The following is a 72,089-nucleotide window of genomic DNA, read 5'->3' as shown; positions in this document are numbered from 1 at the left end:
AAATGACCTCCTCTACCAAAACCTCCAACTCCTGCCTTGTGAAATTCTTGGACCTCTTAGCTGCACTGCTGTCTTCCATTTTTAGTTCACCGTTATAACCGCGACACATAGTCACGCGAGTCACGTGAGAGAGAGAGACACACAGGTGTGTAATTAAAAATTACACAGGTGTAAAAATCACAGTTCAAAATCTAAGAACTTCTAAAGTGAGAAAACTAAGAAGTCCTTAAGACATAGGACAATTCTTAAGAAAATAATGGTGAATAGCGTTTAAGAACATTCTTAGGAGCATCTTGTCTTTTTTCTTAAGAATTGTCTTAAGAATTATCTTAAGAACACTTTGGTGAATCCGGCCCCTGGCCTTCAACCTTCCCAACCTGGCCTGCAATCCTCACTTCAAAATATACATGAATTCATGGTCTAGGCAGCCTTTCTCAACTCCAGTCCTCGAGACCCACTTGCCAGACTGTGTGGTGGCCTGGGAAAACCCTTCACATGGTGGCATTTTGACATTTTAATTTTTTTGTATTTCCATAAATTAGAAGTTGACTGGCTGAGATAGCCCTTTATTTTAAAAAGTTATGAGCATTTTAATGTAGCATGTCAAAAAAAGTGAAAGGGGAGAAATCCTCCCCTTTCTCCTCCGGGTCGGGGGAGGAGCCTATGCAGATCGGCCGGTCTCGTTTGTCTGCTTGTGATGCGGTGGTAGTCTGCTCGCTTCGTCGGTATGCGAGGGACAGATCCATTTGTGTGTCTTCTAGTTAAGATTTTATTACTTTATGCTTATTGTGAGCATCAGTAAACTGGCAATAACACAGGTGGAAGTATCGTCTCTCCTTTCGCTCATGTGTGCGTGCGTTGCTTAACTGAGAATGAGACACGTTCAACGTGATGTTGTTTCGCTAGCAAACTACCAGCCACAAAAACATCAAAATAAGTACTTTCTCTTTTGTTTTTGTCGTGTATTCTTATTGGTTATGAATCAAAGAACAGTTAGTTTAAGACAATTTAATCAGTTACAGGCAGATTTATACATTACATGCGTTCCCCATGGACCTCGGGTGGGAAGAGAGCGCTCCCTCCCTCTCTCTCCCCGTTCCGCTCCAGAGGGGAGGGGCCAGCGTGTATGTGTGTCCCTGCCCAACCCCCAAAGGTCCCTGCTGGTCATCTGGTTGCCATAGAACCCTCATTGCTAGAGGGCATCATGTCCCTGCATGCCCCGGTATGTGTGTGTGTCTAAAACATACTACATATTCATACATAGATCATACATACTACAGAAATATACGACACATCCCCCCTCGGACCACCCAGAGGGTGTTCCGAAACTAAACTACCATAAAACAAAAACAAAAACACAAAACCCCACAAAACATCCCCCAAATTTTTTTTTTTTTTTTAAATAAAATTAAAAATTAAAAAATAAACAACAACAGACAGAAAAACTACACCAACACACAACACAAGAAGCACAATAACACAGACCAACCCAGGACCAGTATTAGGAACCAAAGATATCATAAACAAAAAATAGAAAACAACCAATAATAAAAAGAATTTTGAAAATAACAATCACAATTAAACTAAACACAGTTCATCATGCACAAATCAATACAGCAACTTCCAACGACCGATGTTTTCTTTGTCCTTGAAGCGTCAGGGTCAGAGGTTACTAGCACTTGTACCCAGTTGGAGAACAGCCTTTACCGCTGTCTCAGATTGATAACACTTTCATAGTCAGCAGCTTCCATTTTCGTTGCGCTAGGAACAGAACCTCTTTCCTATCTTTGCATAACCACTACATCACTTCTCAACTGACATCAATCACATACGATATAGAAATAAACAAACAATACACAAATAATGACATTCAGTTATCATAACACATAATTCTCCAACAGTAAGCATAGGACAAAGGGAATGCATTAATGCATAGATCTTCACCTCAGGTGAGGACTAGTCTTCTGAAAAGTTCATTAACGTGGACTGAGTGACTGATTTTCCAAAAACAGTCAATGAGGCCCTGCCTCCTAAGAAAGTCAAAAATCATGTCTGCTATAATAGGTGCTCCTATCTTAGCAAAATAAGTTTCCCATTCCCCTAAGACCGTTTCCAGCCATGCTATCATCTGCTGTCCATTCCCGTCGTTCCCTTTGATCTGCTGCTTCACTACCCTATTCATAGTCTTTAATCTTTTCCTAACTGGTCGTCGTCCGTCAGTGTCATTGAGGTTAAGGCAGCCGCCTGGTCCCCTCCCACGCTGATCAAGGTCTGGGGAGTCGCCCTCAGCATCATCTGAAGCATGGTGCAGGCACTCGCCAGCATCCCCAGTAGCACAGGTGTCCAGGCTTTGGACACCCCCAGGCTGGACCTCCAGACTGTCAACACTCTCTGCTTCGTTGGTTTCTGGTTCATTGGCATCTGGACAGCTTTCCGCTGTCCCCTCGGTTTCAGGCACTGCCGGTAATGTCACTGGCTGTAACACTGGCATTGCCACTGGCTCTGGCAACACCACAGCATCTCCTCGTAGCTCCTCCTTCTCAGGTTCTCTGGGGACCTCGGCACCTGTTGGCACAACATCCTGCCTACTCTGTACATCCACCCCCCTGTCCACCACCCGTGGCCCTATTGGGGTAGGGATATGCCCAGACACCACTGGTGTACCCACTCTGATGTTGTTTCTCCAACAGACCCCACATTGACCTAAAGCATGGTCAATCTGTTCCATCAAATATGGACTCCAAAACCCATATTTCTTGGTGATCTTGCGTCTTACCTCCCCCCTAGCCACATGTGCTAATCCATGAGCTTCCTGTATTAACATGCCTAATAAATCTGAGGGTGCTACAACCAACCCCTCATGATTCCTCCATAGACCTGTGTCATCCTGACTTGCCCCCCTTGCTAGCCAAACGTTCTTGTCTAACGTAGTTACTCTACTCTGTAACATCAATAAATCCTCAAGTGTGACCATGCCCTGTAATTGCTTTTCATGTGTGACCAGAAGACCTTTACCTGCCTTGTCTGCTCCTGTAATGGCTTTGGCTGCATCTTCTGCAGCCCTGTTACCTTGTGTGACATGTGATGAGTCAGACCTGTGTGTGGCACACTTCACTATGGCTAATTCCTTTGGCTTCATCATGGCTTGTAACAGCTTCATGATCTGTGCGTGATGCTGTATAGGCGTACCATCAGTTCTCTTAAAACCCCGCCCCCTCCATACAGCTCCATTAAAATGACAAACATTATGTGCATAGGCAGAGTCGGTGTACACTGTCACTCTCCGTCCGGTTCCCAAGTTGCATGCTTCTGTGAGGGCAATCAATTCAGCCAACTGAGCCGAGCAAGGCTGAGGAACTGCCTCAGCCTGTTCTACAATAAACTTTGAATTCTGTGCTTTAACTAAGGAATACCCAGCGCACAAAGTTTCTCCTACCCCGTAACAAGACCCATCAACCCAATATTCTATATCAGCTCCCTTTAAAGGCAAAGCTTGTAGGTCTGTTCTATGCTTAATCACTCTGGCTGTCGATGGAATCTGAACACCGGATGGCACCGTCACCTGACAGCCGTCAGGTGTGCATTTTACTGTACAGTTCAATTGGCATAGAGCATCTCTCCCTAGCAGCCCTGTTGGCGTGTGTTCTGACACAAGTGTTGACAGAGTTGCTCTCTGTCCCTTGTACTCTAAGTCTACAAGCTCAGTTGTAGGAATCAGCTGTTTAATTCCCTCAAATCCGATTGTCTTCACATATTCTCTAGACATAGGGAGGTGCGTGGCGCCTTCAGGCTTCTGTGTCACCACCAGCTGGCACCTCCCACTCGGATCTTCCGGGCACCCCTATAGGCCAGCTGCTGGGCCTCCGTAAGGGTTCATCACTCCTGGAGCAGGTGTAGTAGGGGGCCAATATCCTCCTCCTTGGCTCCCCCCTGCGCCCCCCTGGGGCCTGTTGCAGCAGGCACAGGCTAGATGTCCATTCTGGTCGCATTGGCATGGTTCTAGCATCTCCTTCCCTGCTGCTGTCCATCCCCCTGGTGGTGGTCCTTGGCCAGGCTGTGTGTACATCTGGTATGGAACCGCTTGCACCCCTGGTGGCCCTTGTGGGTATGGATACCCCCCTTGTGGCCCCTGTGGGTAGGACTGGTAAGTAGCAGGATACCCCCCTTGTGGCCCCTGTGAGTAGGACTGGTAAGTAGCAGTCTGCACTCCAGGTGGCTGTTGCTGTGGGGCTAAAGCCTGCACTCCCTCTATGTTCCTCTCGCTTTCAGTCAATTGCAAATGAGTCAATATTCTGAGGGATTCTTCGTCTCGTGCCTTCTGTATCTGAATGTTCTTTCGATATAACTCAACTTGATGAGCTACGTGGTCTATATAAACAGCTTTGTTCATGTGTCGTAGCCCCACCACTTCTGCTAGCTTATCCTTAACTGGGGTAGGAAGCCCTTCTTGTATTTTTTCCCTGATTATGGATTTTTCTAAGGGGTTATCTTCAGCGTCTTTCCCTGTCACACTTCTCCATTGAGTGTGCACACGGGCAACATAACCCCTGGGATTCTCATCCCCCCCCAGTGGCTTCACAATGATATTGTCTGGGTGAATGTGAGTAGGGTAGGTCTCTCTGATTGCTTTCCACAGCCTGCCTCTGTTTGCTGCGAAGAGCTCTGGATCATAAACTGATGTATTGATATATCTATGAAGTCCTGCCTTCATCATTATTTCCTGCATTGTATCCAATCCTGCAATAAAAGCTAAGAGTCTTTTCAGGTCTCCCATCGCGGCCTGCGTTCCTGTCAGTATCACGTCGACCTCTCGCGTCCACGAATGTCCTCCCTCTTGAAGAACTGGGAGTTTCTCGATCACTTCAGACAAATCTGTATGATGCCACGGATGATATTCCATCTTGTTACCCCGAATCAGCACTGGACAGTTCTTTAATGTATTTGATGACATTCGGTGACAATCTCCCTCTTTCTCCGGGCGTCTTCTCCCACCTTTCCTTTCGGCTGTGGCTATCATCTTCCTGACCTGCGCGTTGTAGCCTCCATCTGCATTGTCGTCATCACTTGAGTCTTCACTGCCATCTTCGCTGTCATCTTCCTCGTCACTCCTGTCGTCCCCTTTTCCCCTTGGCTCCTTCTTCTTCTTCTGGGAATGATCCTCCAGTGCCTTAGCATATGGAGGGGGACTGGGGGCAGGACACAGGTCTGGGGATGAAATGTTCAGTTTCTGTTCCAGTGTTCTGGCCAATTCTTTTTTCTTTTCCGGTTCCATCTGAGCTATTTTCTGTCCCTCTACCTTAAATAGATCTAAAATAGCTAACTCTAACTTGCGTTTCTCTGATCTAATCTTTCCTCTTTGATGTGCTTTGTGCCCATTGATAAGTATCTCCAATGTTGCAATTAATTGTAAATTAAGGCTGCCCTCTTTCGGCCACGGCTGTTCAATGTATGCCCAACGGCTATTCCATTTCGTAGACATTTTGCTAATTTCCCTAACAAGAGGATTCATTTTTTCCACTACAGCCATAGGGGATAACGTAGCCAACATTCCACGATGTTCACTAATATCTTTTAACAGCTTCGTGGAATTCGACCCCATTCTACTTGCTCAATATGCTGACAATATTCTATATTAGATAAGGTGTACGCTTCTTACAACCCACCTTCCTATTGTCTTGTTTGCTAAACAAATGCTAGTCCAATATAACTGTATTAACCGTCCCCACAAAACCCTGCAACTCAGAATAACAGATTTGCCTCTTGTGTATGTCAGTGCAGTATTAACTTAAATCTAATCTCTGTGTAAGTACTTTATACTTAAATGTGTTTCCTAATTGTTTATGAATATGTGTCACTTAATTACTCATTCAATACTAATTACAGTTCTGGTCAACACAATTATTAAATCACAAAGGCTGATCAACACCTAAGTATTCACCGATCCACAAAAACCCTTTTACTGCTCAACTATCAAATATGTACTATTCTGCTATTCCTAATCAAAAGCTGTGGACATGACCTAACTAAAATAAAATATGTAAATTACAAATATTAATTACAACCTGTAAATAAATCAACTGTTAAATGAAAGGAATGAATGATTAGTTATTAATTACAATCTGTAAAGAAATCGACTTGTTAAGTGAAAGGAATGAATGATTAGTTAGAATCATTCATTAACACTTCATTGATGTAAACCTGTAAAGTCAATTAGCTATTATCAACATATCATTAGATTGTCACAAAACAATTGATCAAAGTTTTGTGAAAACAGAGAAATAAAATGATCTGAATAATTAATTCAATCAATTTGTAATTAATTAAATTAATTAAGGTAATGTAATACATTACAATCATTTATAACCATCTATTTATTAATGTATCGGACTGTTTCATCGACCTCAGCTGTATCTCCCTGAGGATTTAGTGTTTTAAAATGTCTTGTCGTATTTAGTCCAGCAGGCGGCGCCAAGTAACCGACTTGCGTATCGATTGCGCATGCGCCAGCGCCTCCGTGTAAAAATGGAGTAGGGGAAGGAGGGGCTAGTCTTTGTCCTTCTGGGGGAAAAACCCGCTGTGGACTCCCAGATCAATCTTTACAACATAACATTGCTTTTCCACAATAATGCCATCTTCCACGACACAACAACTTCACGATTATCTTTCAATCCAGTTAGACTATTATTTATCTCATTCAAATATTCTACAATGTATTCACGTTTCCCACACAGAGATGGCCTCTGTGTGTGTCCTTCCACAAGGACAAAGAAAAATGGCGTCTAAGAATGGATTCTCTGACACAGTTCTGAAGAATCGATTTCTTAGTCTATAACAATAATGCTCTTTTCAATGCAATTTAACTATTAGTTACCAAACTAATTCTCATTCAACAATTTATATGCTTTTACACAGACACGCACGATATTCCAATACCATACAACCAAATCACATCAAACACTATATTTTACAAAAAACGGGCTTCAAAGTCCGGCTCTCACCACCCACCCATCAAAGATTATGAAAAGTTTGCTTCTATTCCAACAAGATTACCGTTACACAGATTCTTTTGACTATAACTTATCTGAGATTTACAGTCTATTTTAAACACACCAATCGACTAGAGAGAGATCTCTGCAGAAAATCTACCTTCTTCGTTAGATTGAAGTTTGCAAAATACTGTAAATTAAGCTATATTATCTCCGTTGCTTGCTCGCCATTACTGTCGTGTATTCTTATTGGTTATGAATCAAAGAACAGTTAGTTTAAGACAATTTAATCAGTTACAGGCAGATTTATACATTACATGCGTTCCCCATGGACCTCGGGTGGGAAGAGAGCGCTCCCTCCCTCTCTCTCCCCGTTCCGCTCCAGAGGGGAGGGGCCAGCGTGTATGTGTGTCCCTGCCCAACCCCCAAAGGTCCCTGCTGGTCATCTGGTTGCCATAGAACCCTCATTGCTAGAGGGCATCATGTCCCTGCATGCCCCGGTATGTGTGTGTGTCTAAAACATACTACATATTCATACATAGATCATACATACTACAGAAATATACGACATTTTCTTAAAATGTTTATTCACCATAATGTAGTATGGAGTTCAAAGTACTAGAATACCACATAATATCAAAATCGCCAAAATCGCGATTTCCATCTATATTTGCTCTTTGCCACGAACGAACGCCAGCGACATCCGACGGGTTTTCCCAGGCCACCACAGTTGTAACCAGGAACTCACACACCTGACTTCACAAATCAAGGGCTTTTCTGATGGTTTGGTTGGTTCAGTCATTAAATCAGGTGTGTGAGTTCCTGCAGGGGCCGGATTCACCAAGCGTTTTTAAGAACAAATTTGTTCTTAAGAACAACATTTGTTCCTAAGACAAAACTTAAGAAGATTTGGTATTCATGAAGAAAATCTTATCTTTTCTTTAGTTTTTTCTTAACTTTCTTCTTAAGATTTTTCCTAAGATAGAACTTAAGAACAACTTAAGAACAAATGAGATTCTCGAAAACAAAGTTCTTAGATTTCTTCTCAAATTTCTTCTCAACTTTAAGAGAAGCTCTCACCTGTCTTAAAGCAGCTAAAGTGAAAGGGAAGTCTTACTTGAACAATTTTGTATTGCATTTATTTGATTTTTGGGGGGGGGATTTGGATTGATTTGATTTGATTAATATTTAGTTTAGCCCTAGACAATGTGTTAACACATTTTGTTAATTCAAGTTGGTCAGAGTATTTTTGTGTGAATGTAGCCTATCACATAAAGCATGTTTGAGATATAACTGAAATGGGCCTTTCAGCCTGTGTCACATGTAGGCCTATTCCTAGATTACACCACAATGTACTCAGAAAGTAAATCAAGGAGGCAGTTGTTGTATTTGATGTATACTACTTAATTAATCATTATGAACATGTTATTTAAGTAGGACAAGTAACTGAAACAATGTCCTTACTATTATTTATTTTATATTCACATTTTAGATGGAAGTTCTTCATAAGTTCAAAAGAGAGAGAGAGAGAGACACGCACAGGTGTAAAAATCACAGTTCAAAATCTAAGAACTTCTTAACTGAGAAAACTAAGAACTTCTTAAGAACTTCTTAAGTGAGAAAACTAAGAAGTTCTTAAGACATAGGACAATTCTTAAGAAAAAAATGGTGAATAGCGTTTAAGAACATTCTTAGGAACATCTTATCTTTTTTCTTAAGAATTGTCTTAAGAATTATCTTAAGAACACTTTGGTGAATCCGGCCCCTGGTCCCGAGGACTGGAGTTGAGAAAGGCTGGTCTAGAGGTGATTTACATTTTTTTTAGTTTTTTTTTAACTCACTCATGTCTCCTGGTGCTTCATATCATGTAAACTTCTTTACAATACTATAATCTTATCTTTACAGAAAGTAAACTACCACTTGCATGTACCCACCAGAATAGTTAGGCTATAGCCAATCAGGACCAAGTACCATGGTATAATTACAAATTAACTTTAATACATTTAAAATACAGTGGTGATCCTCTTACTTTTTACAATGACTATACAACTATGCAAATGAATAGAACAGAATGCTGAGGACAGGCGGGACCACTGGAGTCTTCAGCTGCGAGTAATGTGCAGACTGATACAACAGAGCAACGGTGTGGTTACATAGTGTTGTACCAGCGACACAGGAGCACTGTGTATGAATGAGCTCCACAGGGCATGAGTCCTTCAATATAACCTGAAATAGTAAGGAAAGAGGTGACATTAAAAATTTGTTCATGGTTTCCGGTTGGCGATGTAAGAGCAAAGACGTCGAAAACAGGTCTCCCGATTACATTGCAAATTGCACTACTAAAACAACATCAAACCTCTACAAAATTGTCACAGCTCATTATGAGTATCCTAGGCACTTTTTGATGTCAAAATGAGCAACTCAAAAGCTACTAAGAAACCCAGCGCACAGACCCCCGCGGCAACACGAGCTAACATTAGCATAGCAAGCAAACTGGCGGCCATGGCTGCAGCCCCGGAGGATAGCAACGGTGCTAAAGGTAGCCTACCTGCTGCTGACAACATCTCCAAGACGCAGCTGGTGGCCGAGCTGGCGAAGCAGAGAGCCGGACTGAAGGAAGATGTCTCTCAGCTGATCCAAGTATCCTTAAAGCCTCTTGAAACTGCTGTGGATGCCCTCCGGGACACGGTCGGCTCATTCCAAGCCCGCCTCATAGCTACAGAGACTATCGCCGGAGAGAACTTTGAACGACTGACCACGGCTGAAGCTACAATCAAAACTCTCCAGACCCAGAATCAAGTCTTGCTGGACCATGTAGACGACATCGAAAACAGGTCACGCAGATCCAACCTGAGGATAGTGAACATCCCGGAGGGCAGCGAGAACGGCAAGGACCCGGTTAAGTTCATCTCTGAGCTCCTGGTAGACTGCATGGGTCCTGATGTGTTCACCGAGACGCCTGAGCTGGAGAGAGCCCATCGATCACTTGCCCCAAAACGGGACGGGAAACCAGCGAGACCGTTCATCGTGCGCTTTCTTCGCTTTCAGCAAAAAGAGGCAGCCCTGCGGTGGTCCAGGAGCCATGATGAGGTGCAGTTCCGGGGGTCCCATCTGAGGTTTTACCCCGACATAAGCTCCGCACTGGTGAGGAAACGCGCCGCCTACAACGGCGTCAAACAGGCACTCTACCAGAAGGGAGTCCGGTTCCGTCTGATGCACCCCGCACGTCTGGTGGTAACCTTCGAGTCACAAACTTTCACATTCGACTCACCTGAAGATGCCCAGGAGTTTTACAAACGTCGGGTAGATAAGGAGTGACAAGATGTCTGGAGGCATCATTCATATTGAGTAAAAAGACCCATGCAGGCGAGTGTGGCGGGCGGGACTTAACACAGTCTCGCTATTACTGTCTGAAATGGGACCCCGCTGCCAGGTACATTATTCTTTTCCCTGCCTTTTTTCCTGCAATATACACGTTGGAAATCGTTTGGTTTGAACAAGTTTATTGTTGTTTCGAGTCATTCTAGCCGTACACAACAGCAGAGTAATAGTATATTATTCTTTTCCCTGCCTTTTTTTCTGCAATATACACGTTGGGATTCGTTTGGTTTAAAGTTGTTTACGTGTTAATGTTCGCTTTTGGACTGACACGAACGAAACAACTAATGTATTACCCCAACATGTACATTTACATTTGTTAATGTGCTGGGTCATTTATTTTATTTTATGTAGTGGTATTATGGTTGTATAGTATATGGTAGGCTACATTGTATTGTAGTAATTATATTATTGCTATGTTTAATATTGCCTATATATACAGATCTGTTTCTACTATTATTTTATTCGTTTTCCCTCTTTCGACATATTTACTATATGTTTTTGTAGTGATGTTACTACCTATACAAATTGATCGGGAGTTCCTCGAGTGAAAATAGGGTTAATGGGAATAGGCCTACACTCGCGGAAGACTAACGAAGATTTGGTGAGCCTGCAGTTTGCCTCAATTGGGGAGGCAAACATAGGCAATGTTTATGTTATTTTTTTCTATGTTGTATTGTTATCTAGGGTAATCTGGGATTTTGTTTGGGTTAATAGGGTATTGGGTGTGTGCATCCCTGGTCATTTTTGCAGTTTTAATTGTTTCTTTTCAACATTTTACTATACATTTATAAGTGGAGGTACCTTTTTACTTGCTATACGTGTTTTTTCCAGTAAGTGCTGGGCTGTGATATGGCAGAACATATATTTCTTTATAAGTATTACCAACAAATTTAATAGATTATGAACAGGACACAGAATAGTAGCCAGACTGCAGGGGGGGCGAATACAAGATTTATTTCATGGAATGTTAAAGGTTTGAATGGACCTGTTAAACGGACCAGAATATTTGCACATCTTAAACTTTTAAAGTGGGAAATTGCTTTCTTACAAGAAACACATTTGATGGTTAGAGATCATAGTAGACTTAAAAAATCAGGGGTTGGCCAAATCTTTCATTCAGACTTTAATTCTAGATCACGTGGCACAGCGATCATAATCCACAAGAAAACACTATTCAACGCCACTGATATTATATCTGACCCACACGGCCGTTTTATCATTGTCTCAGGGTCCCTCTACCATAAACCTGTAGTTTTGGTCAATGTGTATGCACACAATTGGGACGACGAGAAATTCATGGAAAAGGTCATTTCATCTATACCTGACCTAAACTCACGCTGCCTTATTTTTGGTGGCGATCTAAACTGCATGATTAATCCTTCCTTAGACCGTTCCAACCCAAAATCAAAGAAACTCTCCAAGATGGCTAAAATGTTGTCAGCGTTCATGGACCAAATTGGATGTGTCGATCCATGGCGCTTCCAATTCCCTCACGATAAAAAAAATCTCGTTTTTTTCACACGTCCACCATTCGTATAGCAGAATTGATTACTTCTTTATAGACAGAACACTACTTCCCTTTGTCAAAAACGTAGAATATTCAACCATAATTGAATCTGACCATGCCCCAGTACTATTGGATCTGTCCTTCCCACTTAACTACTCTGACCGCGCTCCATGGAGACTTGATACCATCAACTGCCATAGACAATTTCTTGGAAACCAATAGGGACGACACTGTTTCTCCCTCCCTGCTCTGGCAGACCCTTAAAGTAGTAATAAGGGGGGACATTATTGCATACACATCTAGGTTGAACAAAGCTAGGAGGCAAGAACAGGAGCAACTTCTCAACTCAATGATTGACATAGATCATCAATACTCTGACTCTCCCACCCCGGAGCTTTACAAAAATAAGCTGAATCTCAAAGCCAAATACGAGTTATTAACATCCGATAAGACAGAACGTATGTTGCTGAAATCACGAGGCTTTGTTTATGAGCATGGGGGAAAGGCTGGTAGAATGTTAGCGCATCAATTAAAATGTAAATCCTCTGACCAACAGATTCCACAAATTAAAAGAGAAAATGGGGAGCTTACAACTGACCCCCTCGAAATCAATGAGACTTTTAGGGCATTTTATTCCAAATTGTACACTTCTGAGGCACCCAATGATGATACCAATATGCAACATTTCTTCACAAATTTAAATGCCCCTGTTATCAACCCTGTTCATAAAGCAGAACTAGAACTACCCTTCCAAGACACCGACATTTATAATGCAATCACAGCTATGCAAAGTAGTAAGGCCCCGGGCCCTGATGGATACCCCATCGAATTCTACAAAAAATTCTCAACCAAATTAACTCCGCTCATCTTAGAAATGTTCAATGACTCAATGGATAATGAGGCCCTGCCACAGACACTAACAGAGGCATTCATAACCCTTTTACCGAAACCAGGGAAAGACAGAACAGAGTGTGGTTCACATCGCCCCATCTCCCCGCTCAACAGCGATGTCAAGATATTAGCTAAAGCACTCGCCCGGCGTCTACAGTCCGTCACAGACGAGGTGATCTCCCCTGATCAAACTGGCTTCATGTTGGGCCGCCACTCATTCTCTAACATCCGAAACCTTCTAAATGTCATACATTCTCCTACGTCCGAGGAGGTACCTGAGGTGGTTATCTCCCTGGATGCGGAGAAGGCTTTTGACAGAGTGGAGTGGGCGTACTTATTTGAATGTCTGAAAGCTTTTGGCTTTGGACCCACTTTTATTGCATGGATCAGACTACTATACTCATCTCCTAAGGCATCGGTAGTTACGAACGGGAAACGCTCCAATTTTCTCATTGTCGAGAGGGACACGCCAGGGGTGCCCGCTGAGCCCACTCCTATTCTCATTCGCCATCGAACCTCTGTCTATCATGTTAAAATCTTCTCCAATAATAAATGGAATTTCTAGATGGGGGAAGGAACACAAGGTGGCGCTATATGCCGACGACTTACTGTTGTATGTATCTGACCCGGTGCAATGCATTTCCCATATAGTTCAGATGCTGCATAGATTTGGTAGCTTTTCGGGATACAAGATCAACCTCACTAAGAGCGAATGTTTTCCAGTGAACAACCTAGCTCTCGCAATCCCACAATGTGACTTGCCCTTCCATTTGTCTAAATCTGGCTTCAAATATTTGGGAATTAATATTACACGGTCCTTCTCTAAACTACATCAAAAAAACTTCACGCCCCTTGTTAATAAATTAAAAGATGATTTACAGAAATGGAGGTCCATTAATTTATCACTGGCAGGGAAGATCAACTGTATTAAGATGAACGTTCTACCCCGATTCCTCTACCTTTTCCAATGTCTCCCTATATTCCTCCCAAAGTCCTTCTTCTCGTCCATAGAGAAGTCCATATCATCTTTCATTTGGGGGGGTAAAGTCCCTAGAATACAGAAAATACTTCTACAGCGACATCGGTCCCAGGGCGGACTGGGCCTACCAAATTTGCTTTATTATCACTGGGCTGCCAATATTCAGAAAATCATATACTGGGTCCATTCACCACAGCCGTCTTGGTGCGAAATAGAAAATGAGTCATGTCTTTCAACATCCCTCTCCGCCTTGATTACCTCCAAACTCCCTCTATCTGCCCCACACTACACCTCTAACCCTGTTGTTGTTAATACATTACGAATATGGTCACAATTTCGACGCCACTTTGGTTTAAAATATTTCTCCAACCTAGCCCCTATCTGCAATAACCACCTTTTTGTCCCCGCCAGAATAGACAATGCTTTCGCCTTATGGAAAAGACTCGGGGCCCTATTATGCACTTCTTAACTTGCCGTCTTAAGTCTTAATTAAGACGCACCGCCAGGTTAAGACCTACCGCCACCCTTATTATGCGCTTCATACGCGCTACTGCTAGTATGCAGGTGTCGATAGGCGCCCACACATAAGACGTAAAACTCCCGTGCATATATTGCTCATTGTGGGAGTGTTCATATGTTAATGAAGTGCACTAGGCGCCCCTGCTATTATGCGATCTGACTTTGCTCCTAGCGCTAAGAAGTGGTTTGAAAAGTTCTTAAGTTTAGACTTCATGCACGTTTTGAAACACGAGCGCGCCTCCGCGGTTTGCGCATGCATGTGGGCACACATGAACACGCACGTGGCTCCACGGCAAGACGTCAATTACGGTCACAGTATAAATGCTTTATTTCAGAAGGGAGAGGCAGAGAAGCGCGCTGACCTCCTTCTTAGGACTTCCATAATAGCATAGCGCTAATGACTCAACGCAGCCGGTTCTTAAAGGGAATGGCACCTGGCACGCTGATTGGGTTGATTGAGAAGACGCCCAAAACACACCCATGACTAATTTCTTTGCTTAGCGCCGGGTTTTAGGCGCCCACTACCGCACGCATAATAGCAAAGTGGCCTCCACGTCTTAAGTTTAGATCTACCGCCTCGTCTTATTGATGAAGTGCATAATAGGGCCCTCGGTCTCTCCAAATTTAAAGATCTCTATACTGAGGGCGTCTTCTCGACCTTTAATCACCTCTCTCAAAAATTCAACCTTCCCCGCTCAAGTTATTTTTGATACCTCCAGGTCCGACATTTCATTAAAAGTTTGGATCCAAACTTCCCAAATGCACCACAACCTTCTGCTATAGATGATATCCTCCAAATTCCTCCCAATCTAAAAGGCCTAATTTCAAGTATTTACTCTAGCATATCATCCCTCGGAGACACTTCCCTCCACAAAATTAAAGAGAAATGGCAGGAGGAGCTAGGGGACGTAATACCCGATGACTCCTGGACTGAGGCTCTGACGAGAGTTAACGGGAGCACATCATGTGCTAGACTAGGCGTAATCCAATTTAAGGTCCTGCATCGGATTCACCTTTCCAAATCTAGGCTAGCCAGAATCTATCCTGACGTAGATGAGAATTGTAGCAGATGTCATAACGCTCCGGCAACGCTAACACACATGTTCTGGTCATGTCCCTTATTATTTGATTATTGGTCAGCAGTTTTCAGGACCCTCTCACAGGCACTAGATCTGAACCTGCAACCTAACGCCTACTCAGCTATCTTTGGCATAGCGCCAACTGACCAACAAATTATTAACAAGCATAAAGACATTGTGGCATTTGCCACTCTACTTGCTCGACGGAGGATTTTGCTTTGTTGGAAATCCCCCAAACCACCGAATTCCTCCTTATGGTTGACTGACCTTATGCTTCACTTGAAACTTGAAAATATTAAATACACACTTAGGGGGTCCAAAGACCGCTTTTATTTAACCTGGAACCCAATAATATCCTATTTCAACAAACTAAAAACCCTCCCTGACAATGCAAGTGCGCTGGATGCTGAGTGATGACATATGTTGTGAATTTATTTATCAGGATAAACCCCTAGAGATACATCATCTCGTTCTAGAGAGGGACATATTACAATCATAACAGACATGGTATCTTAGACCAACACGACCATCTCATCTATCCTCACTTACAAATGAATTGCACTTTATTTTTCTTTATTTCTTTGATTACTTACTTGTACTGTCTTCATTACCTATCACCACTGTTATTATTATTATTATTATTTATTGTTATTTATTTATATCCTTCGTCCTGGGATGCACCACTTGGGATTTTGTGGGGTGGGGGGGGGGGAGAGTTGGGACATGTTCGTGTTTTGTGAAAAAAACAAACCAAAACTGAAAAGTATTATTTTTGTATATCTGTAACATCTCAATAAAAAGAAAGTAAAAAATAAAATAAAAAATGTGTTCATACTTTATTAAATGGTAGTAGAATTGTCAGTCTTCATTTACTGATTCATGATTTAAAAAGAAGAATAAGTTGAGACAGACCTTACATGGGTTCAAGGAAAACTTTAAATCTGAAGTAACATTTCAGCAGTACAGAACTCTGCACTGGATCTTTTACATTTTTGGTTCTGGAAACTGTCTTAACTGATTAATTTAAAGGAAGTATGAATATTGTGAATAGCAACAGATACAGTTAGGTGTGTGGAACATCTGAAATAGAACAGAAATTCTCTAACCATTTTTTGGGGATGCCAAGCTAAACATGCTGCACCTAACGTTAATTTCAAATCACTGACTGGTGTTTTGCCTAACATCCAAACTCTGGCAACATTGACTCCCCAAAACATGATTGAGAACTAGAGCTAGCTGTAAAAGCTAGATAACTGTGCATCCCCCTACTCTCAAATTGTGCTGTTTCTCATGCTTCCTCATGGACCTATAGCAGCTCGCCCTGACACTGACCTCTCCTGTACTTGTATCTTTGTTTGATACTGAAAAAGAAACAGATAATAACGTTAATGTTAATCAAGAATGTAACGTTACTGATATTGTGTTTTGAATGTAGCTGGCTAGTACAAAGTAGCAAGGTAGTTGCAACACAGCCAGCTAAAAAGCTAACGTTAGTGCTAGCTAGCTAGTATTCTAACTAATGATGCTGTTACTCACCCTCATAGTTGTGGAGGTAGCTCGAAACATACATCTTGAATCCCTTTTCTTTTTTGCTAGAATGGGCTACCGAGGAAGCGCTAACGATTCGATGTACGTCATCGACTGTGATTTTTGGGAGATCCTGTAAACAGCGAGTGTAAAAAGCCATCTCTTTCTGTAACAACAAACCAGACCGGAAGTTCTTACACCAGTAGTCGTACGCCGGAAGTCAAACGACGCCTATTCATCAGAGCAATTGCGCGTCATCTCCCTGTCATCAGAATGTCCACGCCCCTTTTTGGGTGATAGAAGCGGAGAAGTTTGACTGGTGGTCAATGGGAATTTCTGGTCTTCGCTACTTTAATCCGATAAAATAAGAAAACCGTAGTGCTTTTTAGATATTAGGAGCACAAATCCGATGGCCAGTTAGGCAAACTATTATATAGTGTCGTTGCCGATCAATGATCGACGTCGTTATATAGAGAAAATTAATGAAATAGGGGTTGATTCATCAGATCAGTCATACGTCATCTCCCTGTCATCTAGGATTTGTAGTTCTTCATTTGTTCTACCTACTAACCCTTCACCCATAACGGCTATCGACTAGTGCTACTGTGCATGATATTTCTATTGTAATCATGGGAGATAAATGTTCAAAGAAGAAACGAAAGCAAACGCTGTTGGGGGGACTGGAGGTGAAGACGTTAGGCCACGGCAAATCAAATGAAGAACTACACATCCCTGATGACAGGGAGATGACGTATGACTGATCTGATGAATCAACCCCTATTTCATTAATTTTCTCTATATAACGACGTCGATCATTGATCGGCAATGACACTATATAAAAGTTTGCCTAACTGGCCATCGGATTTGGGCTCCTAATATCTAAAAAGCACTACGGTTTTCTTATGTTATCCGATTAAAGGAGCAAAGACCAGAAATTCCCATTGACCACCAGTCAAACTTCTCCGCTTCTATCACCCAAAAAGGGGCGTGGACATTACGGGAGGGGAAAGTACCCGGATGCGTTGCTCTGATGAGCGATATGCGACTTGCCTGCTGAGATCGCAGTATAAATGATACATATCCGATTCGTATCTGATTGAGGCCCGTATGAGAATGAGGCCTGAATCGGATCTGAGAATATCAGATTCAATGTGCTTTTTTACTGCTTACACCTACATGTTACATATCAGATCTGTTCCACATGAGCAAAAACGTGAGCAAAAAAAAATCGTAATTGTGTCACTTCGACCTGCAGTGTAAATGCAGCCTTAAGGCGGCTACACACTAGACGATTTTAACCCCGATTTAGCTGTCGCCGACCAGTTTTTGCGGTCAGCGACAAAATCCTCCAGTCGTTGCAAACCCGGGAACGCGCCGTCTCCGACGCTCGTTTAATGTGACAGGCTCAGAGACGCAATCGGAGGACCGCCGATCCCGTCGGAGGGGCCGTCGCAGGGCTCCAGATCTTTTCAAACATGTTTCATTTTATCGGCCGACGGAATCTACATTCTGCTAGTCTGAGATGGGCAACGACCCGTGTGGACAGCACAGCCAATGAGAGGTCGAGGAAATGCAGCGCGAAGGAGGCGTGAAAGAAGGGATGGCTCCGAAGAAAAAAGTTGTCAGCGCTCGGTGGAGTGAACAGATGGAAGGAAGGCTTTTCTGAGCAAATAAATGCACATGCAACAAGTGCAGCTAATTGTTGTTGCATGTGCATTGCATGTGCATTGTGCAATTGCATGTGATGTGCATTGCATTGTTGTTGCGTGTCGAGCTCCATCTTTTTGCATGTGCAAATTGCATGTGCATTGCATTGTTGTTGCTTGTCGAGCTCCATCTTTTTTTGACAGCTGTCAACGTCTCGTCATCATGTGCTGATATCGCGACACTACAGCTTGGCGAATCGTCCTGACCAAGTGAAGAATCGTGTAGTCTGTGAGCCCCCGTCGTTGCCACATCCTGTAGTCTGCGCTGTGCTGCGCAGTCTGCGCGCCGCTGAGACGCGGACACCAGCACGACGGTCGTTTAGTGTGAGAGGCTCAGCGATGTTACAACTTGAAAAGTCGTCTAGTGTGTAGCCGCCCTTAAGCAAACCACGGTGCGAACCAGATCACCCAGCGATGTGTTTGAAGGTGATTGCCAATCGCCGGTCACGCAGTTAGACTACAACACTAACAACTGCACGCGTGCAGCCAGCAGTATGAGCTTTCAAGTGTGCTGCATGAACTGCTGTACATGGAACTCTTTCTTTTTCTTTCTCTTTCTTGTACGTGGAATCACTTCGATTAATGCTGGCGTAATTCTTTGATAATGTCAATAAGACGTTGATTAGATATGCTGATTTCATCTTGTACATCCTGGAAATGTATAGTTTTAGCCTGCAGTGATGCTTGATTCCAGAAAGGGGCAGTATTAGCTAGAAAGTTACATGAGTAGGCTAGATTGAATCCAACCTGGTCTCACACGGCAGCCGTCAGGATTCGACGTCTGTCGTTCGTCTCCAAACGTCGAATTCCGACGAGAAAACGAGCTCTGAAAGCGCAGGGGTACGCCTGTTATGTGCGCCTGTCGGGCTGCACTTGCAATAATTAGTTACGCCACATTTTGAGATACAAGCGCTTCAACGTTCATTCATTTGGAACTGCGAGAATGAGTAACGTTAGCCCGATTGCACTTGCATTAATAAAGCGTTATATAAATATAATTAATTATTATTATTATTGCCTACAGCTAATTGTTACAAGGTGAGAGCTAAAATAACATACGTGTAACGTTAGCCAGCAATAGCTAGACTAGATATATATAGCTAGATATAGTCACTATATAGTCTAAATGCAACCTGGTCTCACACGGCAGACGTCAGGTTTCGGATGTAATATTAAACTCCCATATTTATTCTTTAAACAAACAAATCTGGGGGAGTGGTCGGAGTTAACGAGATATTGTTCCAATCCAGTGGCGGCTGGTGCAAAATGTTTTGGGTGGGGCACAGCAGTGTTTCCTCCAGGATTTTTGACATTAGTGGCGGGGGGGGTCCTCTTTCGCACAATAAAACAGTGAAGATGACAATTGTTTCTGCTGTTGTTATTAAAATCTGTTCTCCGTTGGTTGTATCTCAAAATGTGGCCTATTAAAATCTGTTCTCCGTTGGTTGTATCTCAAAATGTGGCCTATTAAAATCTGTTCTCCGTTGGTTGTATCTCAAAATGATGTGGCCTAACTAATGATGTGGCCTAACTAATTAATGTAAGTGCAGCCAGGGGCGTGTCCAGGGGGTGGCCTGGGGTAGCACGTGCCACCCCTGAAATCTGATTGGCCACCCCAGGTGCCACCCCCCTGATTGATTGGCACACAGCTGACATGATGTATATAATTTGATGTAAAGAACTCTCAAAAAACACATACGAAATATTGTTTTAAGTACAATAAAGCTTTATTTCTTTTAAGAACGTGTGGAGTGCATCTCCAGCAGTGCGATATCTGTAAACATACTATCTGTAGACTCTCCGCTCAGGGTTGCCAGATGGGATTGACAATTTCGAGCCTAACCAGTCTAAAAACAGCTAAATCCACAAAAAAACAGCCCATCTGGCAACCCTGTCTCCGCTGCTTCAAACTCTTCCACCGACACTCGAATGGAATACACTCATGACCAAATGTAATACGCTGCGCTCAAATGTAATACACATGCTCAATGGAATACACTCGTGACCAAATGTAATACACATGCTCAATGGAATACACTCATGACCAAATGTAATACGCTGCGCTCAAATGTAATACACATAGATTTTATTTTGGCACAAATATGCCGTATTTTTGCATTGTATTTAGTGTTACACGTGTATTGCATTCCGATGTGTGTATTGCATTCCGATGTGTGTATTGCATTTAAATGTGGCACGATCCACCCTCCATAGAGTTAGGTACGCTTAAAATAGCTTACAACGGCTACTAGCATAAAGAAATGTCTGATTGTTGCGTGTTCGGTTGTCAGAATCGATATTCCACGACTATCGGACTCAAGTTCTACCGAATTCCATCAGGATCAGACCATTTCAGAGCAACCGGCGGCGTCAACTCGACTGAGGACAAGATTTAAAAAAATGCTTGTGCATGTGCCGCCCATTTTATATCAGGTAAAGTATTGTAGCAACCGTGTAATAATATGTTCATTAATGTTGCAATTAATGCTCAGAAATTCAATGTTAGCACTGTTACTGTGCGCTGTGTTGTGTGCCAATGCATTCCTGTGATTGGTGGAGGTCACGGGGGGGGCGGGTGTTGCGTTGAGGAAAGGAGAGCTTCGGTGAACTGGCGGTTTTGTATGTGGAAGTTTGCAATAAAACGCACGGATTGTAAGACAACCTATCTTGTCTTTGGCTTGGGAGGACTTCTGATTTCAAGACATAAAAGTCTGAATCTATGTCATGGTATTTGATGTACTGTACATGACCACAGATTGCGTAGTTGTAGGCATCTAGTGATTTATATGCTCTCAATTTCTCACGGGCCTACACGCTAGGCAATGCAAACTTTTCATACTTTTCACAGGCAGGTAATGGCCAGGTAATGGATTGGAACAATATCTCGTTAACTCCGACCACTCCCCCAGATTTGTTTGTTTAAAGAATAAATATGGGAGTTTAATATTACATCCGAATCCTGACGTCTGCCGTGTGAGACCAGGTTGCATTTAGACTATATAGTGACTATATCTAGCTATATATATCTAGTCTAGCTATTGCTGGCTAACGTTACACGTATGTTATTTTAGCTCTCACCTTGTAACAATTAGCTGTAGGCAATAATAATAATAATAAATTATATTTATATAACGCTTTATTAATGCAAGTGCAATCGGGCTAACGTTACTCATTCTCGCAGTTCCAAATGAATGAACGTTGAAGCGCTTGTATCTCAAAATGTGGCGTAACTAATTAATGCAAGTGCAGCCCGACAGGCGCACATAACAGGCGTACCCCTGCGCTTTCAGAGCTCGTTTTCTCGTCGGAATTCGACGTTTGGAGACGAACGACAGACGTCGAATCCTGACGGCTGCCGTGTGAGACCAGGAATCACCTGCTGCAGAGTTCTCAGTGTTCTGTTCAAAAAGCAATTATGGTGAACTATTTATTTGAATGTTTAATGATTTGAACAAATGCATCTGCATTGAAAAGGACTTTAAATACTCATAAGTGAATCTTTCCTCTATACACTTTCAGGTGCATTTGAAGATGATTAGATGGCCGTAGATCAGTTTACTCAGCACCATAATGTATCTCAATCCTGCTAGTATCTCAGTCAGCAGACAACTGTGGGCCAGATCTGATCTTGTGGTGTATAGTAGTATATAGTATATGGGCCATACCTAGTTCAATGTGGCCCTGCTATGTTCCTGTAGTTACTCTGCCATCTTTGGTCTGAGTGTGGTTGACTAGTACTGGGTGAGAGTTGGCATTTTGGTCATGGGCTAGCTCTGAAATGTGATATCTGCCCTGATACCTTCCTATAATCACTGGGTCACTTTTGGTCTAAATGTGGGGGACCAGTATGACAGGAATGTTGTTCCTGGGCCCTAACCCTAACCCTCTGGTAGAAGGAATGTGGCCCTTATACGTTCCTGTAGTTACTAGGCCATCTTTGTATCTTTGTATCTTTAGCTCTGTACTTAGCTCCTAACTGTATACAGCACCTCTAAACTACCATACTTGCCATACTGTACCTATCACTGTCATTGTCATGTTTTTATATCATGTTTTTATATCACTCTTAGATCTAATCTAATCTTTGATCTAAATTGGGTGACTATTACTGGATGACAGTTCTGTCATGGTGCTGTATTTATCGGTCTAGGTTCCCATTGTTACTAGGCCAGTGTAATGTGGCGGACCAGTACTGACTGGTTGGCAGTTTGACTCCTACAACTCAAAGCCCAAATAAGTTACTGTAGCTGCTTGGTCACTTTTGGGATTTGCTCAAAAAGAAACGCCCAGTCAAGCTCTGCATACAATCAATCGACTTCACCCATTCTAGTCGCAAGGCGTGGCAGACCATCAACCAGCTCACAGGCAGAAATACAACACCCCACAGCTGCCCAGTCACAGCAAATGCCATCGCATCCCAGCTCCTGAAGAACGGCCGCTTCCCGGATGCTGACAAAGACTTTGCCCGACTGACATCGCGTGAGTTGTCCTGCATCTCGGGAGCGGCCAGTGTCGATTCCAACCTCTCGGGAGAATTCACAGCAGAGGAACTCAGTGAGGCTATGAGCAAGCTCAAGCCAGGCAAATCCCCTGGCCGTGACAACATCCACCCGGAGTTCGTCATCCACCAGAGCACAACAACATCTGGCTGGCTCTGTGCTTTCTATACATCATGCTACCGGAGATTAAAGCTCCCAAAGACTTGGCGCCGTGCCTCTGTCATAGCTCTGCCAAAGCCAAATAAACCTGCAGAAGACCCCAAGTCGTACAGACCAATCTCGTTGCTCGGTGTCCCATTTAAGATCTTGGAGAGGATGATCCATAGCCGCATCGAGCCAGTGGTGGACTCACAGCTCCCACGGGAACAAGCTGGTTTCCGTCGTGGAAGATCAACAGCAGACCAGGTAACACTACTCTGTCAGGACATCGAGGACAGCTTCCAGGACAATGAGAAAGCTGGGGTAGTGTACCTGGATCTGACTGCTGCATACGACACCGTGTGGCACCGGGGACTCCACCTGAAGCTGCTGAGGACAATACCGGACCGCCACATGGTGAAGTTCATCATGGAGACACTTTCCAACCGCAGCTTCATCTTACAGACCAGCAGTGGCCAGTGCAGTAGGCTCAGAAGACTGAGGAACAGGGTACCGCAGGGGTCTGTTCTCTCGCCGATGCTGTTCAACGTTTACATCCACGACCTACCTGATACAGCATCTAGAAAGTATGGCTATGCAGACGATCTTGCCATCATGCTGAGCCGACCAACGTGGAAGGCGATGGAAGAGGGTCTTAACGTAGACATAGGCACACTGGTAGCATACCTTCGAAGGTGGCGTCTACAACTCAGTGTCGGAAAGACAGTCGCAGCGGCATACCACCTCAGCACCAGAGAAGCCAGGAGGGAACTTGAGGTGCGCGTTGACAACAAATGTCTGGAGGTCCAGCAAGCCCCGAAGTACCTTGGAGTGCGCCTGGATCGGACATTATCCTTCAGGCAACACCTGGAAGAAGTCAAGGCCAAAGTGACATCCAGGGCCGCGCTGATCCGCCGCCTTGCTGGTACAACCTGGGGAGCCTCCGCTAAGACGCTAAGAATATCCACCCAAGCCCTGGTCTTCTCTGCAGCAGAATACTGCGCCCCAGTCTGGAGCAGAAGCCCTCATGCGAGAAAGGTCGACGTGGCTATCAATACCTCCCTCCGAATAATAACTGGATGCTTGAAGCCTACCCCTGTGTCCCTCTTGCCAGTCCTCGCGGGAATAGCACCGGCCGGCCTCCGACGGGAGGCTGCCACCCTCGCCCTGGCCAGGAAGGCACAAAAGCATGATTGGCACATCCTGCACAACACCACCATAACACCAGCACCTCCAAGCCGACTCAAGACCCGCCACCCTTACAACAAGGCAGCACAAGCCATGCTCAACTCCACCTCTGAGGACATCTCCAGAGATGCATGGCTGGCAGCAGCTTGGAAGCAGGAGTGGGAGTCAACCGGGCCCTCCCGAATCCACCGCTACATCTGGGACCCAGGAGATGGCGCCATTGGAGGAGACGACCTACCACGCCGGCAATGGACCACACTGAACCGTCTACGAACTGGTGTCGGTCGCTTTAAAACATCAATGAAGGCGTGGGGCCTGGCGGACAGTGCGGCATGCGAGTGCGGTGACCCAGAGCAGACCGCCGACCACATAATCACCATCTGCCCCTTATATAGACCACCCTCAGAAGCCAGCCTCTTCGACCTAGAACCAGAGATGCGGGCATGGCTACGCGACACCGAGTTGGACCTCTGACGTTACACGAAAGAAGAAGAAGCTCTGCATACTGTGCACATTAAAGCCTGGGCCAGTTCACATCCTGTCAGTTGGACTAAGAATGGAGAACTATGGGAATACAACAACAGTTGTGGGCACACAGAAGTGACAAAATCTGAGATTCATAACTGAAGTCTGCAGTTTGTCCATTTTATGCAGATTTTAGCAGTTGTACAGCTTGTCACCGTCAAACTTATCAAAACCAGTCAAGATGAGAGTAGATTTCTACAAATGGTCTGTGTGTTTAGAAATACTGTACCCAGACTATTCAGGGAAATCTACTCATCTCATTCTGAAGAGTTTGACTGTAGCACACTGACATCAAAACCAAATGAGATCAAACATCCAGACCATCTGAAGAGATCTAGTCTTTTGATGAGTCTGTCAGTGTAGCTAAGTAATAATAATAATAATAAAAAAGACACATTTATTTATTTATGAATATTCTACGTGTTCTATATTCTCAGGTTTTGTCAGATTGTGTGTGATCTCCCCAGTTTAACACCAGATTTATATTCTGCTATTATAATTATATAACAGAATTATATGGTGGGAGTCCTTTGGTAGGAGGCTGAAGGATAGGCTGCTTATGCATTTGTTTATATTGCTGTGTTGCTTCACTTTTCAAGTTCTTTTTGTGTGGTTTTGTGTGATGAGTCTCTCTCTGTATTGTGTCACTACTGCACTCTCAAGTGCTTAACTATTCGCTTTCCCAGGATAAGTTTGTGATATTTAATGTTATAATCAGATGGATCCTTATAGCAAGTAGTCTTTGGGCTAGGAGAAACGTATGCTGCATTCATGACGTGTTGGAAGTAGGAAAGTAGTAGTTGGATATATCCAACTTGGAAACTCGTTGTGAAAAGATGTTACCAGTGTTTTCCACTTTGAGAGTATCAGAAACAACCAATAAGAAGCTCTATGCCAATGGTGTATGTTAACTTACTTTAACTTACTCTGAGATTCTATGTTTCCGACTTGTCATTAATGTAGCATTATCCATGGTGTGGATTTGTTTAAACAGACAACTACTGCTAACATTAGATCCCGTTAACAAAGAAATGTGCTAAGATTTAAATAAAAAAAGTTGTAAAGAGGGTCTGAATACTTATGTACTGCTAATTATTTTAATGTAATCCATTTTAAATTCACTCTACAACACAACAAAATGTGGAAAAAATGAAGAGGTCTGAGTACTTTTCTGTACATAAGACTGGACCTCAGCACTCAATATAGAAATGGGCCTGTTCAGTACAGTGGTCAGGTCTTGGCCACAGTTTGTTAATTAATTAATTAATTTTGCCATTCAGCAGACGCTTTTAATCCAAAGCGACTTACAATTACGAATTGCAGGGACATTCCCCCTGGAGTAACTGAGGGCTAAGTGCCTTACTCAAGGGCACACTAGTAGTGGTATGGTTTCAGGCGGGATTTGAACTCACAACCTTCCGATCACAAGTCCAACTCACTATCCACTAGACCACCACTACCATTTGTTACAGCAACTGGTGAAACCGGCAGCCGATAATAGGTAGTAGTGGGGATTACTCACTGAATCCATTGCATTGCAATATTTTTGGCTTGACTAGTGAAAGTAATTTTCAACAACGTTGAAACGTATTTAAGTCAGAATAAAAGTCAGTACAATTTTGATTGGTTGCTATAACTAGGCTTAGTTATAACTAGGATTAGTTATTTACATTTTTTACATTTACATTGTTGGCATTTAGCAGACGCCTTATTCCAAAGCGACTTACAATCAATACATTTGAATACTAAGCATGTGAATCAGCAGTCCACCATTCGTTGAAGGAAGAGTACTCTAGCTCGGGCCCGGGGCCACTGATAGAAGGAAAAACCTTCTCCCTATTAGCACCTTCTACTAAAACTTTTTTTTTAAATTTATTTTTAATTTTATTTTTATATTACTGGAGAAACTGAGAAACAGTACAAGGGGGGCAATAGAAGTTCTTAGGGACACAGTAGAGGGGAAAGCGGGTGTCTTTAGGAGACGTAGTGGTGAGGGTCAGAAGATGTCTCAGTAGTTATAGCAACCAATCAAAATTGTTCTGACTTTTATTCTGAAAAAAGTAAATAAATGTCAACATTGTTGAAAGAACGTTGTAGATGATTGCCATCACTAAGCCAGGCTGTTGTACTGATCACTAAGCCAGGCTGTTGCCATAAATGAGCCAAGCCTGTGCCAGAATGTTTGTTCCCTGGAGCAGAAGTACAGGCGCTGGTGGCCTGAGCCCCATACCTAAGCCCAATCATCACCATACCTAAGCCCAATCATCACCATACCTAAGCCCAATCATCACCATACCTAAGCCCAATCATCACCATGAAAATGTCACATCTTAGCCAGCATGTGGATGTGGCCCAGGTACCACTTGAAATGATGGCCCAGAAATGATTCTGGTTGATATCCGGCAATATTAAATTGGAGTCTCAACATACTAGATGCACTTCTAGGGATGCGTGAGTATCACAAAGTTAGACTGCCAGTCTGCGTTCCTGCATTCTCAGGGGAGAAAGCTATATTTGGACATGTCAGTTCAGACTTATATCATGCACTATGTGATGTGTGTACTCACAATGTATTGAAAACCAACCATATATTAAATAAAAACCTGCTATGATTGATGAGGATGATGAGGATGATGAGGATGATGATGATGATGATACTTACTTTTGAAAGAAATGCAACCAGGATCTGTGACGTAACATTCCTGTGATTGCAGTCAATATTTATTAAAAAAAAATATAAAATCAAATCAAGGTGTAATTGTTATCCTGGCACCAGTCTCCCAGGACTCTTACCCACCTGTAGGCTGACTCTTACCTCCCTGTAGGCTGACTCTTACCCCCCTGTAGGCTGACTCTTACCTCCCTGTAGGCTGACTCTTACCTCCTCCCTGTAGGCTGACTCTTACCTCCCTGTAGGCTGACTCTTACCTCCCTGTAGGCTGACTCTTACCTCCCTGTAGGCTGACTCTTACCTCCTCCCTGTAGGCTGACTCTTACCTCCCTGTAGGCTGACTCTTACCTCCTCCCTGTAGGCTGACTCTTACCTCCTCCCTGTAGGCTGACTCTTACCTCCCTGTAGGCTGACTCTTACCTCCCTGTAGGCTGACTCTTACCTCCCTGTAGGCTGACTCTTACCTCCCTGTAGGCTGACTCTTACCCCCCTGTAGGCTGACTCTTACCCCCCTGTAGGCTGACTCTTACCTCCCTGTAGGCAGACTCTTACCCCCCTGTAGGCTGACTCTTACCTCCTCCCTGTAGGCTGACTCTTACCTCCCTGTAGGCTGCCTCTTACCTCCCTGTAGGCTGACTCTTACCCCCCTGTAGGCTGACTCTTACCTCCCCTCTGTAGGCTGACTCTTACCTCCCTGTAGGCTGACACTTACCCCCCTGTAGGCTGACTCTTACCTCCTCCCCGTAGGCTGACTCTTACCCCCCTGTAGGCTGACTCTTACCTCCTCCCTGTAGGCTGACTCTTACCTCCTCCCTGTAGGCTGACTCTTACCTCCTCCCTGTAGACTGACTCTTACCTCCTCCCTGTAGGCTGACTCTTACCTCCCTGTACCTCCCTGTAGGCTGACTCTTACCTCCCTGTAGGCTGACTCTTACCTCCCTGTAGGCTGACTCTTACATCCCTGTAGGCTGACTCTTACCTCCCTGTAGGCTGACTCTTACCCCCCTGTAGGCTGACTCTTACCCCCCTGTAGGCTGACTCTTACCTCCCTGTAGGCTGACTCTTACCCCCCTGTAGGCTGACTCTTACCTCCCTGTAGGCTGACTCTTACCTCCCTGTAGGCTGACTCTTACCTCCTCCCTGTAGGCTGACTCTTACCTCCCTGTAGGCTGACTCTTACCTCCTCCCTGTAGGCTGACTCTTACCTCCCTGTAGGCTGACCCTTACCTCCTCCCTGTAGGCTGACTCTTACCCCCCTGTAGGCTGCCTCTTACCTCCATGTAGGCTGACTCTTACCTCCTCCCTGTAGGCTGACTCTTACCTCCCTGTAGGCTAACTCTTACCTCCTCCCTGTAGGCTGACTCTTGCCCCCTGTAGGCTGACTCTTACCCCCCTGTAGGCTGACTCTTACCCCCCTGTAGGCTGACTCTTACCTCCCTGTAGGCTGACTCTTACCTCCATGTAGGCTGACTATTACCTCCCTGTAGGCTAACTCTTACCTCCTCCCTGTAGGCTGACTCTTACCCCCCTGTAGGCTGACTCTTACCCCCCTGTAGGCTGACTCTTACCTCCATGTAGGCTGACTCTTACCCCCCTGTAGGCTGACTCTTACCTCGCCTCTGTAGGCTGACTCTTACCTCCCTGTAGGCTGACTCTTACCTCACTGTAGGCTGACTCGTCATTTTCTGGGATGAACTTGCAAACTTGATGATGAGTTGGAGCTGTGCGTGGATGAACAGGGAGGACAGCAGGGGGTGAGGACAGCCCTGGGGGGGGGGGGGGGGGGTCATATTATATACTGGATTATATATATATATATATAATATTATATAATTATATACACTACCGTTCAAAAGTTTGGGGTCACTTAGAAATGTCCTTATTTTTTTAAAGAAAAGCACTGTTTCTTTCAATGAAGATAACATTAAATTAATCAGAAATACACTCTATACATTGTTAATGTGGAAAATGACTATTCTAGCTGCAAACATCTGGTTTTTAATGGAATATCTACATAGGTGTGTAGAGGCCCATTTCCAGCAACCGTCAGTCCAGTGTTCTAATGGTACATTGTGTTTGCTAATCACGTTAAAAAGCTAATGGATGATTAGAAAAACCTTGAAAACCCTTGTGCAATTACGATAGCACAGCTGAAAATGGTTTTGCTGGTTAGAGAAGCTATACAAATGGCCTTCCTCTGAGCTAGTTGAGTATCTGGAGCAGCACATTTGTGGGTTCGATTATACTGTCAAAATGGTCAGAAAAAGAGAACTTTCATATGAAACTCGACAGTCTATTCTTGTTCTTAGAAACGAAGGCTATTCCATGTGAGAAATTGCCAAGAAACTGAACATTTCCTACAATGGTGTGTACTACTCCCTTCAGAGAACAGCACAAACAGGCTCTAACCAGAGTAGAAAGAGAAGTGGGGTGCACAACTGAGCAAGAAGACAAGTAATCTAGTTTGAGAAATAGACGCCTCACAGGTCCTGAACTGGCTGCTTCGTTAAATGGTACCCGCAAAATGCCAGTGTCAACATCTACAGTGAAGAGGTAACTCCGGGATGCTGGCCTTCTAGGCAGAGTGGCAAAGAAAAAGCCATATCTGAGACTGGCCAATAAAAGGAAAAGATTAATATGGGCAAAAGAACACAGACATTGGACAGAGGAAGATTGGAAAAAAGTGTTATGGACAGACAAATCGAAGTTTGAGGTGATTTGATCACACAGAAGAACATATGTGACAGGGTTTCATTAAAAGGTCCGCATCTCGGCAATTGTGAAAGCTCGCAATCGAGCCAAACAAGTCTTGTTGTGAAAAAAATTGTTTTCCGGTTTTTGGCATAGGACGACAAACGAAGCGATGAAGAACCCACTCGATATCATATCAGACAGTTTTACATTCACTAAATACCTACATTTAGTTAGCAAAGTCGGGTGGGGGGTATTATTCGTATTAGTGTGGCAGTGTGTGTAGCCACGCCCACTCCAGCTGTATTTAAGTAGCCATGTGCGTCTGGACCTGTTGACAAATTTACAAGATGGATGCGGACGCTCTAGCTAACGCTATAAACCGAATTTCTGAAGCCGGTAGAAATATCGACAGTGGGCAATTAATGAACTCCTTAATATTGGACTATACACAATGAAAACTCCGAACGGGAACTCCGAATCTGACGATGACGAAGAAGACAACGGAATGTCAGACATTGAATTGCCACTATTCATGCACCTTCTGCTGTGTTCTTGGGTAAGTTTTAATGAGTTACATGTGTTCTTTACTAGGATTTTGTGTTGTTTACTTAGGATAGCCAAACAGTTGTTGTTTTGTGAGTAAGGTAGATCGCGCATTTGTTAGCATCAGTTATCAAACCACTGAAACTGTGCTCACCACAATCATGCCACCCCTCTACAAAACGAATAGGAGATAGGTGCGAGGAAGAAATAGGTTGTCAAAGATAAAACATAATGAATAAATACATTTGATGCAGACCTACTAAACATGCAACATACTGTAATATGTTTCATGCACCATTTTAGTGTGTTTGTGTGTACCAGCTAGCCAAACAAGTGTTAGCTTGTTAGATAGCTAGGTAGCTTTGTCAGAGATATAATAGATTATAGAAAAAGTAAATGCTTTTGTAATGATGTTGTGTGGAATCAAAAATAATGATTAATTCATTGATATGTAGATTTGCTGTAGAATAATACTGTGAATTGAAATGATTTCACTAGCCTACTTCTTACAATACAAGTACAGTACACTGAGAGACTATGGAAAACCTACACTAGAGAAGTGTCCACACTTCTGACCTGAAATTTGTGTTACAGAATCCTGAGGTGAGAGGTTCTGAGAGATGACACCTTGATGAGAGTCACCAGCACTTCAGGTATTTGTCAATGTCATTGTATAAGCAATTCTATTTTATGAAGATAGTAGTAGGCTTTTGGTAACAGTGGGCAATCATGTTAAATGCACTTCTGTTTGTCTTCTTTTTTTATTACAGCTTTGATGCCCAGATGGGATGGGAAGGAACTACACCGAAGTCCCACTAGATGCTTTATGGACTATAATGATAATGCATACACACGGACACAACATTATTATTTTTTACCATTCTATTATTGTATTGCTCAATTGTATCTTGCCTAATGTTTTACATTGCCATGAATTTTACTCTCTTGTACTTGTAATGGGATGTAATAAACGTTTGGCACACATGGCAATAAACAAAATCTTGAATTATTATTATTATTATTATTATTATTATTATTTTGCAATTTTAACATGTCAGCCCTGCACTTTTGTTACCTGAGGGTTAGCTGACAACCCCACTGACAGATGACAGGTAGGTAATGACAGGTAGTGTAATGTGTCACCAGGGGAGTTCCGACTCCCCAACCCCACCTACTGGTGACTGGATTCAGTGGACTAATTGCTCATGCCTGTCACCTGTTGTATGTTTGTATGTGGCTATTTAGGTGTGTCCCTTTTCCCTGTTCCCTTGTTAGTCGATCGCTTGTGTTACCCTTTGGAAAGCTGCAGATTCCTGCTGTATGTATTACCGCTCACGTATCCGATACCTGGAACGTTATTTGAACCTTGACTTTGTTTGCGTGTTTGAAACCCTGTACCTTCTTTGGAGCCCTTGCTCAAACTTTACCTTCCGTGTGCTTTGTTCTATAACCCAGTTTAATAGTTAATAGTTACGTACGTGCTGAGCCCTACTGCTCTCCTTTATGTTTGTCCCGTTTGGAAAGTTTATGTTTGAACCTGCGCATTATTGCTCTAAGTAAAGAGAACCTTTATTTTATCATATCTCCGTCTCATTGATTACATACACCGCACCTGGACCCGACACAGTTGTACACACACAGAACTTTTATAGAAACGTAACAGATCGACTAACCACCATGGATCCAGCGGATGTATCACAACTTCGCACCGTACTGGCCAACCAAGGTGCCATGCTGACCCAGCATGCACGTCTCCTCAATGAGATGAATGAAAATCTCCGCCAGCTGTCCCTCACCGTCCAGAGCCTGGCGGACCGCCAGGACAACGCTGCACTGGTCGCCGCCGCAGCAACCCTACCTTCACTACTGGTCCCTACACCTCGTGAGCCTCGCCTTCCACCTCCAGAGAGGTACGACGGACGTCCAGAGGGCTGCCGAGAGTTCATCACTCAGTGCACCTTAGTGTTCAGCCTACAGCCGACCTCCTTCCCCACCGAGCAGTCCCGGGTGGCCTACATCACTACCCTGCTAACGGAACGTGCCCTGTCCTGGGCGACGGCAGAGTGGGAGAGGGAGACTGCGATATGTGCCAGTTCCCAGCTCTTCATAGCAGAGCTTCGTAAGGTCTTTGATCACACCCGGGTGCTCTCTACTTACGAGGCAGGCAGGCGACTCACCGCCTGTCGACAGGGTCATCGCAGGGTGGCTGACTATTCCGTGGAGTTTCGCACCCTGGCCAGAGAGACCGGGTGGGAGGAGCGCGCTGTGGTCGTCCTGTATGCTCAGGGGCTCTCGGAGGTCATGAAGGACGAGTTGTCCTTCCGAGAGTTGCCTGAGCAGCTGGACGACTTAGTCGACCTCTCTCGGCGGGTGGACAACAGACGCCGGGAGCGGGACCGCGAGAGAGGCTCGGCTATGGGCGCGCCCTCCCACCTAACGCCGGGTGTGAAGCCACCCAGGGGGTTCATGGAGGAGCCGACCTACGATGAGCCCATGCACTTAGGGGCGGCACGCCTTTCCCAGACCGAGCGACAGCGGCGTCAGAGAGGGGGGCGCTGTCTGTATTGCGGGCGGGCTGGACACCTAGTCGCTACTTGCCCGGAGAAGCCGGGAAACGGGAGGGCTCGCTAATGTCGGGAGGGGCATTGGTGAGCCATAAACCACCTTCAGCTATGGGCGATCACCAGACTTTTTTGGGGGTAACGTTAGAGAGAGGACACCGCATACGACGGGTGTGGGCGTTGGTGGACTCGGGGGCGGCGGGGAACCTAATGGACACGGGCTTAGCCCACGAGTGGGGACTAGTTCTCAAGGACCTTCCCGTTCCACTACCGGTCCTCTGGGGGACCGGGTTCATTACCCAGTGCACACCACCTATTCATCTCCAGGTGGAGCGAGAACAGGGGGAGCTGATCCAGTTTTTTATTATTGAGTCTCCTGACTGCATGTCCTCTCGTCCTGGGGCACCCCTGGCTGGCGGTGCATAACCACAATATCAACTGGTCCACGGGGCGAATCACCAGCCCTCCCAGAACCCCACTCCATTCCCCAGTCTCGTTGCCCATCCCATCCCCAGCCCCACCCCAGTCCCTAGCTACTGCCCGTAAACCCCTTTCCACGCTAGCAGCGGGGTCTACAGACATTCCAGTGGCTCCGGCCATAGTGGGCGTTCCCCAGGTCTATTGGGACCTGGGGGAGGTTTTTAGTAAGCAGCGGGCTAGGGAACTACCCCCCCACAGGGCTTACGACCAGGGGTGAAAGTGGTTTGAGTTTCTTACAGGAACTATAGGCTACTACCCCAACCTTCATCGTTTCATATTGTTCTCCTCCTGCCCCCAGCTTCATGCATCCCTGAACACACACATCGTGGTGTTGGTGTCGAAATTAGAAACACTTTAGGGCTGCCAAGTTTCACCAAAAGTTTGGAGTGAGAGTTTTTGGTGGTGGAGCTACCCAAAACTGTGCACGTTTTGGTAGCGGCGGCCCCTCTCACCCACACAATTATTTGTGCTAGTTTCCTGCAATTTTAAACCAGCACAAGAAATGAAAATAATTGGAACATTTGATAAAACAAGAGAAATTCAGATAATATATCTTAAGTCTTAATAAACAAATACAGTAGCCTACAGAGTCTAAAACGCATCAAGTGAACTCAACCCCTTGGTCAGCAGCAGAAAGACCCGTGGTCATCATCTTTTGGGTTTTTCCTGGGTCAGAATCAAGCCTTGGAGGCAGTGGCGGCTGGCCGATAGAGGGCGCTGGGGCGCCGCCCCCACCTTCACTTCCTAGTTGCGATTTGTAATTTGTTTATTTTTTAAATAAACATTGTTTATTCACAAAATGCGGCTGATATTCTGTCTGCGCCAATCAGCATTCATTAAAAATCCTCCAATACAATAAACATTTTTATCTGTGTGTGTGTAAAATTCACTGTTAAAATACATAGGGGGAGGAGTCGGGGCGCCGGTCAATGCCAGTCTATGGCACTGCAAATACTTTTCGGGTAGGGTAGTGGTGGTCTAGTCTAGTGGATAGTGAGTTGGACTTGGGATCGGAAGGTTGTGAGTTCAAATCCCGCCTGAAGCCACACCACTACTAGTGTGCCCTTGGGTAAGGCACTTAGCCCTCAGTTACTCCAGGGGGAATGTCCCTGTAATTCGTAATTGTAAGTCGCTTTGGATAAAAGCGTCTGCTAAATGGCTAAATTAAAAATTAAAATTAATTAATTTTCGCTTACACGTGAGCTGTAGCAGCGCTCCAATTGGCTGTGTCTATTTCTTGGCCGGGGCGCAAAAATGTGCGTCCTGAATATCCGGTTGTATATCCAGCATAAGATGTTTGGGGTTTGCGATCTTTCATTTGTCTTCCACTTCCTACTTCCGGTGGCGCTGCTCTGTAGCGACTCGGGCCGGTGATAGTTTGCTTCAAGTGTTTTTATTTGTTTTGTTCGTTTTGTGTTTTGTGTAATATGTCTATTCATAGCTTTCATGTGACGTCACAGCATAGTGGAAACGCCCACCTGACGGGCAAAAGGCACTGCCTGTGAAGTTGCAGAGCACCAGGAAACACAGTAGCATTGGTTAGAAAACAATCATGCCAGATAGTTGCTGTGCAATCGGGTGTACAAACCGGCGAGGAGATAGGCCTGGGTTGTGTCTTTATAGGATACCGAGTGAAAAAGAAAATAAAGAGAGGTGAAATGTGTGGATTAATGCCATCAAACGAAGTGTACCAGGAGCGGGACAGAAAGAATGGATGCCATCAAAGCACACACGTCTGTGCAGCGAACATTTCATCAAAGGTAAGTTAGCTTAAGTAATGTTAATATAATTAGCTACAATTGCAATGCATTTAGCCATTATCTGTACATAGCTAACGTTAATCATTTCTTTTTTTTTAATTTCTTTTTTTTTAAATTTGTTTTTCAGATTTGATCCCTTTTTCACCCAATTTGGTAGCCAATTGAACCCAACCTAGCATCCAATTATCCCCTGCCTATTGCGAAGGATCCGCCGCACGACCCCGTGGCCGGCAGTCCCAGAAGAGGCCGCCAGGCAGACTAGCTGACTGGCTCCTCGAGCCCAGCACCTGTTATTCCGGCACCCCGGGGGCGCTGTTGCGCGATGGATCCTTGTCCGGAAATACACCTATTCAGATTCAGATTCAGATAACGTTTATTGCCATTATGCTTACACATATAGGAATTTGCTTCGACATTACAGTAAGTGCGTTTATACTTTTTTCACGTGTCAAAAACAGGACAACACAGGACAGACAACAGTGCATTGGATAGTGCAATATAAAGTAAAGTGCAGTGCAGAGTTTTTACAGTGAGTCCAGTGCATATTCAGTCCTGGGCAGACTTGGGGGCGGGGGGGAGGGGGAAGCCAGAGTCATTTATCAGCCTGGCGGCTGAGGGGTAGAAACTGAGCCTGTGGCGGGCCTTCAGTGCCTTAGGCAGCCGCAACCTTCTTCCAGAGGGAAGCTGGGTGAGGAGGCCGTGACCGGGGTGGAAGGGGTCTGCCATGATCTTCCTTGCCCTCCTCAGAGCCCTGGTGTCATGCAGGGAGTTGAGGGAGGGCAAGGGACAGCCGATCACCCTCTCTGCTGAACGTAACACCCGCTGCAACTTGGCCTTGTCCTTGGTCGTTGCAGCAGGGAACCAGGTGATGATGGAGTGGGTGAGGATGGACTCTATGATGGCCGTGTAAAACTGGACCATCATGGACCTCGGCAGCCTGAGTTTCCTCAGCTGCCGGAGGAAGAACATCCTCTTCTGGGCCTTCTTCGTGAGGGCCTCGGTGTTCCGCTCCCACTTGAGGTCCCGGGAGATGGTCATGCCTAGAAAGCGGCATTGAAAGAGCATTGAGCTCCAGATTGTTTAAACTGCACCAGCTCTGCAGCCCCTCGATCTCACCCCTGTAGGCAGATTCGTCCCCCCCGGAGATGAGGCCCACCAGGGTGGTGTCGTCTGCAAACTTCAGGAGCTTGACCGAGGGGTGGCGGGAGACACAGCTGTTGGTATAAAGGGAGAATAGTGCTGGAGACAGGACGCAGCCCTGCGGGGAGCCCGTGCTGGTGGACCTGGAGCTGGAAATGCTCTTCCCCAGCTTCTCCCGCTGAGACCTGTCAGTCAGGAAGTCCGTGATTCACCTGCAGGTGGAGTCCGGCACCTGCAGCAGGGATAGCTGGTGCTCCAGGATGTGTGGGAGGATCGTGTTGAAGGCCGAGCTGAAGTCCATGAACAGGATCCTGGCGTAGTTGCCCGCAGTGTCTAGGTGTTCTAGTACGTAGTGCAGAGCCATGTTCACGGCGTCCTCCGTGGATCTATTGGCTCTGTACGCGAACTGCAGGGGGTCCAGCACAGGATCCGTGATGAGCTTCAGGTAGGCCAGGACAAGGCGCTCCAGGACCTTCATGACGACAGAGGTCAGAGCGACGGGTCTGTAGTCGTTGAGGCCTGTGACCTTGGCCTTCTTGGGGACGGGGATGATGGTTGATGCCTTGAAGCACGCTGGGACGTGACACAGCTCCAGCGAGGCGTTGAAGATGTAGGTAAACACCGGGGCCAGCTGGTCGGCGCAGTGCTTCAGGACAGAGGGAGAGACGGAATCCGGACCAGCTGCCTTCCGGGGATTCTGCCTCTTAAACAGTCTGTTTACCTCTCGCACTGTGACAGAGAGAGGGGGTGGGGAAAGGGGGGTGGGGGTGGGCGGGGCGGGTGAGGAGGGGGGAGGGAGGGGGGGGGGAGGGGGGAGGGTGGGGGTAGCAGGAGGGACATTGGCCCCCCTGGGGGACGGGGGTGGTGGTTGTAGCCGGGGGGGGGTGGAGGGAGAGGGCGGGGGTGGGCGGGAACCTCTCTTTCTCAAACCTACAGTAGAACTCGTTCAGCTCGTTAGCGAGAGGGAGGTTGTCGGACATCAGCGGGGACTTGGGTTTGTAGTTGGTGATGGTCTTTAGGCACTGGGTATTTAAGCTAACAGAATTACTACTACTTCTCATAGATTTAAATAATACCATTTTATTTAAGAATAAATAGTTTGGGATTTAAATATTACATTTTCACAACAATTTTGATAACATTGTGCCTGAAACAACAGCACACACACAGCTTGTACACCGACGGAGGGAGGGTGTCGTTCACAGCTTGTAGTGCTGCCGGCGACGAAGATAGCCAGGCAAGGGGAGCGTTGGAGACATTAGGAGGGGAGGCTAGGTGCCTCCTTTAGTTATAGAGGGACTGTTAGGGGTGTGCGCTCTCCTACATTCTCTAGCCTTGGGTTCCAGTGCTCGGCCTGCCACCGCGCGCTGTCTTTTCCACTACCGTACCGTACCATGTGAGCCCAGTTTGTTTTGCTTTCTCCACTGCCAACCGAGCCGTACCGTAAAATTACATTAACTATTATCCTTGCATTAAGATTGTGGGGAGCATGGCGCGTTCTGGCCTGCAGAGGGAGCCAGACTGCCGTTGGGGGGGGAATAATGGGCTGATTACGGACAGGTGTCAGTGATCAGACTCGTTATCCCACTGGTCTATTTAACCTGTGTGTGTTTGTTCCCTCGGGAGATGAGAAGGGCAGGAAGTACCTGCCGCACGGAGACGCAGTGGGAGAGAAAGAGAGAGAGAGCCGCGGTGAGGACGCACGAGATCCCGAAAGGGGGTGAGGTGCGGGGAGCCGGGCAGACGGAGCGGGTCCCGAAAGGGAGAGCAGCGGGCGTGACGGCAGTGACGGCCGCACGCTGGACTTATTATTTATTCTTTATTATTTTGAACAACGGGCTCAGAACGTCAGTGACGTTGCTGAGCCGTGCTGTAGACAATAAATACCTATTCTGCAACTGTTCCTCTGTGTCAACCTCCCTCTGTGCCTAGAGACTCTTACATCTGGCGCCCAACGTGGGGCACAGAGAGGGGGTCGGCACACACACCCAGAGGACCATGGACTCATCGTTCCAGGTGGTGGCGCACCTGGCCCGGATGCTACAGGCGCAGGAGGTGATGGCGGCGGAGTTGGTGCGGGGACAGGCGGAGCAGCGGGCCATGCTCCGCGAGCTACTGGACCGCACCGAGCCACCCGGGGGAGGTCCCCGGGTTTGGGCCCAGAGAAGGGGGGTGCGGGACGAGCCGGAGGCTGTTCTCGACCCCTTCCCCGACAACCACTTGCCCCGACCGCAGGTTCCAGCCCCGGGCCCAGCCCCGGGCCCAGCCCCGGGCCCATCTTCGGTCCCGCGGCCTGGGGTACGGCCTGGGGTGGAGCCGCGGCGGGAGCCACCAACGCCTGCCCCGAGGACGGGGCGGGCCACCGGGGGGAGGAACGCACACGGGGGGCCAACCTCCACCCCACAGACGGCCCCACGAACGGTAGAGGAGGGATGCTGGCGATGCGGACAGCCTGGCCACCTCCGCCGGGACTACCCCGAGATGGAGGTGGGTCAGCTAATCCGCGTCGTCGGCGGTCCGACCCCTCCCCCCGCGTCCAGGACAGGCGTTTTACATCCCAGTAAGGGTACAGCGCGAGACGCACCAGGCGCTGTTGGATTCTGGTTGTGGACAGACCATGATCCACCAGCGCCTGGTTCGACCCGGGGCATTGTTAGAGGCATCGCGGGTTGGGATACTGTGTATACATGGGGATTGTCACCAGTATCCGGTGGTCACCATCGGAATTCGTTATGGGGGGAAAAAATATAGTGTCAAGACGGCGGTTAGTCCGAGCCTCATGCACCCCCTAATTTTGGGTTTAGATTGGGCTGGGTTTCCGCAGGTATTAGGGGAAACCACGGGGGTGCGTGCACGACCGACAGGGAAATGTGAGGCGTGCGCAGTGCTCTGCGCCGATGCGAGGGCGTCCGACGCTGCCGAGGAGCCGGAGGAGGCGGTGGGTCCGGCACCCGCAGATCCGCCTGCGTTCCCTCCAGTAGCCGACTTCCCCCTTGAGCAGTCTCGCGACGCCACTCTACGCCACTCTACGCTCAGTATTGATGGTGTGCTGGTACGGCCAGACGCTGTGCGCGCCCACCCGTATTTTGTATTGATTAGGGACAGACTGTATAGAGTGAGTCATGACACTCGCAGGGACGAGGAAATGACCCAGTTGCTGGTACCTAGGAGCCGCAGGGAAGCTATATTCCAGGCGGCGCATCATAACCCTATGGCAGGCCAATAAGGATACGACAAAACACTCAACCGGATAATGGCTCGATTTTATTGGCCGGGGATTCGGGCAGAGGTGCGGCGGTGGTGCGCATCCTGCCGCGAGTGCCAATTAGTCAATCCCCCGGCCGTGCCCAGGGCACCGTTGTGCCCCCTCCCCCTGGTAGAGGCACCATTCGATCGGATTGGGATGGATATAATCGGGCCATTTGAACGTTGCTCACAGGGCTATCGGTTTGTGTTAGTCCTCATAAACTACGCGACTCGATACCCCGAGGCAATACCGCTTCGTACTATCTCTGCAAAGAGTGTAGCACAGGCGTTATTCCAGGTCATCTCCCGGGTGGGGATCCCGAAAGAGATCCTCACCAACCAAGGCACTAACTTTATGTCACGAACACTTAGGGAACTCTACGGATTATTAGATATTAAGGCGGTCCGAACGAGCGTGTATCACCCGGCCACTGACGGGCTGTGTGAGCGGTTCAATCGGACGCTTAAGTCAATGATCCGTAAGTTCATTCACGAAGATAGTCGTAATTGGCATAAGTGGTTAGAGTAGACCCTCTGTTGTTCGCAGTGCGGGAAGTACCCCAGTCTTCCAAGGGATTTTCCCCCTTTGAGCTCCTGTACGGGCGCAAGCCACGGGGCGTCCTAGACCTGATTAAAGAAAGCTGGGAGGAAGGGTCTAGTGACAGTAAGAATGAAATACAATACGTCCTGGACCTACGAGCAAAGCTCCACTCACTGTGGGTTACGTCACGGGAGCATTTGCTCGAGGCCCAGGAGAGTCAAAAACGGCTGTACGACAGAGGGACTAGACTACGCAATTTCGCACCGGGAGACAAAGTCCTCGTATTATTGCCCATCTAACAGAGTTGGGAATGTATGTTTAGTTGTGGTGAATGTAGATGAGTTTCGCCGTGCTTGAGCAGCCCTGGTTGTTGTTGGAGCCCCCCTTTGGAGTTTGGGTGTACTGCAGGTCTGCGCGTTCTTTTGTCCTTCTCTTGTTGCCGTACTTACGGTGGTACCAGAACATGGCCGCCATCTTAATGGGTATGTGCGCTATGTAAAATGCTCCTCGTGTTTTGTTGTTTGTATGGAGAATCTTGTAATGTAGGGTGAAAATGTTGGTGTAGTACTGTGCTGTTTGTTTTTTACATGTATTGTGATGATGTAAAACAGAACATTTATTGTATGTTATTTTGAACGCGCAGATTCACAAGAGTTGCAGATCAGAGAAGAAATGTGTTTTATATGTCTTCTCTGCAGGTCAAATAAAAGAATTGATTGAAAGAAGGTTGCCTGTTTGACCATCGTTACACTGGTGCCGTGACACGTCGATCTCAAGATCAGCTGAACGCCGATCTCCGTGGATGCTGCGTGGATGCCAGGTCTTAGTGTGATAGATCAAGTGTGGTCAGAGTATTATAGTAAATGGTCATTCAGTCGGAGGTCTGTGATTACATCAGTTTAAAAAGTGCTTTGATTGTTTTGGTTTTTATGTCCTGCTGTAACTTTATATATTTTTTAAACATTATTATTATTATTTTTTTTTTTCATTCAGTAATATTACACAACGCAAGTCTGTACCACTATGGCTCAGAGGCCAGGTTTTAATGATGAGATTTTTGCCAGTCCAGTGTTGCCTATGGGGAGGGGTGCATGGGGGACATGTCAGAGCAGAGCAGACAGTGCTGTCATCGGTGGGTTGAATAGTAGGGAGGTGGGGTGTTCCCAGTTGTTTACTGACAGTGGTAGAGGCACAGGGTCAGGTCAGGACCCAGGTTGTGCTGCTGTCGGACAGTTTACAGGGGAGGCTCCTCCCACATCCACACCCAGTGTTAATGACACTGAAGCTCTTCATCACCTTTCAGACATGATGGGTCAGCTAGGTGCTCAGATTGGCGAGTCCATTGTAACCAAGTTAATTTCAGCTGGTGTAGTTCACTCAAGTAGTATGAGCAGTGCACACCTCAACTGCACATCGCCTCCAGATCCTGTAACTGATCCTAATGTTGTTAGACAGGAGGTTCCGCGCGTTACTGTGAATGTAAAATCAGACAGGGAACCACCAATGTTCCGAGGTGATAGTTCTGATAAGTGTTCAGTCCAGGACTGGATTGACATGTCTAAAGCTTATCTGAGAAAGCAGAAATGTCCAATGCATGAACAGGCTGAGGAGACACTGGCAAGGCTGATGGGTAAGGCAAAGGATGTCGTGAGGGTTGGTTTGCGTAGCGATCAGACACTTGATGTGAAGCAGAACCCTGATCTCATCTATGATATCCTTCTCAAGTACTTCAGTGATGTGTCATCATGCCTCCCGTTGTCAGATTTCTATGCCACTCTACCCAGACCCAATGAGAACCCTGTAGACTACTGGTTGAGGATCAACAAAGCAGCTGATGTAGCTGGTGAGGGCCTTCGCAGACAAGGTAGGAGGATGGAGAACGTGGGTGAAGAGGTAGCACGGATGTTTGTCAGGCATTGCCCGGACTCTGGACTATCCCGTATTCTGGAATGCAAGGCTATTGAGGAGTGGAGCTCACGAGACATACAGTTGAAGATTGATAATTATCAGAGAGAGCTGAGAGCCTCTGGCAGAACCGGTAGTTCTGTGCCATTGAAGAGCCATGCCACCGCCCTCCACACTGTGCAGTCTCATCCAGAGCCTTCGATTCAGTCTGTGTCTGAGCAGTGTTCCACCCAGTACCCCCCTGCTCCTGCCCATAGTCCAGTGTACCACACACAGTGTCCGCCTTCTACCCTCATTCCTTCCCAGGACCATGCTTTAGGCCAGCTTCCGTGCCACTCCTCCGCGACTGCTGTGGCCCAGAACACTCAGCAATCTGAAGACAGGATTCTTGCTCGCATTATGGAGAGGCTGGAGCAGATGATGGGGAAAGTGCGTGACAGTGCTCCTCGTGGCGGAAGATACCAGGGTGGCGCCCGTGAGAAGGCCTGCCGAGTCTGTGATGACAGTAGACACACTACCATCTCACACTGCATGTCAGAGAGGCTGTGCTTTGTCTGTTTAGCCCCAGGTCACACAAAAGTTGAGTGTTCCACCAGGTCGTCCCGAGCACCTCAGCCTCAGGGAAACTAGGTGGCCTGTATTCAGAGGGAGGAAGTATAGGTCGCCAAGTAAACTCCCATTGTGAGGACGAATCTAGTGCTGAGACAGTGTATATAGCTCTCAAAAGCTCAAGTGATAACTCTGAAGATATTGTTTATCAGAATACGCATACAATTGGTGGTAGTGACAGCCTTTTCTACACACCTGTGACAGTTGGTAATACAGTGACTCTGAATGCTATGCTAGACAGTGGGTCTATGGCTTGTACAATGAGTAAGACGGCAGAGGGAAAGCTTAGAGAGATTGGAGTTGCTACAGAACATAACCAGTTCAGTTCAAATGTGGTGCTTGTTGGCTGTGGTGGTCGCCGTGTCAAGCCTGAGTCAGCTTTCAACGTGGAAATGGAGGTGTATGGCTGTAGGATTATGGTTCCCACTCTGGTAGTTGAAGGCCAGCATGATGAGTTGATACTAGGCACCAATGTTATTAAATATATCCTCTGGCAGTATAAGCAATGTGATGGCTACTGGAAGGCTGTGTCTACGCCCTGTCCTGCTGGCGATCCAGAATCTGAACAGTTTCTCTCGATGCTCGCTGGTCTGAACCGTTGGCGAGGTGACGTCATACCTGACAAGATAGGCACAGTCAGGTGCAACTCAGCCGTGTGTCTTGAGCCTGGTCGGGAGTACCTGATGTGGGGCAAGCTACCCAAGTCCACTATTGTGTCTCCTGGTAGCGCTGTGATGACAGAGCCCACATCGTGTCGCTCAGCTCCAAGAGGGGTTCTGGTGGCCAGAGTTGTTACTCCTTTGTGGGGAGACGGATGGGTTCCATTGAAGCTGATCAACTCGTCCGACAGGCCCGTCTTGGTAAGACGCAATGCTAAATTGGCGTCTTCTCCTGCATTGCGCTCGAGGACATGGATGAGACCGGACCTGCTGAGGTCCCACTACTCAGTTGCTGTCAAGTAACCCCGTCCAGTGAAAATGCGGCCCGCACTGTTGATGAGGAACTGAAGTACATGGGATTGAGTGGGCTCGACATACACTCCTGTGACGTGTCTGAACAGTGTAGAAGCAAGATGGCTGACCTGGTTGTGCGCTACAAGGACATCTTCTCACGCCATCACCTGGATTGTGGAGAGGCAAAGGGCTTCATACATCGCATTCACCTCTCAGATCACAGGCCATTCCGGCTCCCATTCAGACGAGTGCCCCCCAGTCAGTATCAGAAGTTGCGCCAAGTACTGAGTGAGATGGAGGAGAAAGATATAATCAGGAAGTCAACCAGTGAATATGCATCTCCGTTGGTTCTTGTATGGAAAAAGAACGGAGATCTCCGTATCTGTACAGACTTTCGCTGGCTGAACAAGAGGACCCTGAAGGATGCTCACCCTCTCCCTCACCAGGCCGACTGCTTAGCTGCACTTGGAGGTAACTCCTTGTTTAGTACTATGGATCTAACCTCAGGGTTTTATAACATGCCACTACACGAGGATGACAGAAAGTACTCTGCCTTTACAACACCTATGGGCTTGTATGAGTATAATCGCCTCCCGCAGGGCCTCTGTAATAGTCCTGGGAGCTTCATGCGTATGATGACTAGCATTTTCGGAGACCAGAACTATCTGAGCTTACTGGTTTATCTGGATGATTTATTGGTGTACGCCCCTGATGAGAGGACAGCTCTGGAACGCTTGGAGATGGTGTTCAGTAGACTGCGTGGTCATAACCTGAAATTGGCCCCCAAGAAGTGTTTTTTTCTCCGGAAATCCGTCAAATTCATCGGCCACATAATTAATGACAACGGTGTGTTGACTGATCCCAGCAAAGTTGAGAGCATCGCAAAGATGACAAGTGCTGACCTGATGGAAGCGGACGGTGTAACCCCCTCACAGAAACGAATCAGATCTTTCTTGGGGATGATCAATTATTACCAGCACTTTGTGCCTAGCTTCTCCGCTATTGCAAAGCCTCTCTTCTCTCTGTTGACGGGCCAGAAGAGAAAAGGGAAGGTGAAACAGTCCAAACAAAGGTCACAAAGCAGGAAGTTGAATGTTACTGACTGGACCCCCGAAACGGAGCAGGCTTTCCAGAAGCTGAAAACGGCGCTGGTTGAGACGGCTGTCCTGGCTCACCCTGACTTCAGCCGTCCCTTCATGCTGTCAACGGACGCGTCCCTTGATGGCATCGGTGCTGTCCTGTCGCAGATCCAAGAGGGTGAAGACCGAGCGAGGCCAATCGCATTCGCCAGCAAGTCCCTCTCTCAGTCTCAGAGAAACTACCCAGCCCATCGGTTGGAATTCCTAGCCTTGAAGTGGAGTGTCTGTGACAAGTTCAGCCATTGGTTGAAGGGGCATGATTTCACTGTTTGGACGGACAATAATCCATTGACTCATATCATGACGAAGCCCAAGCTGGACTGCTGCGAGCAACGATGGGTGGCTAAGTTAGCGAGCTATAACTTCGACATCAAGTACGTGCCAGGCCCACAGAATGTTGTCGCTGATGCCTTGAGTCGTGTGCCTTTCGTCAAGCAGAGAGTCAGTCACAGATTACTTGAAGAGCCCTACAAGAATCTCCTCTCCGAAGTCCAGGATGTGTCGAGTGCTTCTGTACAGGACGCCTTCCGGTCGTCCAATGATAGTGGTGACACTCCACGCCAGGCAGAGAGTTACGCTCAAAGTGTCCCATCACCTCTGCATGTCCACGCTCAGTCTATGGAGATGGATGAAGTGTCTGTTGTTCTACAGTCATATGACGATCTGTGGGAGGTCAGAGCAAGAACGCGTGCTGTAGCAGTCTTGCACCATTTGCCTCAGTTAGTCCCAGGTGGTCAGGACTCACTTCCTGCTTACAGTGAGAAGGAACTCCGGGATGAACAGCTCAGAGACAGAACTCTCTCTCGAGTCTTGTACTATGTGGAGAGACATCGGAGAATCTCCAGGAGAGAGAGAGATAAGGAATCAGTCACAGTCATGAGGTACCTGAAGCACTGGGAGAAACTTGTTGTGAGCAATGGGATACTCTACAGAGTCTCGAGGGATCAAGTCGTGAAGTCAAAACGCCGCCAGTATGTGGTTCCTGAGTCTAAGAAAGTTGAAGTTCTGAGAGGTGTTCATGACCATGCCGGCCATCAAGGTCAGTTCAGGAGTCTTGGCTTGGCCAGACAGAGGTTCTTCTGGCTCAACCTCGACAGAGACGTAAGAGACTACGTCCGTAACTGCCAGCGGTGTATTGTCAGTAAGACTGTTGAACCTGCTGCGAGGGCGCCTTTGCAGAGTATCACATCAACCCGGCCACTTCAGCTGGTTTGCATTGATTTCTGGTCAGCGGAGGACTCAAGGAACAAGTCAGTTGATGTGTTAGTTGTTACTGACCATTTTACAAGAATGGCCCAGGCATTCCCCTGCAAAGATCAGTCAGCCAAACAGGTGGCGAGAGTTCTATGGGACAAGTTCTTCTGCGTCTTTGGGTTCCCAGAACGTATCCATAGCGACCAGGGAGCTAGCTTCGAGAGTCAACTAGTGAGTGAGCTGCTCAGAGTCTCCGGTGTCAGAAAGTCGCACACAACCCCGTATCACCCGATGGGTAACGGTAGTGTGGAACGTTTCAATAGAACTCTCGGTAACATGATCCGAGCGCTTGAACCAGAGGCAAAAATCAACTGGCCGAGGCGTTTGCAAACTCTGACGTTCATGTACAATAGCACAGCGCATGAGTCAACTGGCTATGCACCTTTCTATCTGATGTTTGGGCGTACTCCTCGTCTCCCTGTCGATATACTCTTCCGGACAGTCCTGAATGATCCAGCTGTGGTCAGCTACGACAAGTATGTGATGTCTCTCACGAAGGATCTGAGAGAAGCTATGGTCATAGCCCAGGAACATGTCATAAAAGAACAGCACCGTCACACAGAGCTCTACAACAGACGAGTGAAAGGGCCCACCATTGACGTCTGAGACCGTGTGCTGTTGGCGAACAAGAGAGAGAGAGGAAAGAGAAAGGTGGCTGACCGTTGGGAGTCTACTGTATACACTGTGGTGGATAGGAACTCTGAGACTCACACATATAGGATAGAAGACACTGTCACTGGACGAGAGAAGGTAGTCCACCGTAATCTATTGATGTTGGTGAACTTTCTGCCGGTGTATGATACGAGTGTGATCTCTGACCCAGTTTCATCCCTGTCTGCTGTTCATACATCAAATGAGCCAAGTGACATGTCCGTGTCGGAAGTGGAACAGGATTCCTTGCCTGGGGAAGTGAGTAGAGGAACCGCGTTCGAGTCGGAGAGAGTGGATTCCTGTCCTGGGAGTGAGGGAGGGGAGGTTGAAGACATGGAGTATGGGGGAAGAGCTGTTCGGGAGAGGGATGTTCCCTTGACTGTTCCAGAGCCCAAGGATCCCAAGGGAAGAACCCTGGAGTGGGTCACCCAGTTACCATTCCCTGACCACTCACGGACAGAGGCTACTAACACTGTAGTGTCTTCAGTCTCGTTTGCCCCTCAGAGGGTCCCCGAGCAGATGGCTGAGGAGCAAATGGTAGATCAGTCCATTAACTCTGATTCTAGATTTGTGGTTAGCGCTGATGATTGTACTGATGTTTCTGGTAACACGAATCAGACAGATGATGCTAGTGACACACAGCGTACTGACACTCTAGCTTCTGTTACACAGTGTGAACATCCTAGTACAGTCACACAGGTCAAGTCCAAGTTTGGTCGCCTTATCAAACCAGTTGACAGATTGATTTATACTATGTCAGGACAAGACATTATCCAAGACACTAAGTCAAACATTCGAGCTGTTTGTAGGTCAGTGTTCCAGGCTTTCCACAGTTAGATAAGCCGAAGCTCAGTTCAGTGCATGTATACACTGTGCACACTGACATCCTATGACATATAGGTTTGTTCGTTATTCTGATTGTTTCATAAGAGGTTGTGGCCACTTGAAGGCTAGTAATACACAGTGAAAAAAGGGTCTTGTGGGGTGTAGAACGCATCCTACCGCCAGTAGTTGGTTGGAGAGATAGTTTACCTCTCTTTCCACTTCATCCTTATAGGATACTTTTCAAGTTGGCTGTCCTGTCCTTTGGCGGCCCTATGTAATAGTGTAAAAAGTAAAAAGTAGTATTTAAATGTATAGTTGCTGCTCAAGGTTGGCGAAATTCAGGGGAGGTGGGTGTAACAGAGTTGGGAATGTATGTTTAGTTGTGGTGAATGTAGATGAGTTTCGCCGTGCTTGAGCAGCCCTGGTTGTTGTTGGAGCCCCCCTTTGGAGTTTGGGTGTACTGCAGGTCTGCGCGTTCTTTTGTCCTTCTCTTGTTGCCGTACTTACGGTGGTACCAGAACATGGCCGCCATCTTAATGGGTATGTGCGCTATGTAAAATGCTCCTCGTGTTTTGTTGTTTGTATGGAGAATCTTGTAATGTAGGGTGAAAATGTTGGTGTAGTACTGTGCTGTTTGTTTTTTACATGTATTGTGATGATGTGAAACAGAACATTTATTGTGTATTTAATGTTATTTTGAACGCGCAGATTCACAAGAGTTGCAGATCAGAGAAGAATTGTGTTTTATATGTCTTCTCTGCAGGTATGTTGCTCCACGTGTTGTTTGTAATTGTTATTTGTAATGTTTGAGGGAAATTTGTGTTCTTTCTGTGAACAAATTATCCTGATGTGAAATATACATACACGGTGGTACCAGAACATGGCCGCCATCTTAATGGATTCACAAGAGTTGCAGATCAGAGAAGAAATGTGTTTTATATGTCTTCTCTGCAGGTCAAATAAAAGAATTGATTGAAAGAAGGTTGCCTGTTTGACCATCGTTACACCCACGTCTAGCTCTAAATTACTCGCCAAGTGGCAAGGGCCGTTCGTGGTCACACGGCGAATTGGGGATGTAGACTACGAGGTAGTGCGGTCGGATAGAGGGGATAGAACGCAAATATACCACATTAATCTCTTTAAAAATTTGAACGACGTGGTCCCTGTTTCCCTGGTGACGCTACTTCCCGAGAAAGACGAGTTCGGGCCGGAGGTCCCAAAAACGAGTACTAGTGCCCCGGCCTGCTTAGGCGACCATCTCTCGGCGAACCAGCGGGCGGACGTTGATCAATTGCAACATAGGTTCGCAGATGTGTTCTCCCCTATACCCGGTCGTACTCGCCTCATAGAGCATCAGATAGTTACGCAACCGGGTGTTACGGTACGTACGCGGCCATACAGGCTGCCGGCTCACAAACGAGATGTGGTGAGCCGGGAATTAGACTCAATGCTAAAACTGGGCGTGGTCGAGGAGTCGCACAGCGACTGGTGCAGCCCCATCGTGCTGGTGACAAAGCGCGATGGGTCTGTACGGTTCTGTGTTGACTATAGACGGGTGAACGCGGTGTCAAAGTTCGATGCCAACCCTATGCCCCGGATCGACGAGCTCCTGGACCGGCTGGGCACGGCTAAATATTACACGACATTGGATTGCACGAAGGGATACTGGCAGATACCATTATCGCCGGTATCCCGGGAAAAAACGGCATTCTCTACCCCGCGGGGTTTATTCCAGTTCACCGCGCTTCCGTTCGGGTTGTTTGGGGCCCCGGCCACGTTTCAGCGGCTGATGGACCGTATTCTGCGGCCGCACTCTGCGTATGCTGCGGCGTACTTAGATGACATTGTCATCTATGCGGACACCTGGCCACAGCATATGCAGAGGGTGGCTGCGGTACTACAGTCGCTGAGGCAGGCGGGGCTGACGGATAACCCGGCGAAGTGCGTGATCGGGCGGGGGGAGATCCGTTATCTGGGGTACATCCTGGGCGGTGGGGAGGTGCGACCGCAGGTGGACAAAACCACTGCGATCACCGCCGCCCCGCGGCCCAGGACCCGGAAGGACGTGAGGCGGTTCCTGGGACTGGCCAGCTACTACCGGCAGTTTGTGCCAGGGTTCTCGGAGCTGGCCAGCCCCCTTACCGACCTCACCCGGAAGGGGGCCCCGGATCCGGTCCAATGGAGTGAGCTGTGCCAAGTAGCGTTCGATGGGATTAAGAACGCCCTCTGTGGGGAGACAGTCTTGTATGCTCCTAACTTTAACATTCCTTTTTCTCTGCAGACAGACGCGTCGGATAGAGGGCTGGGGGCGGTGCTGACCCAGCAGGTGGAGGGAGCCGACCGGTGCTGTACTTGAGCCGAAAGCTGTCGGAGCGGGAGGGCAGGTACAGCACGGTGGAGAAGGAGTGTCTGGCCATTCGGTGGGCGGTCGGCGCCCTCCGGTACTACCTGCTGGGGCGCTCGTTCACCCTCTACTCCGACCATGCTCCCCTACAGTGGCTCCACCGCATGAAGGATACCAACGCGAGGATCACCCGGTGGTACCTCGCGTTGCAACCCTTCAACTTCACGGTGGTTCATAGGCCGGGGGCGCAGATGGTCGTGGCCGACTTCCTCTCCCGTGATGGGGGGGGGAGTAGGCTATCGGCCGGTTGTGTCCCCGGCCTCGAACTGGCGGTGGGGGTGTGTGGGGAGCATGGCGCGTTCTGGCCTGCAGAGGGAGCCAGACTGCCGTTGGGGGGGGGAATAATGGGCTGATTACGGACAGGTGTCAGTGATCAGACTCGTTATCCCACTGGTCTATTTAACCTGTGTGTGTTTGTTCCCTCGGGAGATGAGAAGGGCAGGAAGTACCTGCCGCACGGAGACGCAGTGGGAGAGAGAGAGAGAGAGCCGCGGTGAGGACGCACGAGATCCCGAAAGGGGGTGAGGTGCGGGGAGCCGGGCAGACGGAGCGGGTCCCGAAAGGGAGAGCAGCGGGCGTGACGGCAGTGACGGCCGCGCGCTGGACTTATTATTTATTCTTTATTATTTTTGAACGTCAGTGACGTTGCTGAGCCGTGCTGTAGACAATAAATACCTATTCTGCAACTGTTCCTCTGTGTCGACCTCCCTCTGTGCCTAGAGACTCTTACAAAGATGAACTCAATTCAACTTACTGAGTGATTTGAAATTAGTTAAATAGATGAACTAGCGGAAACCTGTCCTATGGACGGTCAAAAATCATTGGATTTGATTGCTTTTACTCAATGTTGTCATACAAATCATATTGTCATGCAAATCATGTTGTTATACAAATCAGATCCCAGTTGTCTAGTTTCCTAGGGCAGACAGTGACCATACCAAAAATATCAGCAATAGAGAATGAATGAACTCTGGAACGCCCTCCCGAACCACATCAGACAGGCCAACACCCTGCCAACATTTAAACAGGCCCTCAAAACCCACCTCTTCAAGCTTGCCATCACCATTTAACCCCCTCCCCTTCCCATTAGTTCCACTGTCAAGCTTCTCTGTATTTAGAGGCTTGTCATTCTTAATGATTTGTATACTGTACTTTGAATTAAGGTTCCAGTTTCAATAAAACCTGTACTATTTACACCTATGTTTTAGTGGCTTGCAATTTAGAACTAATAAACTTTATTTTATTGGGTTACTCTTATTCTGACTATTTGTTGATGTAGTTCAGCCACCTGGGGCCTCATTCATAAAGAAGTACTTGAACGTCATCTTTGACTTTCACGTAAGCACAGTTTTCTAAACGGACGTAAGCATTATTTATAAAACGGGCTGAGATGGTTTAAAGTTGCGTACGTGCTTCCTTCTATAAATACCAACGCAGGTAAAAATGAACGCAGGTGAATGAGGTTTGTATTAACACCCTGTGATAGAGGCTGAATTATAGCGGCTGAATTAAGACAAGTGCTATAATATAGGGTAGGCGTTCGTCTGGAAGTGGGAGAGGGCAGAGAAGGGTGGCTTCTCTGTAAGTTGCATTTGTAACGTTTGATCATGACAACTAACCAGGCACACAGGCACATGCTTATACTCTACTCAAGTTGTAAAAGAAAATCAGGGGAGGTGGTGGATTTTATAAGAGGACAATTTTAGCATCCCCTCGCCAGTGACTTCAGTGTCAGTAACTGTCATTGCATGTGTGCGTGCCCCCTCGCACCTTGAAATAGCAGTAATACCACGTTCATTGATAAAATGACATTAAGTATGGAAAGAGGGGGGTGATTTTGACTGTTTTTATTTCAGGGGGGATGCCATCCCCCCTCAACTCGAGTGCTGCTTATACTGTAATAATATAATGGTCTTATTCTTATCAGGTGGTCTTATTCTTATATGGCTGCACACTCCCTGACCCCGGAGAAAATCCAGTATAATTTAGAGCTTGGCCGGGCAAGGTCCGTTGTGGAACGCACTAGGCATGTTGAAGGGGAGATAGACAGCTCCGGAGGGATATAAAGGAAGACTGAAATACAATCAGAAACATCAGTTCCTTTTAAATCTTGAATTAAACTCATTTTCTCGGCTGATAACAACATCGTTAATTGTATTACGAGCCACTTGCATGAATTACACTAGGCAGTGCGGCTCACATGCCTGTAATAACTCCGCATAACCAGTAGGTAATGTGCGTAAGCAAGTTGAATACTCGACGTCGAGCTACGATCGTTTCCACGATCAAATTGACTCACGTTGAAATTGTATAAATCACTACGTTGACGTGGTTTTCTACGTACGACACGGGTAAGATCAACATTTGATCTAAGCACGTTCTATGAATGAGGCCCCTGGTCTAATTTGGCTCTTTTTCAAGGATTGGGGTAGCTCTAAAGAACAACCAAAAACATTTTTTTCCCCAAAAATAAAATTTGACAACAATCAATTTCATTAATGGGAGACCCTAAAGATAAGAAAAATATTTTTTGTCTTTTGTTCTACCTCGGGTAGGGGTATCTCGAAAACTAAAGCCTTTTTTGAGGACTTGCTGCTTGACTACATGTGTCCCCAGCACTACCTTAATTAGGCCCCTATACTTTCTTTTATTTCTTAATTTTTGTTTCTTTTTATTATTACTACTCGATCTTTTCAGTTTGTAAAGCATATTTGAGTGTCTAGAAAAGCGCTATATAAGTCTAATGTATTATTATAATTATTATTATTATTAATTGATGGACATTCTAATACCAATTGGAATGCCCTTCAGGGAAACTAGGGGCCTCATTTATAGAAAGTACTTTGGATAAAATTTGATCTTACCCGTGTCGTACGTAGAAAACCATGTCAATGTAGTGATTCAAAACATTTCAACGTGAGTCAATTTGACCGTGGAAACGATCGTACCTCTACGTCGGGTATTGACATTGCGTACGCACATTACCTACTGGTTATGCAGAGTTATTACAGGCATGTGAGCCGCACTGCCTACTGTAATTAGTTTAGTTTAGTTTAGTTTATTAGTTTATTATATCGAGGACAATCCTAATACATGAACCATATAAAATACAGTAAAAAAGGCAGCGTTAGCCTAGTCGGCTAATTTTCAGCTGAAGTCCCCGGCCAGTTGCAACATGGCATCCTGAAAAGTAACGTCATTAGTTAAATCAAATCAAATCAAATCAAATTTTATTTGTATAGCGCATTTCTTACAAGATGCAACTCAATGCGCTTCACACAATGAAAATGTTCAGTCAATCAGTCAATCAATCAATCAATACTGACAGAGCCGCGAGCAGGCAAAAGTAAAAAACCTGTATACTATGTAGCCAGGAAAAATTCCCTTGCAGCCCTCTACCAATAGAGCGACTACTAGCCAGTTTGCTTACCAGTACCCAGCGGTCCCCCAGGGGAGGCCAGGACCACCGGCACAAAGCAAGCAAGCAAGGGCAAAAACCTGTACACCATGTATCCAGGAAAAATTCCTTGCATATTATCGGCGTACACACTGTCCATAAATGTTGTGTTGTATTTGCATCGTTCTGCATCCAGTATGGTCACAGGTCCTGCCAAAAGAGAAACTTAAGCACAGTTATGATGCAACAACACAATAGAGACAATAAAGATGACAGCAATACAACCTGATGGTGGTCCTGGTACACCCTTGTACCGGTTCTAGTACTGCTCTAGGTGCTATTTGGAGCTGACAGTGCCTCATCAGCACCCGGGTCCATTTTCCTGTCAACACAAATCTCAAAACACGAGTATGGTGTAATGGCCTAGTGATCCTAGTTCTATAATGTCCAATGTCTCCCTTAGTATCAAAAGGCGACATTGAATAAGTAGGTTTTGAGGTCACGCTTAAAAATGTCCTGAGTTTTAGACAACCTCAGGCCCTCAGGTAGGGTGTTCCACAATCTAGGAGCATATATGCTAAAAGCTGATCCTCCAAATCTCTTTGTCCTAGCCTCTGGCACTATTAAAAGTTCCGTGCCACCAGTGGCGTAGCGCAAAATCCCGGGGCCCCCCCGCAAGGTGGCGGCGGGGGCCCTTTCGCAACGGAGTAAAAAAAAAAAAAAAAAAAAAAAGTGCGTTTTTTAGAGGCCGATGCGTTATTGACGTTGCGAAATTTCGCAATATGCACTCTACATTCTAAATGCTTGACTTAGCAAAAGGTACAAACAAGTGAGAGCAATAGCCTATAACTAAAACCAAATGGTAGACTACACTACATCAGTAGAATGTATTATAAGTAGAATAGTACAAGCTTTATTTCTTTTAACAAAGTGTGGTGTGCACAGCAGTGTGATATCTGTAAACATATCTGTAGACTCTCCGCTAAGGGTTGCCAGATGGGATTGAGAATTTCCAACCTAACCAATCTAAAAACTTCTAAATCCACCAAAAACCAGCCCATCTGGCAACCCTGTCTCCGCTGCATCAGAGTCTACTTGTTGCGTAAAATTGGCCAGGGTTAGTCAAATCCTTTGTTGGACATCTCGTATATTGGTATATTGTGGCATTTCTTTACTGTTTGCCATCTGGTCTAGGAATACCCAGGGAGACGCAGACAGCAGAAGTAGATTCGAATAGTAGAATAGAAAAAAGAAACAGCTATATATAGCCTAACCATGCTGAATTACAGTATGTACCTGTATGATGCACTGACAGCCTGTGACTGTGAACCTGGCCGGACCCTGCCCTTCTGCCTGAGTATGATGCTGCCCAAATAAATGTTATTGTTTAGTGCTGTACGCTTTCGTGGTATTATATTGTGTGAATTATCATCTGTATGTTGTTTTTCTTTCACTCGACTAACCGCCGAGATAATACTTGAGACATGTACTTCCGTAAACATACATTTTTTATTTGATTTTTTTACAATATCGGACCGACAGTCCCACATATAGCGGCTATAATGTCCGAATAGAGAATCTACCACCACCTAAAGAATGCTTATTGTACTTTGTATTGTATTTTCGCTTGCTCATTTTCCTTGTGTCTCGCTGCCTATGTGTGACGTCAAAGTCATGTTGCTATTGGATACGGCTAACTATGTATATATTTTTAAATATAGGCCTATATATTAAAATTAAGGTTGACACAATGAAGGGCCACTTATTTTCTTTATTTTATATTTTTTTAAATTATAAAAAAAAAAAAAAAAAAAAGTTTGGATCCAATGTTAGGGGGCCCCCTAGTGGCTGGGGCCCCCCCGCGGTGCGTCGCTTGCGGGCCCGTCCGCTACGCCACTGCGTGCCACTAGACCGTAGGGGTCTAGCTGGTGTGTATCTTATGAGCATGTCCACCATGTAATTGGGTGCATCACAGTGAAGTGATTTATAAACTAGTAACAGGATCTTAAAGTCTATTCTATGACTGACAGGGAGCCAGTGTAGTGATCTCAAGACAGGTGTGATGTGCGCTCTCCGTTTGGTCCTAGTAAGGACACGAGCAGCAGCATTTTGAACCATTTGTAGTCTATTTATCATTTTTTGGGGGAGACCTGTCAGGAGAGCATTACAGTAATCTAGCCTACTAGTAACAAACGCATGCATTAATTTTTCAGTGTCTGCCTGGGAGAGAAATGATTGTACCTTAGTGATGTTTCTTAGATGGTAGAAGGATGTTTTAATAGTGTTATTAATATGAGTTTCAAAATTTAGATCTGTGTCAATTATGACACCAAGATTCCTGGCCTGACACTTAGTGTTAAGAGCTAGTGTTTTCAAGTGTGCAGATAATTTCTCTCTCCCAGTTTTCTCGCCAATGATCAATACCTCTGTTTTTTCTTGATTGAGTTGGAGAAAGTTTTGTGTCATCCAAATATTAATATCGGCAATACAGTCTATCAGGTGGTCGATCATCTTGTAGTCGTTGGGAGTTACTGAGATATAAAGCTGAGTGTCGTCAGCATAGCTGTGGTAGTTAACGCTATGCTTCTTGATAACAGAACTGAGGGGTAGCATGTATAGGCTAAAAAGCAACGGTCCTAAAATGGACCCCTGGGGAACTCCACAGGTTGTGCTATAATTTTTTGACTTATGGTCACCAAGGGCTACAAAGTAGTCTCGGTCAGCCAGGTAAGTCCTGAACCAGTTTAAGACCGGACCTGAGAGGCCAACCCAGTTTTCAACTCTCTCAATAAGTATGGAGTGGTCTACCGTATCAAAGGCTGCACTTAAGTCTAAGAGTACAAGAATCGAGAGTTTTTTCGAGTCTGCATTTATCCTAAGGTCATTAGTAGTGTTGTTCCGATACAATTTTTTGATCCCGATACCGATACCGATACCTGACCGTGCAGTACTTGCCGATACCGAGTACCGATCCGATACCACGGCGTTTGAAAAAACAAAACAAAAAAACATGTTTTTTGAGCCGCATACTCACCTCGATGTAAAATTATTGCTAACACTTAGTCTGGCACTGCTCAAAACCTTTGTAAAACAGGAAAAAATACCAACAGAGAGTGAATGCTATAGAACTTTTTTTTATTGTCTACCTGGTATGGTGACAAGAAAATCAACCCCTTATAAAACCTGAAATGTGGCTCTCACAGATGCCAATCAGTGCAATATCCATTTAAGATATAAAACAGTCGTAGTAGTAGTGCAACAGCAAGTGAACATTTACAAACAAAATAACTTTAGTACTTAAAAAAAAAAAAAAAAAAAGAAGTTAGTACTCGCCGATACCGATACCAGCATTTTTGTGCGTATCGGTGGCCATGCCGATACTAGTATCGGTATCGGAACAACACTAGTCATTAGTTACCTTAAGCAAAGCGGTTTCTGTGCTGTGGTATGATCGGAAACCTGACTGAAGTGGGTCATACCTATTATTTAGGACTAAGAATTCATGAAGCTGTCTATACGCTGCCTTTTCTAAAATTTTGCTTAGAAAAGTGAGATTGGATATTGGTCTACAGTTCTTTGGATCAGAAGGATCTAGGTTACTTTTCTTCAGGGTGGGTCTAACCAGGGCAGTTTTAAGCGCCGCTGGAAATATCCCTTTAAGTAGGGAGTGATTTACAATGCCTAGTATGTCATCAGACACAGATTCAAAAATGTCCTTAAAAAAGGTGGTAGGAATAGGGTCAAGAGGACACGTAGACGGGTTTAGCTGTGACACAATTTTACCTAATGTTTCCGTACTAATCATGGTGAACATGCTCATAGTCATGTTCTGTAGTGGCGGATCTGTGGTGCTACACAAACCTAGTCTTTCCTGAGTAATACACATTCTAATATTTGTTATCTTATCCCTGAAGTGGGCTGCAAATTCCTCGCATTTGGTGACAGAGGCTGCGCCGTCTAGAGTCCTAGGAGCAGGGTTTACAAGGCAATCAATTGTCGAGAACAAGACCCTGGGGTTATTCTTGTTTGTAGATATTATCTTTGAGAAGTGATTTTTTTCTAGCATTTCGCATTGCCAAGTTAAAGGCAGATAGATGTTCTTTAAAAATATTCTGATCAATCTGTAGTTTGCTCTTTCTCCATCTGCGCTCAGCTTTCCTACATGTTCTCTTTAGGAGATTTATTTCACTGTTTCGCCATGGTGCTCTCCTCTTGGCTCCAACCTTTTTTAGTTTGGTAGGTGCCAGGGAGTCTAGGGCCATTTTTACTTTATTGTTAAAGGTAATTACTAAGTCGTTTTCACATAACGTGGGAGTTGTGTGATTACTGTTCATTAAAGCTTTGAAATGTTCAGCCACTGCAGGGGTAAGATAACGTTTTTTAACAACACGTTCAGCATTGCTTTCAGCTTTACGTGTTACAATGGTAAAGAAAATACAGAAATGGTCAGAGAGGGCCAGGTCGCTGATACCTGATATTGAGACCTCAAGACCCTTTGTAATCACAAGATCAAGGGTATGGCCATGATTGTGAGTGGGTTCATTGACATGTTGGACAAAATCCATAGATTCCAAGAGGTCAATAAATTCCCTAGCCCTCAAGTCAGCCTCATTATCAACATGAAAGTTAAAATCACCAGTGATAATAATCCTATCATAGTTGGGATGGATAATGGATAGGAACTCAGAGAAGTCAGGTAGGAAGGTAGGGGCTGGTTTCGGCGGCCTGTATACAGTTACCGTAAGAATAGGTGGTTGGCATGCCATAACTGTGGCATGATATTCAAAGGAGGAGAATATATCAAAGGATATGCTCCTGCAGTTTAGGTTATTTGAAGCTATGGTAGCTGTTCCTCCCCCCTTTTTTCCATTTCTGATTGATTGGAAAAAACTGTAGTTGGGGGGAGATGCCTCAATAAGGGCTGCTGCTCCATTTGTATCTAGCCAGGTTTCTGTGAGTAGCATACAGTCGAGTTTTCTATCACAAATGAGCTCATTTATGATAAATGTTTTTTTGTTCAATAGGGACCTGGTATTCAAAATTGCCATGGAGATGTCATTTTGACACTGGGACTGACTCGAGGGCATACTTAATGAAATGGGTAATACATTTCTCAAATTTGCGCCATGTATTGCCTTATTTGTGGTGGAGGGAGTCCGATGGGAGACAATAGTCTGGATGGCATGTTTGGTGTTAGAGGAATGGATCGGACTCATCCCACATCAGCGATGACAGGGCGCCGGCCAGGTCCAGGGCTGGACAGCGAGGTCCATGGACATCGACAGCAGGCGGGCACCATACCTGTTTGGGTGAAACCTATCTCTCGCAAACAGCTCATTACGGTTAAAGAACGTGGTGAAATTGTCTATAAATGGGGTTTGCGTACGACAGCAGTATCCCTGTAGCCAAAGGTGAAGACTTCGAATTCTACTGTATTTGGTGTCGCCATACCTGGGACTCGGGAAGGGGCCCGAGATGATGCAGGTCTTACCTGTGCCCTTGACGGTGGCGATGAGGGCTCGGAAGTCGACCTTCAGCTCCTCCGACCTCTCCCGTCCGATGTCGTTGGCACCCACGTGGACGATGACGGAGGTGACCTGGGGGGGGCATCCTTCACCAGCATCGGGACTACCGCGGCGACGTCCCTCACCTTGGCACCTGGGATGCAGTGGGTTATGGCCTTCGGGACTGCAACATGGCGGACCATGGACGAGCCTATTACAAGCACAGAGGCGGGGGGGGGGGGAGAAGAGCGGGTGCGGGGGGGGGGGAGGAGACACGAACTGTAGTCTCCTCTGCTGGTGGCGTGATGGACCTGTAGGGGGCCCAGGGTGGGAGAGGGGGAGAGAGAGAGGGGGGGCGTGTGGTCTCTGGGGCGGGGGCGGGGCCAGGCGTGTGGTCTCTGGGGCGGGGGTGGGGCCAGGCGTGTGGTCTCTAGGGGCGGGGGCGGGGCCAGGCGTGTGGTCTCTAGGGGCGGGGGCGGGGCCAGGCGTGTGGTCTCTGGGGGTGGGGGTGCAGGCCCTGGCTCTCTTCGGCTTCGGTGTGGACTGGTGGCTCTGCAGCGCCTCGAAGCTGTTCCGCAGCAGGAGGGCCTCATGGGGGTTGGCGCCAGAGGAGTCGTTGGTACGACTCCTCTTCCTGACGGTGGTCCAAGTCCCTGGTGATGTAGGGACAGTGTGAGTTACACCTGGGATTGGGCTTACAGGTGGAGGCTTTGATGTTGATGTTGTGGTTTGTGTGCTTTCTATGTCTGTAATTATTGTTTTATCATTATGTAATGTGTCAAAAAGTGAATTAAGATACGACTCCCCTTGTCTGATCTGGTGTAGATTCGAGATTCGTCCCTTCATCTCCTCAACCTGGTAGCTAAGCTCCAGGCAGCGCCGGCAGGCCATGAAAGAGAAAAGTGGTGTTATTTGCAGAGAGAGAGAAAAACAATTTGATAGTGATCAATCAGTGTTTCAGAGATATGTGATATAAAAGTATATAAGGTTCTAGTAGGGGTAGTGGTGGTCTAGTAGAGGTAGTGGTGGTCTAGTAGGGGTAGTGGTGGTCTAGTAGGGGTAGTGGTGGTCTAGTAGAGGGGTAGTGGTGGTCTAGTAGCGGTAGTGGTGGTCTAGTAGGGGTAGTGTTTGTCTAGTAGGGGTAGTGGTGGTCTAGTAGGGGTAGTGGTGGTCTAGTGGGGGTAGTGGTGGTCTAGTAGGGGTAGTGGTGGTCTAGTAGGGGTAGTGGTGGTCTAGTAGGGGTAGTAGTGGTCTAGTAGGGGTAGTGTTGGTCTAGTAGGGGTAGTAGTGGTCTAGTAGGGGTAGTGTTGGTCTAGTGGGGGTAGTGGTGGTCTAGTAGGGGTAGTGGTGGTCTAGTAGGGGTAGTGGTGGTCTAGTAGAGGGGTAGTGGTGGTCTAGTAGGGGTAGTGTTGGTCTAGTAGGGGTAGTAGTGGTCTAGTAGGGGTAGTGTTGGTCTAGTAGGGGTAGTAGTGGTCTAGTAGGGGTAGTGTTGGTCTAGTAGGGGTAGTGGTGGTCTAGTAGGGGTAGTGTTGGTCTAGTAGGGGTAGTGTTGGTCTAGTAGGGGTAGTGGTGGTCTAGTAGGGGTAGTAGTGGTCTAGTAGGGGTAGTGTTGGTCTAGTAGGGGTAGTAGTGGTCTAGTAGGGGTAGTGTTGGTCTAGTGGGGGTAGTGGTGGTCTAGTGGGGGTAGTGGTGGTCTAGTAGAGGGGTAGTGGTGGTCTAGTAGGGGTAGTGGTGGTCTAGTAGGGGTAGTGGTGGTCTAGTAGGGGTAGTAGTGGTCTAGTAGGGGTAGTGTTGGTCTAGTGCGGGTAGTGGTGGTCTAGTAGGGGTAGTGGTGGTCTAGTAGGGGTAGTGGTGGTCTAGTGGGGGTAGTTAGTAGTTCGGGGAGGTATCCCGATAGAAAAAAGTCCGTTTAAAAAGTGTAAAGGTGGCTAGCTGGTTAGCCGCGGTAGCTAACTAATAACACTGGTAATCCCGACTCAGCCTCCCGGCGTCGGATTCGGCGGAACGAGGTCCCGATGTTATATAGGATAGGAAAGCTATTTATTTACAAGAAATGCTTTCTCAATAGAGTTTGGTATAGATAGCAGTTTTTAAGATTCTAGCGCTGTCGAGCTGCAGCAGCAAAAACAAACATTCGTCGTAACCCGGAAACCGTTAAGTAAAGTGATCATAGTTTGGGATAACCCAAACAATAATTCAGTAGACTATAATAACTACACTTTACTTTTAAGAATCGCCAGGAGTTCAATATAATAAAAATATCTGTCTATGAAATGTCATAACAGTAAACACGTTCTCCTCCTTATTGTTGACCTCCTTCTGCGCAGTTAAAATAAAACATTTAAATATTCTAAGAACACGTGGCTGAGACAAGGTACCCCAACATCACACTTGACAAAAAACACACGTAAGCAAGCTGAGGTGATTGAAGGGGCTACAACAAACACCACATACACACTTATGGGGGCAGCGACATTTCAAGCACATAGAAGCCACAGGACAATTACAGGCCACACAACATTAAGCACTTACAAACAGCAATACATTAAACAAAACAAAACATACAAAAAAAAGGCATTATGGGGAGGCAGCACAGAGAGGGATTAATGAGGACAAGTATAGTTCTGCAATAATTCATGCAAGTGGCTCGTAATAAAATTAACGATGTTGTAATCAGCTGAGAAAATGAGTTTAATTCAATATTCAATAGATATTCCTTTGTGTTTGCTTATAAGTTCATATAGTTTCAAGTTTGTCGATAAAAGTTGCGATTTTAGATTTAATCCGTAGAAAACAACAACAAGGCAATTAGGGATGCTCCGATCTGGATTTTTGGGGCCGATACCGATCACCGATTTTTTTCCTCAAGATCAACCGATACCGATACCGATACCGATTTTTTTTTTTAATACATAACTGTAGGCCTACTGACTGGATAGCCTACATATTTTTTGCTTTTTAGACAAAAGTTTTGATCCATTAGGCACCAAGCAAACGCAGACCCATTTTTATGGCATAGTAAAGGTCTGGCCTATCACCCAGTTAGGGCCTGAAGCCCAAGTCAGTCGATATGGCTGTATAAAAGACATCATAAACGTGGCCTTCATGGTTTACATACTGTTACGTCCTCCTATGTTTTCTGTTCAGTTATCTGTCTTCCCCAGGGAAAAAAAAAAAAAAAAAAAAGATCGGTTTTTGCGATCGGCCATTTTTGCCGATCACCGATCGAGTCATTTGGAGTGAAATCGGCCGATTTAAATCGGTGGCCGATAAATCGGAGCATCCCTAAAGGCAATAGTTCTGATTCTAAAGTTGTTGCCGCGTATCTGTCCGTATCTGCCGCGTATCTGTCCATTCTGTTAACATTGGGTCTACTCTGCTAACAAAGACTATTCCAGTTGATTTGTCAGTTGTTGTGCATTATATTTTTGGTGTGTTTGCAGTTTGCCCTTTAATACAAGTTATATATATATTCTCATGCTAAAATGTAAATCCAGATTCTAAAGTTGATATTCTTCCCCATGGAGCATGCCCCCATAACCTGTGCCCCACCCAACATTTTTATCACCAGCCGCCACTGATGAATACAGTGTTCGAGTCATTGCAGGGGGCCCGGATCTTCACTAAACTGGACTTACGGAACGCGTATAATTTAGTGAGGGTCCGGGAGGGCGATGAGTGGAAGACTGCCTTTAACACTCCGAGGGGACACTATGAGTACATGGTGATGCCGTTCGGTCTCGCCAACGCACCGGCGGTGTTCCAGGCCCTCGTCAACGACGTCCTACGGGATCTCCTCGACCACTCTGTTTTTGTTTATTTAGATGACATTTAGATTTTTTCTAAGGATCTGACGCAGCACCAGAGACACGTTAGGGAGGTGCTCGAACGCCTCCTCCGCCACAAACTGTTTGTCAAGGCGGAGAAGTGCGAGTTCCATGTGGAGACGGTGTCCTTCCTTGGGTTCGTGGTGGACAAGGGGGACCTATTGATGGATCCCGGGAAAGTCACTGCGGTTTTGGACTGGCCGCGACCCTCCTCATTAAAGCAGCTACAGCGCTTTCTAGGTTTTGCCAATTTTTACAGGCGATTTATTCGTGGTTTTAGTTCCATAGCCGGCCCTTTAACAGCCCTCACTCATTCCAGTCTCCGCTCTTTTTCCTGGTCCCCGGAGGCGGAGAACGCCTTCAATACGCTTAAGCAGCGTTTCACCTCAGCCCCCATCCTCGTGCACCCGGACCTGTCCCTACCCTTTGTTGTGGAGGTGGATGCCTCTGACATTGCGGTAGGGGCGGTTTTGTCACAGTGGTGCTCAAAAGACAATAAGACTCACCCCTGTGCCTTTTTTTCTCGCAGGCTGTCCGCGCCGGAGCGCAACTACGACGTGGGGAACCGCGAGTTGCTTGCCATTAAACTCGCGCTGGAGGAATGGAGGCACTGGCTGGAGGGGTCCGTGCACCCTTTCATTGTTTGGACTGACCACAAAAACCTGGCCTATATCCAGGGGGCCAAGCGCCTCAACTCCCGACAGGCCAGGTGGGCGTTATTCTTCACCAGGTTCCAGTCCACGATCTCCTATCGACCGGGCTCTAAGAACACCAAGCCCGATGCACTGTCGAGGCAGTTCGATCCTGTGGACCTGGTGGAGAGTACGGATTCCATCGTCCCCACTGGCCTGGTCGTCGCCCCCGTGTCCTGGGGAATCGACAGGGTAGTGAGAACAGCGCTGAGGCGGGAGCCTGACCCGGGCGGGGCTAGTGGTCCCGAGCTAGTGGTCCAGCACATCTTCCGGGTGCACGGACTACCCCTGGACATGATATCCGACCGGGGTCCTCAATTCGCCTCCAGGTTCTGGAAGGCATTCGCCACCAGCCTGGGCGCCTCCGTCAGCCTGTCCTCCGGGTTCCACCCCCAATCTAATGGGCAGACGGAGCGCGTCAACCAGGACCTGGAGGGGGTCTTAAGGTGCTACGTCTCCAGCAATCCGGCGACATGGAGCCGGCGGCTGGCGTGGGATGAATACGCCCACAACACCCTCCTCTGCTCCTCCACTGGCCTCTCCCCTTTCCAATGCCAGTACGGGTATCAGCCCCCCCTTTTCCCTGAGCAGGAGGAGGAGGCAGCAGTACCTTCTGTTCAAGCCCATGTCAGCCGCTGTCGCCGTACCTGGAGGCAGGTGAGGGCGGCGCTTGTGCGGGCTTCGGACAGGTCCCAACGCCAGGCTAACCGCAGGCGCCGCCCTGCCCCGGTCTTCCGTCCTGGTCAGAGGGTCTGGCTGTCTACCCGGGATCTCCCCCTCCGGGTGGAGTCACGCAAGTTGGCTCCGCGCTTCGTGGGGCCGTTTAAGGTGGTGCGGCGGGTCAATGCCGTGGCCTACAGACTGCTACTCCCACCCTCCATGCGAGTTCACCCCACCTTCCATGTTTCACTCCTCAAGCCCGTTGTTTTCTCCCCCATGGCCCCCCCACCCACCCCGCCCCGTCCCCCGCCCCGTCTCATTGATGGACAACCGGCCTACACGGTCAACAGGATCATCAACTCCCGGAAGGTGGGTAGGGGTATCCAGTTTCTGGTGGACTGGGAGGGTTATGGGCCAGAGGAGCGTATATTGGACCCTAGTCTCATTTCTGACTTTCGCCGGCTCCATCCCGAGGCACCCGGGTGATCAGCTGGTGCCGCTCGCAGACTTTGTTTGCGTGTTTGAAACCCTGTACCTTCTTTGGAGCCCTTGTTCAAACTTTACCTTCCGTGTGCTTTGTTCTAGAACCCAGTTTAATAGTTAATAGTTACGTACGTGCTGAGCCCTACTGCTCTCCTTTATGTTTGTCCCGTTTGGAAAGTTTATGTTTGAACCTGCGCACTATTGCTCTAAGTCAGGGGTGCCCAATACGTCGATCGCGATCGACCGGTCGATCGCAAAGGTAGTATGGGTAGATCGCATGGCATTGAAAAAAAAAAGAAAAAAGGAAAAAAAAAAAAAAAAAAAAAGGAAAAAAAAAAAAAGTTCGCCTATCATCCATCCTCACTATGGCTTTTGCCACTTGATTGACGTACAGGTAAGCCAGTCTGCGATCTGATCTTTTCACCTAACACACGGTTCACCACGCATGCACAGTCAACAGCGCCAACTACAAAATACAAAATACCGGCGAGACTAATTAACTAGTTAGCCTTCCAATTTCTACTATTTACTACTAAAGAAAGGGTATACAAATGAGTGGGGAAGCTGGACCAAGTAAGAAACCAATAACGTATAACTTCCATCCAGAATGGGAGGAGGACTTTTACACGATGTGATATTGGAAGTGCGTCTGTCTGATCTGCAGATCTACGATGGCTGTTAGAAGGGAAATGTGGCAAAAGAGCGAAAACGTACAGCTGTAACGATAGCTTCTTATCGCGTCAGTCACGTTCTTGTTAAACACAAGAAGTCATTCAAAGACGGCGAAATTGTGAAAAAAACGTTTCTCGAGGCTGCAGATTGCCTTTTCGATGACAGATCCACAGTGGCTGATGACACCTTGCAACCAGCTCCTACAGCCCTGACTATTAGAAACTAGCTGCCTCCTCTCAGTGCCAGGTCTTCCACTAAGGTAGAGAAATGCATTTATTTCCTCCTTTCAAACTAGGGAATTACGTGTTTTGTATCTGGTTTACTTTTCTGTTTGTTGGATCAGTAGTTGGCTATGGTACTGCAGACTGGCTGTCAGTGTGTGAGTGAGAGAAAATGAGTGTGTGTGTGTGTGTGTGTGTGTGTGTGTGTGTGTGTGTGTGTGTGTGTGTGTGTGTGTGTGTAAGAGAGTGAGAGAGAGAGAGGGAGAGAGAGGGGGAGAGAGAGGGAGGGTTTGTGCTATGGCTCCCTATGCAGACTGGCAAATGTGTGTGTGTGTGTGTGTGTGTGTGTGTGTGTGTGTGTGTGTGTGTGTGTGTGTGTGAGAATGTGTGTGAGCGAGAATAGCAAAGAGGGAGGGTTTGTGATGGTCTTCTCCTGTGGCTGTGTGACAGAGAGAGGGAAAGTGTATTGTGAGTTTACTATGCAGGCTGGGAACTGTGTGTGTGTGTGTGTGTGTGTGTGTGTGTGTGTGTGTGTTTGTAGTACGTGCATGTACGTTTGCGATGTTGAAACTAGACTGGTAGATCTTGGCAGACTGGCTACTTGAAAAGTAGATCTTGGTTCCAAAAAGTGTGAGCAAAAGAGAACCTTTATTTTATCATATCTCCGTCTCGTTGATTACATACACCGCACCTGGACCCGACACAGTTGTACACACACAGAACTTTTATAGAAACGTAACAGTAATGGGGGAGTGGTTGTCTTGAGGGTGTGGTTGTCTTAAGGGAGTGATTAGGGTGGAGTTAACCAGCTGTTCCCACCCATTACCTCTGTGAAAAACGTCTCTGAAGACTTTGAGGCTGGATATCTCAGTACGGTGGTTCAGGGAGTATCACCATTCATATATCCATGACTTCTTCAACTTGTTTCAGATTTCAATGTATGACACATCATTTTAAAGCTTACAATCTACCCTTTCATAATCTGGAAAAACTGAAAAATTATTTTGCCCTACTTGCTGACTTTTTAACCATGCCCTGTCACATTATGTGAGACGCAGAACAAGTGAAAAGATGCTGGAAGAGTGCCTGACGCCATCTGTCAAGCATGGCAGAGGTAATGTGATGGTCTGGGGCTGCTTTGGTGCTGGTAAGGTGGGAGATTGTCTACAAGGTAAAAGGGATTTTGAATAAGGAAGGCTATCACTAAATTTTGCAACGCCATGCCATACCCTGTGGACAGCGCTTGATTGGAGCCAATTTCCTCCTACAACAGGACAATGACCCAAAGAACACCTCCAAATTATGCAAGAACTATTTAGGGAAGAAGCAGGCAGCTACTATTCTGTCTGTAATGGAGTGGTCAGCGGAGTCACCAGATCTCAACCCCATTGAGCTGTTGTGGGAGCAGCTTGACCGTATGGTACGCAAGAAGTGCCCATCAAGCCAATCCAACTTGTGGGAGGTGCTTCAGGAAGCGTGGGGTGAAATTTCTTCAGATTACCTTAACAAATTAACAGCTAGAATGCCAAAGGTCTGCAATGCTGTAATTGCTGCAAAGGGAGCATTCTTTGACGAAAGCAAAGTTTGAAGGACAAAATTATTATTTCAAATAAAAATCATTATTTATAACCCTGTCAATGTCTTGACTATATGTTATATTCATTTTGCAACTCATTTGATAAATACAAGTGTGAGTTTTCATGGAAAACACGAAATTGTCTGGGTGACCCCAAACTTTTGAACGGTAGTGTATGTTACGGTACATGTGGGAATCAGTGGTGGCTGGTGATAAAAATGTTGGGTGGGGCACAGGTTATGGGGGCATGCTCCACGGGGAAGAATATCAACTTTAAAATCTGGATTTACAGTCGATTTTAGCATGAGAATATATATAGTACTGTCCAGACAGTTGTCTTGTTTAGCCATTCAACTAGGCATTATTTATTCAAATGGAGAAAGACATGGAACACAATGCAATTGTGATAATAAATGTGTTCTTTTTAATTAAATTAAAGTGTACCTTTCTATTATCATACAATATTTCCTTGAACATGTAAACTCTATAATCATACAGTTGTCTTTCTATTAGTTGTCTCTGTCATACTGAACTGTTTGTTATCATCCTGAACTATCTCTGTTGCTCACCTCACCTCAGTTCTGTCTCTATTGCTCTCCTCTCCTGTTGTCTGTCTCTCTGTTGCTCTCCTCTCCTGTTGTCTGTCTCTCTGTTGCTGTCCTGTTGTCTGTCTCTCTGTTGCTGTCCTGTTGTCTGTCTCTCTGTTGCTGTCCTGTTGTCTGTCCGAATATCGGTTGTTAAGTCGCGACGTGTTTCCGGGTCCAAAGTTGTCTGAGGCGCTGTCTTCGAAATGCCTCAGTAATAATAATAATTAATTAGATTTATATAGCGCTTTTCCGAGGCTCAAATACCCTGACAATATGGGGAAAACGTGAAAGTTCTGTGTCCCTTGTTGTATGAATAGATCCGACTCTAAAAAACGATTAAACTGTCATTCTACCGCTGTAGTACACTGGTATTCTGGTGCGGAGAATTTCTGGTTTAGACCCGGAAATTGCAAAACGTCACGTTTGATGTCAGACTTAACAACCGGATATTCAGGGCTCTCAAGTCATTTTTTTTTTACTACCCCTAGTGGTAGTGGCCCTAGGCTGCAGCCTAGGTAAGCCTATAATCTGCGCATGCTCGGGAAATAGGAGACAGCCAATTGGAGCGCTGCTACAGCTCACGTGTAAGCCAAAAGTATTTGCAGTGCCATTGCCTGCCATTCGGCCGTGAATTTTACACACACACACACACACAGATAAAATGTTTATTGTATTGGAGGATTTTTAATGAATGCTGATAGGCGGCGACAGAATATCAGCCGCATTTTGTGAATAAACAATGTTTATTTAAAAAATATATATACAAGTCGCAACTAGGAAGTGAAGGTGGGGGCGGCGGCCTAGCGCCCTCTATTGGCCAGCCGCCACTGGTGGGAATGTGGTACATGTGGGAAAACTAGGGTTAGGGTTAGGTGCTACGGTGCTAGGGTTAAGGTTAAGGTTAGGGTTAGGGGTAGGGGTAGGGTTAGGGTTAGGATTACGGTTAGGGTTAGACATGCCAGTGTGACGGGGTGTATCTTTGCATGAATCACTCTCAGCTGGATGGCTCACGTTCATTTATTCTGTAGAAAACAGTGCATCAAATTCTGGACACGGGACTTGCAGGGTCATCGAGCTACATTCGCATCAGTGGTTAAGAATGAACTGCGCCATATAGTAGTCACTCACACTACACAAATTATAACAATAATATAAAACAAAAATACAAAATGTGTAGACTACATAAATCTTCACTTGTGTGATCATATAGTGGTATTCATTTAACAACAACAACAACAAGAAATCATAACATCCAAATGCATGGAAAAACCACGCACTTGGAATACGCATGCGCACCACGTGCAACAATGGCTGCAACCTGACTGCTAGGTAAGCCGCGAGCGTGTTGCAAACTAGCAAGGTGGAAGACCCAACCTCATACAATACGGTCTACTAAATTTAACATCCTTCCCATGTCTGAGATACAGCTCCCATGCCACTCTCAACATCAAGGCAAACCTCATGTGCGTACCATCCATTGGCACAATGGACAGTATAACATCACGTCCCGTGTTTCATAATTCTGAGTATCTGGACTCGTCCAGTGACTGCTGTGAAAGGACAGCTGACAACATAGGAAAGTCTGTGTGACGGCTTGGAGAGACAGCTGACTGGAGGGAATAGACCCCACTGGGGCTGTCATGGGCTAGCTACCCATGGCGGCAGTCTCCGACGCTGTTTCAGTTTGTTGAAGACACCCACCAAATGCTACAGAAAGTAAACAAAGAAACATACCCCTAGAGCCTGCGAGAGCGGGGGCGCAAGATGGCTCAACGATTGACAACACGGCTACAGACCCAGGAACGGACACGACTACGAGCACGAACACGGCACACGAGACAACCGCAGCAGCAGCAGGACACTCACTTCAGGTGTGCACCTGTGGTTGGGAGAAAATGACATCAGCCAGGGGGTTGAAGATCCACCAAGGAAAGAAAGGGTGCTTGAGAAAGCAGAGACAAGGGCCTCGCATTGACCAGTACTTCTTACGAAGCAACCAGTCAAATCAGTCGATTGAAGCACAGCGACGGGACAAAAACCAAAGTTTGCAGAGCATCAGCACCCCTGTCACTGAGGAGGATAATACAAGCACAGAAATGCCGGTGGAGGAACCTACCCAACCACAGAGACCTCCCAAGGAGGAAAAGATCAAAGGGCACAGACCGAGTGTGAAGTGGCCCAAAGCTGTTGAAAAGAGAGAGTGGGAAACAGTCAACAACGACCTGATAAAAATCCTGGAGCAACAAGTGGGCACAGCAGAGAGAAAGCTTGACCGGATCGGCGATATCATCTACCACTACGGAGAAGAGCGCTTTGGAGTGAACATTAGGAGAAGTGACAAAGCAACACCAGCGCCAGCCAAATCCAGGAGGCAGCAAGAGATCGAAAGACTGGTCAGAGAGAGAAGGCAGCTGAGAAAGCAGTGGAAGAAGGCCTCTGATGCAGAGAGAGAAGGTCTCATGCTACTCCAGGGGGACATCAAATGCCGGTTGGCAACCTTGCGAAGAGCGGAGAACTTGAGGAAACTTCGCAAGAGGAAGGAACACACAAGAACTCGGTTCTATAAAAACCCCTTCAAGTTCGTCAAAGATCTCTTCGTTAAGGAAAAAAGCGGAATCCTGAAAACTCCAAAGCAGGAACTTGAAGAACATCTGGAAAAGGTCCACCAGGACACGAAAAGGCACGAACAGCTAGTCATCCCACATGACATCCCACCTAGTCAACCTCCTGATGTCAACCTGGAGACTGGCCCTCCAAAATGGAAGGAAGTAGAGAATACAGTACGGCGCGCAAGATCAGCATCAGCCCCTGGGCCGAATGGTGTACCGTATAAGCTCTACAAGAACGCACCAGATGTTCTATGCTTTATTTGGAGGCTCATGAGGATAGTGTGGCAGAAGGGAATAATACCTAAGGCGTGGCGAAGGGCGGGAGGTGTGCTAATTCCCAAGGAGAAGGATGCGACAGACATCAGTCAATTCCGGCCAATCTGCCTTCTCAACGTTGAAGGGAAAATCTTTTTCAGCGTAATAGCACAGAGGCTGTCCACCTACCTGGTGAAGAACAAGTACGTAGATACATCCGTACAGAAGGCCGGCATTCCTGGGTTCTCTGGTTGCTTGGAGCATACCAGTATGATCTGGCACCAGATCCAAGCAGCAAAGAAGGACAAAAGAGACCTCCATGTCATCTTCCTTGACCTGGCCAATGCCTTTGGCTCAGTTCCCCATAACCTCCTCTGGGAATCCTTCGACTTTTTCCACGTTCCATCATCCATCACTACCCTAGTAAAAGCCTACTTCGAAGACCTGCAACTGTGCTTCACAACAGCCGACTTCACAACATCATGGCAGCGCATAGAAGTAGGCATCATGGCAGGCTGTACAATCTCACCCCTGGCCTTCACAATGGCCATGGAGGTCATCATCAGGGCCTCAAGATGGGTGGTCGGGGGTGAGCGAACTAAGAACGGGATCCGCCTTCCACCTATCCGAGCATACATGGATGACATGACCACTCTGACCACTACTGCAGCATGCACCAGGCGGCTACTTGGAAAACTGCAGGAGAACATCAAGTGGGCCCGGATGAAAATCAAGCCGAGCAAGTCACGAAGCATCTCTATAGTCAAGGGAGAGCTTAAAAACGTGAAGTTCTGTATTGGGGACGACCCAATACCAACAGTGGTAGAGCAACCTGTAAAAAGCCTAGGTAGATGGTACAACGCAAGCCTCAGGGACAAAGACCAAGTGCAGCAGCTAAGGCAGGACATCACCAACAGTCTGGAAAACATCAACAAGACCCTACTGCCAGGGAAGCTCAAGCTCTGGTGCCTGCAATTTGGACTTCTCCCTCGGGTAATGTGGCCACTCACTATCTATGAGGTCCCAATAACAACTGTGGAGAAGATGGAGCGAACCATTACTTCATATGTGAAGAAATGGCTCGGTGTCCCACGCTGTCTGACCAACATCGGCCTCTATGGAAAAGGGGTCCTTGAACTACCCATCACGAGCCTCACCGAAGAGTACAAGTGCTCTAAAGTAAGACTCCAGATGACGTTGAAGGATTCCAGAGACCAGACCATCAGCAATGCTGTACCACCCCTTATAACTGGACGGAAATGGACACCATCTGACGCGGTGCAGCATGCTACGTCAGCCCTGAGG

The sequence above is a fragment of the Nansenia antarctica genome, assembly GCF_963989245.1.
Source record: "Nansenia antarctica genome assembly, chromosome: 4".
Lineage (NCBI taxonomy): Eukaryota > Metazoa > Chordata > Actinopteri > Argentiniformes > Microstomatidae > Nansenia > Nansenia antarctica.
The sequence above is the reverse complement of the archived record's forward strand: the minus strand, read 5'-3'. Positions refer to the sequence as shown.